This window comes from Synchiropus splendidus, chromosome 1, assembly GCF_027744825.2.
Source record: "Synchiropus splendidus isolate RoL2022-P1 chromosome 1, RoL_Sspl_1.0, whole genome shotgun sequence".
Taxonomy (NCBI): domain Eukaryota; kingdom Metazoa; phylum Chordata; class Actinopteri; order Syngnathiformes; family Callionymidae; genus Synchiropus; species Synchiropus splendidus.
Genome location: NC_071334.1, coordinates 48,678,384 through 48,750,472, shown reverse-complemented (window position 1 = coordinate 48,750,472; position 72,089 = coordinate 48,678,384). Strand labels below are relative to the sequence as shown.

General features: G+C 43.5%; 1 protein-coding gene across 2 annotated transcripts; it reads left to right on the top strand.

Moving 5' to 3' along the window:
• The first annotated feature begins 24,454 nt into the window (after window positions 1-24,454).
• On the top strand, window positions 24,455-58,978 carry olfm1b (olfactomedin 1b). Of its 2 annotated transcripts, none has more exons than XM_053862054.1 (6): window positions 24,455-24,948; window positions 38,015-38,164; window positions 38,928-39,083; window positions 42,088-42,307; window positions 52,011-52,117; window positions 56,569-58,978. In XM_053862054.1, exons 1-6 carry the CDS (start codon window positions 24,883-24,885, stop codon window positions 57,241-57,243), a joined length of 1,374 nt encoding a protein of 457 aa, XP_053718029.1. In that variant the 5' UTR covers window positions 24,455-24,882; the 3' UTR covers window positions 57,244-58,978. The 2 variants fall into 2 exon arrangements, with proteins under 2 accessions (XP_053718029.1, XP_053718019.1); XM_053862044.1 differs by lacking the exon at window positions 24,455-24,948 and adding an exon at window positions 34,005-34,613.
• The last annotated feature ends 13,111 nt before the right edge of the window (window positions 58,979-72,089 follow it).

Sequence of the window (72,089 nt, the reverse complement as noted above, 5' to 3'; positions counted from 1 at the left end):
CGTATCCTGACACCATGCCAGTAATTCACCAACTTCCTTAACTGCAACATAAAATCTTGAAACCCATTTGGAGTCAGAGCACATGACCAAAAAGGAATAGTTAGAATAAAAATTGATTTCTGGATGGAAAGCTTTTCCTGCCGGCTAATCTATTTTTCAACACAATGGGGCAGCCAGGCAAACTCAATACTGCCGCTGTGACTCCACGATCAATCTCATGACCCGTCGCCTGCTTGCTCATAAACAACACCACAGGAGCTGTTTCACTTGAACTCATTTGCTGCTTAGAGCAGGGAGTCCATTTGTGTCCCGGCCTCATGTCAGAGTCATGGTTTCACATTGATGATGTCATACGGATCTGGTTTCATTGGTGAAGATGAACATCAAAGTGCCTTTCTGTTGAAATCCCAGACATATGTCCACCTCACAAGTTTGAAAGATGTCAACATCGGAGGTCGCTGAAGAGAAAGCAAGTCACTTATTTCATTGCAAACCCTATTGACTATCAGTGAGTCTCAACAAACATGGAGTTCTACTTCCTGGCATACTGTGTCGTCGTGGGTAGATGAGGTTTCATAAAACAGTGTCCTGCCTTTCAGAAGCCACCAGATGGTGCTGTCTGCAGTAAAATGTATGGACATGAAATGCTGAGTTACCTAATGTAACTTCAGTTCTATGAATATGTGCACTGCCCTCTAACGGGCTTCACTATTGGTTACCTCCACTCCGAGGCCCCGCCTCGCGCCTGAGAGAGATTGTTTGGCTCTCCACCCAGGAAGGCTCGACCTCTCCCCATGAGACCCCCTGTTCGCCTTTATGCATCCTCCTTTTTCACTCAGCCTGAGAGTGTAGGAAGGAAGTATGGAGTCTTTGAAACGCTGCAATGTGTGTAAGGCAGAGATGCCTGAATTCGACGACCACGCCGCGTGTGTCAAGTGCATTGGCGTTTTTTATCTGCGTGATTTGACAGCTTGTCTGACTTGTGTGGCTCTGCCTGCTGACGAGTGAGAGAAGCGAGTGGCCATCCAGGAGGCAGCCGAGTCCGAGTCTCAGCGTCGGCTCCCTCGACGGCTAAGCCACCCAAGAAGTCTAAGGACAAAACCAATCGATCCAAGAAGTCCACCAAACCCTGGCATGAGTACAACGAGAGAACAGCTAATTCAATGTAACTTCACATCATTTCTACTCAGATAGCGCCATCTAGTGGCCTCTGAAAATGAGGACACTGTTTCATGACGCCTCATTTACCCATCACTACTGTGTAGAGTGATTGATATATCCACATAGCTTCGATATCAGAAGTGCATCACCAAGGGAGCCCATAACTCTCAATATAAGGAATTAACTGAACACATCTTAACTAAAATAGACGAACCATCCCAGCACAATATAACTGTATCATATTAAAACTGATAGCTTTGAGTGAGTCAGAGTTGGTGGACAATTCAGTCATTTCTTTGAAACAATCATAGACATCAGTCTGAAGAGCTGAATGCAAACATGAGCGACCTGAATGCATACACATTGGAATGAGCAGGTGTAGCCTCGGTCTGAGATCGATCCGAGATTCACTGACCGGTTCATATCCACGCTCCCTCTGGTTGGTAAGTTCGACATCTCATTCATTGGATACGCGACAAGGTTAAGGTGGAGGGGCCCAGCTTGCTGTGGCCACCCCTGATGGACAATGCTACAGAGAGACGAAGAAGCCCATAGGCTCTTTCAACAGTTGCCATGCATTATGGGAGCGCAGGATCTTACATAGAGACACGAAGGATTATGATTTGGGCTTTGGCACCAACCATGCATGTGGGCTGTCAAATGGCTCTCATTCAAAAAACTTCCTTGGCAACTGAACTGGAGAAAGGTCTTTAGGACTAAAGCCTGACACGCTTTTTCTCTGGACAGGTTTGTACATGGATTCTAGAATGATTTACCTGCCTTTCGGGTTGCCAGGTCAGTTCATTTTTTTGAACGTTCTATGGACACGCGTCAGAACTTAGCGAGTTAAAATGTTCATACAATCCATCTGGTTTGTCCGATATTTCCTGTGCTGTTTACTGTTACGTCCAGCATTTCACCTGTCCTTGAGTCAATGTCATGCTACCAGCACATCGTGGGATCTCTCATTTGACACACACTCTGAGCCCAGTCTTCATGCTCCATTTCTTAAAATGTTCACCACCAAACGGTGGTCTTTAATTAGAGATGCGATTAGACGTGAGGATAATGTGTGACCGCCAGCGCTTGTCTGCTTTTATTAGCTTGCCATCCTGGAACCCTGCAGGGGTATTGTGATGTGGAGCTGGGTACAGTTAATACCCCCCCCCCCCTCACCCAGTACAGTAGCCAGAAGCTCAAGATGCCGTCAGCACATGAAAGGTTTTCCCGGCCTTTAGATGGCCCAGTAATTGGACTGGAGTTGAAAATCCACATCGCACATGTCGACAGAATAAACAGCTCGAGGACAGGAACTGTGTCTCATAGCCGTGATTAACCTCCGACAGCTGTTTTGGCGACGTCCCCTCGTCCAACATCTCATGTTCAGTCACAGGTTTCTGGGAAAGACTTTAATCCTCATGAAACATTGACTCTCCTGGCCGGCGGCCGGAGGGAACACTGAGACGTGAGTGCTGCTCGGCTTTCTCCGGCTTCCTCGCTTTTGTTTTTTTGGTTTCCTGCCTGTTTGTGCCATCGCGCTGCGGCGCTGCCATCTGTCCAGGCTGAGTGTCAGGTGCTGGCTGCTTTCTCTCTTGGCTCCTAGCAAATTCTCTGTTCCCCCGGCCGTGTCCGCTTTCTGTCGCAGGGCGGCTTATGCTCAAATGAGAGCAATTGAATTGACACGGGCGCTGTAGCAGGCCGGCGTAACTAGAGCGATGATGGAAACATGCAATTTATTAAGAAAGAATCAATTCCAGTTTGACGCGGATCGGTCTTCAGCTGTGTGATGAAGAAAGGGCTGAGCCAAATTCCATTCCGACTCCCACCTGCAGCCATGAGCTTTGTACTGACGGGGCCAAAACATACAGGAGGCTGAGACAAGTTTTTGGTATTCTCTCTCTCACCGCTTGATTCCAGTCTTTGGAGATCGACTCTAGTCAATGAGAGTGACCCACCAGGGTTAGAGAAGCTCCAGGAGAGTTCAAAGTCGAGCCACTGCTCCTCTACAGTTGAGTTGGTCAGCTTTTTGCTTATGCACCATTTTGCTTATGGGATCTTGTGAAGGATTGTGCGGCTTCTCCACGATACTTGGTACACTATATTGGTAAAAAGGGAACAATAATCCAGCTTCGTAGCAAGAGTTGGTTTATTATAGCGCATCCTTGAGATGCATTGCGTTCAACTATATGTGGAAACAGTTTCGTAGGCAGGAATTGAAGCGGATCAACATTCGGGAAATCTAGGTGTTATCAAATTTATCAATTTGTGTGTGTGTGTGTACATGTATTAATATTCTTGTGTGGACCAACCTTTGACAAGACAGTGATCTTATGAGGAGATTTGCTTTGTGCGGACATTTTGGCCAGTCCTCCGTTTCGAGGGTGAAAATGTCAAAATAAAAGTGTCATTATAAGCTGGGGAAAGCGTTATAGCAATGAGCGGTCCTCGTAAGGATAGAGATTGAAGTAGTTGAAGTGTTGATGAATGTTGTGTTCTTTAGTGTTTGTGTGTTCTGTCTGTCTGTGGAGTTTCCCTGTGGCTGATCCGTAGTTAACGTGGTTGACTTCCTCACCTACAATTGACTCCGAACAAATCCGAGGCCATGAGGTTGGGAAGGACCAACTGAACTTGCTTCTAAGAGATACTTGTGGGTAATGTCTTGTTACTGCCAAAGTGTTGGAATGTTATTGGTTAGCAATAGGCCTGTGGTAGGACGTGAAGAGACCATTTGAACACTCCTGCTCTACCTTCAAGAGCAACTTCCACCAGTAGTTTATTCACCTCGGGCTTAACAAACCTCTCTGAACACATGTGCCTCCCACGCTGTCTCGCAGGCACCATTTACCTACACCACTGAATGTCAATCTCTTGTACTCCACCATGTTTGCCTTCCATTCCTGCAGCTTTCCCGTCCCCCTCACGTCACATCACTCATAGTTACATTCAGCCACCTCCTATTATTTCTCTGCGTGTGCTTGGAATCCTGAGTTGCTCTGCTCCTCTGAATAAGCAAGCGGCTTGTCCTCGGGAGTCAGATGTTAATGATATTGTCCAATAAATCTCTGCAAGGCAGGGTGGGATAAACAGAGAGACAGAGAAAGATGTTGTTGTATTAAATTAGGTTAAAGCCTCATCATCAACCAGATAGGAAACACTTTCTTTTTCTGCTTGTTCAATAAATGTGGGGGGAGAGAAAAGCTACATCTCCAGCAGAGACGGGCTTCAGAGAAGATGCTGAGGTTTTTAAAGATATTCTGCTGAGACGGCAGGATGAATTGGGAAGGAACGTGGCCCAGCAGGTATTTAGCTTCCCTCCACATGAGAAACAAACACATTTGTCTCGAACAACCATGGTGGCAGGCACCTTTGATTCATTCTGTGTTAGCAAAGTGATCATGTTTGGCCTGGTTGGGTCACGGGGGGGGTCACCTGAAGGAAAGAGGCTCATGCTTCCCTCCCTCCAGAAACCTCTTACAGCGGTGTTCCACAGACAACTGAGTGACATCACCTCTCATGCTCCAGGTCCTAGTGTTGCCCATTCCTCAGTAGGGATAGTCACTACGGGCAGCTCTAGAAGTCGCTAAATAATGTCATCAAAATTTGAAAGAATGGCTTTGCAAGACTTTTACCACCTAGAGGTGCAGCTGTAAACACCAGTCGGTGTGAGCAGAAGGATCTGAGTGAGACCGAGGCCTGCGAGATGAGCTTTCAAAGAAGCTCTGGCTGCAAAAAAGTTGCTAAATTTCACCAAGAGGGTTTCAAAGGTCGCCAAATTTAGCATCATAGTCGGCAAGCTGCTTCCTCCCAGTTGACTGACTGAGTTGGAGATGCCTGGGCCACCTCAGTTGACTTCTGTTGTAGGATCAGGGATTCCACCTGGATCTGCAAGGGTGAGACCAAACACCCAGCCCACTGCTTGTGCTTTTGCCCTCCATCCAAAGCTGGTGATCACAGGTGGGAGCTATGTTTTTTTGGCGTCAAATCATGAAGGCTGCATGGATCCTTCTGTCACTTGTGAACCAGACCCCAAGTCATTTGAATTGATTCACCTGGGCAGAATTTTATCTCCAACTTGGACATTCTTCTACCCTTTTTGATTGAGGATCATGGTTGCAGAGTGGATTGTCCATCTTTGATGGTCTTCCTCAACTGACAGTAAGGGAGAGCTGACTATGCGAAAACTCCCTCTACACATTTTTAATGTAGAGGGAGTATACTTGCTGTGAAATGGGGCACCCCTGGGGTGCTATAGTGCTGGGATGAACCCAGAAGATGAGGAAAATGGGGCCTGACAAAGGGCAGGCCTGGTGGAGTCACAGTCATTAATTTAGCAGTCATTCATATTTTGAAAATCAGTTCATTTTTCCCCCCTTGCCTTCAACAAATACTGTATCTTCACACACATTTCCTTGTTAAAAATTCTGTTGATCTAAAGACAGAGATGTTTCCTTAGAAAGGTTATTCTCCGGGCAGCATCTTTTTCCCGACTTGAAGCCAGAGTAAACAAGTTCCTCACTGACCTTTAAGCAAAAGATAAGGAGCATGTTACTCCGGCAAACAGTTGCTGGAGTCACACCTGCTGCTGAGGGAGAGGGAGGCGGATTTTCTGGCCGCTGGACTGGGAGCTGCAACACTTTCAGCAGGAAATCTGGAGTTACAGAGAAGCTTGTCCACTTTAACTGCGGGCGAATCCTCATCTGGTCTCTGCTTCCCTCACCATCTGCCCGAGCGGAGGAGGGAGCGTCTATTGTTGCCGGGAGAGAATCAGTTTCACTTTCACATAATCACTTTCTGAGTGAGAAGTCCAGAGATTATGCGCAGACCCGCCTGCTGAGATGCAACGAAGAACCCAGTGTTTCGGCTGCTTCGGGGTGAGCCAGAACGCACCGATCCATCATCAAAGAACCTCTGTTGGTATCGTGTAAAATACCAGTAACTACTGTGAGGCACTACTGAATCTAGATTAACCCATGAGTCAGAGATTTGCTTCTCACTGACTCCGGTTCAGGAAGCCCAAACATCATGCTTTTATGCAGTTTCAATGGTGCTTTGACACTAGGGGAACGACAATTCTTGATTCAGTGCGAGTCAGCAGACTAAGATGACTCAAGATGAGGCGGGTTTGAACTTCCTGGGTCAAAGCAGCTGAACAGGAAGCTAGTGGGGTTCTTGAAATGAGTTTTTTTTTGCAAATGACTGACCCATTGAGTCTTGGTTTCCACCAAATGAGCAAGTCTCTAGCCTGAATTATATGTCAGGAAGTAAGTCTGAATCAAGTTGCGTCAGAACACAAGCTTTGAGCTGCTGTGACTCAGAATGGTTGACAGCGAGTCCTACACATCTGAGAGTGACTCAAGTTGTTTGACAGGAAGTGTATCTGACAAAATGATTTAACCTTGAAAATAGAACTTAGTAGCAGTGCCTCGAGCCCAAAGGCATTATTGTGACTCTTGGAACCGTTGAGTCACAGGGAGTCTGGCTCTTTAAATCTCATCATCGCATTTGATCCTTGTGATTCACATTTCTTGAGTGGTGGTGAGTTGAAGTCAAGTGAGCTGACTGAGCTGATGCCACATTAGTTGCTACACCAGAAGCAGTTCTGACTCATAAAACACATCACACTTGGAAAAACATTTGACTCAGTCGCCTCGTGAGTCGTTTGATGCTTGGATCACGGACTCCCACAGCATACCAGTTACATGTATTTTGTGTTGGACAGGAAGTTTGTGTGAGCCATGGATTGTTGGATAAATACAATACGCAATGAGAAACAGGGACTTGAGTTATTTGACTCACAGTGAAGAGAGTCTTCACACTGACACACAGTGCAACAGTTTAGAATGAATCACTAGTCCAAGAAGGGATTTCGTGGCAACACGAACACATGATGGACGTTCATGCGACAGAAGTGAATCCTCCCGGTCATTGATTGAAAGGAGGCGTCAGTTCCGATCGGAGATGAAGAGTCGTCTTCGTCTCAGGCGGTTCGTCCTCACCATCCATATTACATCACCGCCCTCTCCGGCGCATTAATTATACAGCCCCACATGGAGTTGGGCCCCACATCTGCGACCGTCTATTATGAGCCCACGCTGACGTGATCTGTCAGCGCCAATCCGAGTCACCCAGTCGATCTGCTCCCAGATTTATGAAGATGTCCGTTTGAGAGCTGCAAAGAACTTGGAGGAGAATCACTTGTGGCAGGAAACGGCTCAGCTGGGTTTTCTGGAGTCAATTTAAGAAGACTTTAAAGAATGCAAAACTCCAGTTTCCTCCCACAGTCCAAACCAATAGATGCTTTGGCATTTTTATTTCCCACGCTGCTTCAGTACTTGGTAGTTTTTATTGCTTTATTGCTTTTACAATAAAAATATTTGAATTGATCTAATGTTATCATTTGTCCATATGATTATTATTTTTTATGTATTTACGTACTTGTACTTAATTATCTTTGAATTTATTTTTTGAAATTGTGAAAATAAGTTTACTAGGTATCTTATTATTTTTTATGTTTATTAATGAATTAATAATATACTTATGTTTGTTTATATTGTTTGCTCTGATTTAATATAAAAAAAAAAACATTGTGAAAAATATGTCTGATTAAGTCATTTCACGTTTTTAAGACTGTGTTCTAAATTTTTCATCTCAATTTTTGATTTAATTCATTTTAAATACAAGTGTGACAATAAAACAAGCTGTTTCATTAAACAACAGCTGTGAGCTTAGCTTTCCATCGCCGGCTGCTGACAGCTTGAGTATGAGGCGATGGAGCTGACTAACTCTGGATTATTCAGGAGCGCGGCGGTTCTGCATGGTGAGATGGATGTTGGGTTCTCAGCAGGTGTAATTGGATCACGGACCTCTGCTGGCCATCGATCTCCCTGCGCTGCTGCGGGCCCGGTATTTTGGAAGGGGGAAAGTGTGAGATGGAGTCAGGATTGATTCCTCCCCGCGGCCGATCACAAGTCTTCAGAGACGCGTGGTCAACATTCGTCTGCCGCCATGACAAGTGGAGCAACACGGCGCAGCAGTAACGGCTGCAGTCATATTCTGCTCTATTTCACTCGATGAAATGGTCTCCGTGTTTTTCCTCCCAGATTGAAGATGTTTACTGTCAACTGGGCCGTTGCTGAGTTCACAACCGAACCGACTGAGAGTCTGTCAGCAGTTCATTACTCTGCCGTTGTGTTCGCTCCAGTCTCCGTTCCTCAACTGTCCTCCTGCTGCTTCAGCACCACAGACTCCACCCTGCTCTCACGTGCTCCTGGAACCTCTCTCCGACTGTGAGAGGGTGAGAGGGTGAGAGTGTTCAGCGTGAGAGGAAATGCGCCAGGCCATCTGAGAGGCCATAAGAAAGCTGAGTGAGGGAGTGAGTGCAAGTGAGTGACTGAGTGCAAGTGAGTGAATGAGTGAATATAAGTGACTGTGATTGAGTTAATATTAATCACAGTGAATGCATGAGTTAGTGAGTAAGTGTATGTAAGTGACTTTGAGTGGGTGTGTATAAGTGACAGTGAGTGAATGAGTTAATATAGAGTGAGTGAGTGAGTGAATATGAGTGACTTTGAGTGGGTGTGTATAAGTGACAGTGAGTGAATGAGTTAATATAGAGTGAGTGAGTGAGTGAGTGAGTGAGTGAGTGAATATGAGTGACTTTGAGTGGGTTTGTAAAAGTGACAGTGAGTGAATGAGTTAATATAGAGTGAGTCAGTGAGTGAGTGAGTGAATATGAGTGACTTTGAGTGGGTGTGTAAAAGTGGCAGTGAGTGAATGAGTTAATATAGAGTGAGTGAGTGAATATGAGTGACTTTGAGTGGGTGTGTAAAAGTGACAGTGAGTGAATGAGTTAATATAGAGTGAGTGAGTGAGTGAATATGAGTGACTTTGAGTGGGTCTGTATAAGTGACAGTGAGTGGGTCTGTATAAGTGACAGTGAGTGAATGAGTTAATATAGAGTGAGTGAGTGAATATGAGTGACTTTGAGTCAGTGTGTAAAAGTGGCAGTGAGTGAATGAGTTAATATAGAGTGAGTCAGAGAGTCAGTAAGTGAGTGAGTGAGTGAGTGAGTGAGTGAGTGATTGAATATGAGTGACTTTGAGTGAGTGTGTATAAGTGACAGTGAGTGAATGAGTTAATATAGAGTGAGTCAGTGAGTCAGTAAGTGAGTGAGTGAGTGAGTGAGTGAGTGATTGAATATGAGTGACTTTGAGTGAGTGTGTATAAGTGACAGTGAGTGAATGAGTTAATATAGAGTGAGTCAGTGAGTCAGTAAGTGAGTGAGTGAGTGAGTGAGTGATTGAATATGAGTGACTTTGAGTGAGTGTGTATAAGTGACAGTGAGTGAATGAGTTAATATAGAGTGAGTCAGTGAGTCAGTAAGTGAGTGAGTGAGTGAGTGAGTGATTGAATATGAGTGACTTTGAGTGAGTGTGTATAAGTGACAGTGAGTGAATGAGTTAATATAGAGTGAGTCAGTGAGTCAGTAAGTGAGTGAGTGAGTGAGTGAGTGATTGAATATGAGTGACTTTGAGTGAGTGTGTATAAGTGACAGTGAGTGAATGAGTTAATATAGAGTGAGTCAGTGAGTCAGTAAGTGAGTGAGTGAGTGAGTGAGTGAGTGAGTGAGTGAGTGAATATGAGTGACTTTGAGTGAGTGTGTATAAGTGAGAGTGACAGAATGAGTTAATATAAGTGACAATATTAATTACAGTGAGTGAGTGAGTGAGTGACAGTGCGTGAGTGAGTGAATATAACCAACAGTGAGTGACTGACTGAGACAGGGAGGTATTGTGAGTGACAGTAAAGGGAAATGAAAAAGTGAGTGAGTGAGTGAGTGAGTGAGTGAATATAACCAACAGTGAGTGACTGACTGAGACAGGGAGGTATTGTGAGTGACAGTAAAGGGAAATGAAAAAGTGAGTGAGTGAGTGAGTGAGTGAGTGTCGGGGAGAGGAAGTTATGAGGGAAACAGACCTATTCAGTCTGACGGTGAGAGAGAGTTGGATAAAACATTGTCACCAACCGGCTTGTTGCATCTTCCTTGCCACTCTCTACACTCTGGATCCTCCAAAATATTCTTGCACTCGTCCGTCACTCAGCCCAGATACCCTCCCGGCCGTCTCTGGACGGTCATGTGGCAGCTGCCCCTCCCACATCCCGACACTAGTCAACCTGAGAACCATTAGCACTCATCTCAATTATGACCACACTGCCATCCAATAGAGAACCTGAAACTGCTGACAGCGGCTTCACGTTTTCTTAATCTTATTTGCGGCACAATGTGGCATTAAAGAGATAAGTCAGCTAAACAGAGTCACGCCGTGTCGGCAGAATAACGCGATTCTTCCATCTAATTAGACATAATCGCTCCGACTAATCCGGCCCTGTGTGGAATAATTACAGACTTCATTATGATCCGGAGCGACGCACACTGCCGGCAAATATAAGTATTCTGAGGCAGAAAAAAAGCGGATCCTGCTTCTGTTTGTCGCCGACGGCTTTTTTCGTCCCCCTCGGGATGACATTTATTTGGCTTGATGGTTCGCACCCCGAGGACTTGTGGGCGCTCGCAGCCTCCACTATGCAAACAGATAAACAGCGTCATTAGCATCCGTGCAGCCCTTGAATTTTTAATGGCTCAGTAATGTGCTTTTGTTGTGGCGCTCATGTGATAAAGAAGACTATTGGAACGCTCAGACTCTGTTTATGAAAACTGCCTTTGTCTGCATTTGTCTAGAAGTCAAGGAAACATCGAAGATTTTAACCACCCAATATTGTGCGAGGATTTGTTCATTCTCTTTCCCCTAATTCAATGCTGTGGTTCTCCGGAGGTCGATGCATTTGGTGCCGAAATCTTATTTAATATCTTCATCATATCGTCTCAGTACGTGCTTCAGACAACGAGAAAGTTTAGAAATCACCAACCGGAGCCCAAAATTCATCAAGATGAAGTGAAATGGTAGAGAAGCTAATCGTAGCTGTTGCGTAGCTGACCCAGGAACAGCCACAGTAACTCTGCCTCTCCTACGCACCATGTTTACTCTCTGCTAAATTTAGACCACCACCCCGACAGGTTCACTTACTTTTTTCTAGTGACAGGGGAAGCTGAATAAATCGCAACGAGTGAACATTCGAATGCGAAGTGTGTTCGGTGTGAATGCATTGTACCCTCCCTCGGAATTTCGCAATGCAGAAGGCAGTGCTTCACCAGATAGTCCAATACCTTAAAAAAGGTTGAGTGTGGCGCAGTGGTTCTGATCTGACAACTCAAATTTGTTTGTATGTGATGGTCACAAAAGGTAATATATACATACCGCATGACCTAAACCCAACCATTCTTATTGATCATCAGGAGATGCTACTGTTGGGTTCACAAGAATGACCACGTACACAAAAGTTCGCCGGGCAACGCTCAATATTTGACAGCATAGCAGTGAGACTTAGCTGCATAGCAAGCAACTTGGTTTTGTGTGTTTGTGCTGTGACTGATGCTGAGTGGTGCCCTGCTTCTTTCTGAATGTTTTGTTCACAAGACCCTGTTTTCATTCTGCTGTACGAGGAGTGGTGTGCAGGTGTTCGATCGTGGAGCAGATGTTCCTGGCTTGACAGTTTGATGAACAGTATGAAACGGTGTTTAGGTGGCTAACTGCAGAAACCACGCCAGAGTTTTCACCCAACACATATCACGATTCTTCTTTAGATGTCTTTATTTTCTTGTCAGGGGCTGCCACGGCCACAGTCTCCTCAACCTTAGCATATGTTGTGTAGCCTCTCCTATCCTTTTCATATCCTGCCTTATCTCACCTATTAACCTAAATGGTTGTCTTCCTCTTCTTCTTTTGTCTGGAACTTTCACTTCAAACATTCTTCTTCCAGCATGATCCCAGTCTCTCCTCTCCATGTGTCCAAACCATCAAGCCTCCCTGACTGTCTCCAAACCTCTCCACATGTGTTGTCCCTCTGATATACTATTGTCCTTACGAGTCTCTCCCACTGAAAATGTGAGCCTCTTCAACTCTGTCAATTCAAACTCTGCTTCCTGTCTTTGTGTCAGATCTACAGTCTCTTAGCTGTACATCATGGCAGGTCTCACTACCATCATATAGAGCGTCCTTTTCACTACTCTCCAGTCAGAGATAACCCTGCCTGCACTCTCCTAGTCACCTCTTAAACTCTCTGACCACTACTCTGTATGGCTGTTCCAAGTACTTGACGTCATCTGTTTTCAAAATCTCAACCCCCGCATCTCCACCGACCCTTCTGCCTCAGTCTGCCTCTGACTGAGCTTTGTTCCTCGTCTCTGCAGCTCGTACCTCCAACTACTGTCACTACAGATCACTACATCGTCAGCAAAGATCATGATTCATGGAGACTCTTCCCTTACCTCCTCTGTGAGCCTGTCAATAACAGTAGCAACCAAGAATTGGCTGAGAGCTGGTCTCCGGTGTAATCTTACTCTCACCTTCAATTTCATCAGTCATTCCGACTGCACAACTCACTGCTGTCTCACTGACCTCATACATGTCTTGTACAAACCTCACATACATCTCTGATGCTGTTGACTTCCTCATATTGTACCAAAGTTGCTCTCTAGTCGCTTTCCCCTGATCTACAAAGACAAAGTTCAACTCCTTCTCTGAACTTCTCTGTCAAGATTCTCACCGCAAATGACGGATCTGTGGTGCTCATTCTCAGCATGAAACTACTTTTCACTGATGCTGACTTCTTCTCTAATCCTGGACTCAACCACTCGTTCCCTCACCCTTCATGCGTATTTCATCATGACCCATCTTCGTCTAGCTTCAAGCCCATGAGCTTGACTCCCACATCCACAACATTGTTCCCGTACTCTTCTAAAGAAAATGATGCTCCCCATTTCTCTGCCTGTCTGCACCATGATAACAACCTTGAATCCATCTCCAATGTTCCCTCCTGCGCACATAACACATAATATGCCAAGCTTTCTTCTCAAAATCATATTAGCTAACTCTCCAGTCATAGTACTCACATTCTGCTCTTTCCCTCTCACCTCTATCGCCATAGTCTTCTTCCTCGTCTTTTGTTCTATCCTCGTATTTGGTCAGCAGGAGAACAATTCCCATTGGAGTCCTGTACACTAACAACAGCAAAGGCAGGCCTTCTGAATCCTGACTTGTGTTTTTGGCAAAGTAGGGACGTTTTTTTGACGCTCACCCTTTTGAACCCTGACACCACAGGAGCACCAAGCTCCCGCTCTCAGGTTCAATGAGGACCACAATAAAGTGATAATTCACAGGAAGACATTCTATGATTCCACATTGCTCCTTATTCAGACACCTACCACGACTCTCCACGACCCCTGAAACAGAAACAAGCGTCCATAAGCACAAACGGAGGGGAAGAAACCAGAGTCCAGGGCACAGAATAAGTCCACAGCATTAGGGGAGAAGAACCACGGAGAACAGGCACAAACACACTGTAAAACAAAGGAGATCAATCAGAAAAAAACTCACAAACTCAAAGCGCATGGAAAAACGTCCACAGTTAGGAGAAGAATCATCCATAATATGAGTACGGACACGGAGAGCCAAAACAGTGCGATCAAAAGCAACAAACTGAACGCTGGCTGTCTTCTGGCTGCTGGTCAAGTAGAGCGGTTCTTGATTCTGCGAATAGGGCTCAGGTATGAGTGTGTCTGTGAAGCCTGGATGAAGGGAAAACAACCCCCAAACAATATGACCAGACGGAGGGGGTTCGTGACAAGATGCAGTCCTCCACATGCCCACTGTGATTTTGGGGTGTCGTCTGAAACACAACAGTGAATTTATTCTGCCTCGATCCGATGAAGTCCTATTGTTCCTATGGTAGAAATTGGTTTTCTTGGCAAGTACTAAGGTTACAGTAGTCTAATTCCAATGAAGGCATTGTGGGATGCTGACAGATACAAGCTTAAAATCTGTTTTGTGTGTAGTGTCATATTCACATGGAAGAGGATCAGCACCTCCAAGTCCTGGCACCTTGGTTCCCTCGAAATGATTCCAGATACCAAGCAGCCTAATACATCTGTGTCTTGTTTACAACACAGCATGAACAAGTCAGAAGGGAACTCATGGCAGTTTTTTTTAAATAATAAAAGCACTGACAATTTCCTAGTGTTTATGTTTAATGTGTGAGTCTGAGAAAAGTGTATTCCTCATCACCGAGTCTTGAAATCCAGGTCTCGCTCAGCCCAAAAACAGAATTCTGTTTTTACCTCTGGAGCGTTTGCTTGTCAACGCTGCACTTTTTCATGATTATTATTGTTACTTCCTATTTCAGAAGCGTCTGCTGAAGAAGCCTGGAGCTCTGCGGGCTGAAATATTACAGCTTTAATGAACACAGAGGAAAAAAAAAAATGCAGTGTGAGGTTTTTAACAAACGCTTATACACGCTACATCAGGGTGATGGATTCCTCAGCCTGGATTCCCTCCAGATAGTCAGACAGCAATGAAAACTGCTCTTCTAGCTGAAGAGAGATTTTTTATATTTTTGTCTTCATCACTGTTGTTCGTCGTGTATATATATATATATATATATATATATACACGATATATATATATATATATATATATATATATATATATATATATATATATATATATATATATATATATATATATATATATATATATACATCTATATATATATATATATATATACCTTCCTTCCATTTCCTGCCCAACACAACATCCATCTTTCAAGCAAACAAACAAAGCCATAAATAAGATATAATCACCTCATTAGCATCTTCTTGTGTTCATTAGCAGAAGCTCATATTTCTGCATCAGCAAGAACAACGTTTTCTGTACAGTCCAGGACAAATGTTGCCGGCACAACAAAGTCCTCATTACACTTTTGATGTCGTCCTGGAGGACGTCTGAGGCCACGGCAACATAGATGACGACATGTTGAGCAATTTCATATGAAAGACAGAGTCTTGTTTCATCAGAAGCCGAATCAGGGGGAAGTGACCACCAGAATGCTGACCGGCGGGGACTCGAGGACAAACAAAGGAGGTGAAGCGAGTGAGCTGTAGCAGCGGCAGGATTGAGACGTTTGTGAATTTTGGCAAGCCGGCGGGCTGGAAAAGCAGCGGCCCGTCGTCTGACTGCTGATGCGGCAGCGGGCCGCGACGTCTTCTAATGAGCTTTGACATGAATACATCACGCTGTGTGTGATGAGTGGCGCTCAGGAGGAGCTGGATCACACACCGATGTGGTGCTCGTCCTTCAGCCTCGCTGAGCTCTTCACTCCAGTCGGCCTTCAGACTTTGTCTTTCTTAGTGTGAACACGCAACAACACACAAGTATGAATCACTAAAAACATCACTCACCAAATACAAGAAAGAGTCATTGAACACAGATATGCAGGCTCATTTTGGGGTGATCAACCTGGAAAAAAGGCAAAAAAAACCCAATGTTGCTGTTGTTGTGTCGGTTCATCATCACCTCAGTGACAACTTATTTTGCATGTCCGTAATCTAGAGCTCCTTCAACAGTCATATACAGTAGTGGACATGGAACATACTTAGGAAGATTTAAGTTTGCTGATTGACGTTCATAATTTAAAAGCCTCTTCGGATATCAGAATACATTTGTGTGGAATTGAAGATAAAACTTTCTTCTCAAGAATGTAAGATAGAAGACAGAAAACTGGCTCAGGGAGGGGCACATTTCACACTCAGGGAAAGAGGGCTGGTGCTCCATCACCACTAGGGGCTCATCTGTGCACGTCCCTGGAAATATGACTCACTAAACACAAGAATGAATGGGCAAGTCACTGAAGATAGGAACATCTTGGGAACATAAACATAAAAGCCAAACTGTAAACAAAAAAGGAAGAAATAAACACGAGTAAGAGAAAAAAATCTAAATCAAGTCGCGTCAGTAAACACTTCCCAAACTCATGAATAACTCACCAAAACAAAAATCAAAAGAAAAATCGATTCAGCAGACAAAGTAAATATTGTAAGAAAATAAAAGTGAATAAAAATATAAAAATACAGATTTTGAAACGTTTGGTCACATAAAACAATGGTTATTATTAATTTCATTTTGAGTTTATGTAAAGAGTTTTATTGTAAATTAGCAAATATGTGAACATTACCTTTTTTAACATACAAATATCAGTATAAAAGAGTATTTTGGACATTTGGACTAAAGCCACTTCTCATTAAATTCATGTAAATCCTGCGAGAAATGGTAGCGAATTTATAGAAAATAAAAGCAAAAAGAAGAATTAGAATTGAGAAAGTAAGGATTGTAATGTGGCAGTGACCAGTTTCATAGTTTCACTTTGACTTCAAGAGGGCTACGTAACTGCAGGTAAAGGGCTGCATGTGGCCCCCACGCCGCTCCTTCCTAGGTACTTTACTCACTAATAAAAATATTATTATTATTAAATAATAAAATGTAAAAAATGTAAATAAATCTCCTGACACAAACTGAATCACTGCTACCAAAACTTTATCCAAACACAACAATGAATAGCAGTTAAAAATGTTTCATACTACACAAAAGCCATGAAGCTCTGAAATGAAAAACACAACTGAACAACCAAAAGAACAAAATCCTTGTGGACGACAAGACAAATCACTCAGCATAACCACTGCCATATTGCGATACCAACACATCACGGAACTCGTCTTCAGAAAAGGAAGGAAAGTGAAAGGAAGACGCAGCACAGACTGTCATGTCTCTGCTGGCAGGAATACGTCGGGAGTAAAAGCCATTTCCTGTTTCCAACAGAGATTCCTCTAATTCAGTTAGCTGAGTGCTGCAGAGCCAAGATCCAGACACCGGAGTGAAAGCAGCAGTCAAGTGCTTCTTATCATCTGATACCACTGGCTTTATGGGGAATCAATGTCATTACATTCGCACTTAAGGCTTTCAATTATGACCATCCAACCATTTCCGTTTGACTGAGGTCAGGTGATGGGGCCAGTGGTTGGAGTAGTCATGAGGTCCAAATATCCCTCTCTCCTCTGGAACAATACTGAGGCATTACCTCGGTTTACTGTCATCCTTCTGGTGAACATGCTCAGGGGTGAGGATTGAGGCGCTCAGTCTGAGACGTGAATGTCATTTTGGGTTGGATTGGGTTTGCATAGGTGGAGGGGTATTTTGGTGTCATGTTCATGAGTGAAGGAAGAATGGAGGTGGACTGATGGCGAAAAGTGATGTCGAAAAAACAGTGGATTTCTACTCTTGCCTGTGGTCACCAGCTTTATAGTGACAGTAAGAACAAGAGGTTTCTTTTCCTAGACTCTCAGTCGCCCAGAAAAGACTCAGAGTAGAACCACTGCTCCTCCAAAAATAACAGGCCAGGTGTCTCAGAGGGCCATGGTGCCTTTGCAGGACAATGCATTCCATTTTGTCCACTTCTAGCTAAGTTGCACTTCCATTGGACAACGGCTTGGAGACGTATGGGGTCTTGCAGTGATGAGTGGGTCAGGCTAAGGTGTTTGTTTTCCAAACACATGTCAGTGCCTAGAACCAACCTGGGCAAAATGCGGCCCAGGTGATACACACGGCTTTTTGCCTGTATTTACAGCCCTCATGAAGTTAGAGAAAAACTATCATCTTGAAATGTTTTTTTCAGTAATATGATTATCTTAACTATCTCACTTTGTGTCCTTTTCTTCTTATTCTTACTTTCTCTTTTTTCCCAACCATTTCTCACACTATTTGTATGATATTAGCTTCGTGAGTAGTAGCTAAAATTGAACATTTGGCCCCTCAAAATACGACAGCAATGAACATCTTGAACTGTACATTAAATGAACATAACATTTTGAAATCTGTATTTGCTGCTGTTTATTTCCCCTTATATTTCACCTCTTTTTTCTTCCAGTTTTCTCTGTCTTTGGGCTTGACGGCCCCTCACAACAGTCCCCATGTGTAATGTGGCCCCCCAGGACAGTCCATTGCTCACCCCTGGCCTGGAGTAATAGGATTATGAGTGAGTGCTTGTGTGGACCCCCATACTAACAAACCAGCTATTTGAAGTCAAGGCTGGTTTTAAGACTGATCCTCTGGAAGACCATGTTTGAGGGAAGGTGAGAAATGATCCACCACATCTTCCTGAAAAATGCCAATTAATGTGCTCCTAATTCTACTAAAACAGATACTGCAGATTACCTCCAGTTGTGTATTACACAACAAGCCTTTGTTCATTCATTAGTATTGCTGCCGACGTTCCATTGAGGCGAACGCTTCGATCCAGAACGGAGCCATGACACCATAGCTAAGTAGAGCGTGCCTTTTGTGCCGCCATATTTGTATGCCAGATCCATTGGGTCTGACCCATATAACCCGGTGTTATCAATTTTGTATATAGCCTGACGCATTATGATGCATGGTCATGTATGGCAGAGAGGCTTCCCTCGGGGCAGCAGCGGGGTAGAGTGGCGTGTCAGTCAAACACACTCCAGTGCACCCACCAGCATAAATCTGAGATGTAGCAGCGGTTCTGACATCTGGGCGAGGAGAAAAAGGAGCCCGACCAACGGCGGACGAGGCGGATAAGGAGATAAATGGAACGGATAATTGGGCCGTGAAGGTAGTAATGCACATGTAGTCTGTTCTGGAGGAAGTGGAGTGGAAGGAAGAGGCGGTAATAAACAGGCTGATATGGATCCTGGCGAGCTCATGCAGCCGCTCAACCATAAAGAGGCTGGACGGAGTTTGCGTTCACATCATCGCTGTATCAGAGTGGAAAGAAAAGAGCAAGCGGACGTGTCTGGAGAGGCGTGAGTCCTGGATGAAAGGGATGCAAAGTGTTTATCGGTTTAGAGCCGATAATGTCTGCGTTTGTCAGCCCTCATTTGCACCCGAGGCTTGGCCTGCGGGCTTATCCAGTTTTAGGAGCCCAGGTGGGAACAGAAGCAATAACAGAAGGGTCGATGTCATACACCCTGTGATGTCGAAATCAAATAGAAATGACTCGGTAGCCATTTGGGTTTTATTTTCCAGCAGGAGTCAACGATTGACATTTTCAATTATTTATTTTCATGTGTTTTTCCCATATCGGGGTTGTTGGAAGTCTGGAGTCTGTCCCAGCTACTTGGGGTGGGAGGCAGGGGGGACACCTCGATTTAGTCTTCAATCCATCATAGAGCACAAATGGACAGACAACCAGTGACAGAGACTCACAGATCTACAGACACCTGGCAGAACATGCCACTCAAAAAGGACCCAGGTCTGCAGGAGTCAAAACCAAACCCTCAATCGATGCCATGGGCTGGCCAGGGTAAAGGTGCGAGCAAGTCCCAGACACACACTAGACCTGATCTGTTAGCAGGTAGACAAGCACCAATGTTGGAATCTACTGCCAGCAAAAGGAGTTAAGGAGTTCTGTTGAAGACCAGAGGAGCTGCTGAGCCTGGCTGAGGTCTCTGGGCACAAACAGGAGGCGATGTAGATGTGAGATGACCAAAGTTTGGACCAGAACTTGCGCCACCTTCTGGGACAGAAGTGTATGAAGATGAGTGATCAATTTGCCAGTTGATGTTGGTACTCGGAGAGAAAGTTGCCGGGTAGTTTTTGTGGTGCACAGAGGTGACCATAGAATAGTCAGAACTCAGAAACGCCTAACCCAAAATCCTTGGCTCACCTTTACCCAACCAAATTGCTCACTCAGATCTTCACTAGACGCACCTGGAATTCAGAGAAGTGTGATAGAAGAAAGTGAACAGCAAAACATGACATTAAAGCACATGATTATGGGGTGACTTGGCTGGATCACATCCCAAGATTATTTCAAAGATGGGCACTTGAACTCATTCCAGACTTTGAAGGTTTGAAGTGAAGTCGACAGAACTCCACTTGAACCGGTCCGGAATCTGGCCGCGGGCGAGTGTTTCAGGTAATGTTTGTCATTCATCCCGCACGTCCCCCATGTTTGAAGGCATCTTCTCTGCTCGCAGCCAGTCGTCGGTTCTCTAAGAAGAAAATCCTCTGCTACTTTGATGAATGAGTGGAGGTCAGAGAGTTAATCTAATGATGTGGTGACTGGAGAGTCGGCGTGGGCTGTTTTAATGGCCCTGATGGTTGAGCCAGACGCTGTTAACATGCCTGGCGTCTCTCCGACAATCTCTTTGAGCAACGATAATGTCAGAGTGGAGATGGCTGTCGGTGCCACTGCAGGTGCTCCAATGGCTTTAACCTTTGGCAAATGATTCTCGCCTGACGGGACAAAAGTCTCCACTGAAAGAAGAGATAACAGTCTGCTGAATCAGTAAAGCGACCATCACTACACTTCCTAGGTTTGATATGTTGAGATTCTAAATTCATGAGTGCCGTAAAATGCATTTGACCCACATGCATTTCATTTTCCATCAAGGGACCAAGGCTGTGATCAGGGAAGTAAAGTGAGGGGAACTAAGGAACTGATGTGTTTTTAACTGCTACAGCTGAAGGACATTCTGAGCTGTCTGACTGTTGACACTGTAATTAATAATAATAATAATAATAATAATAATAATAATAATAATAATAATAATAATAATAATAATAATAATAATAATAATAATAATAATAATAATAATAATAATAAGTAAATTGTCTCAGAGAATGAGGACACTGTTTCACGAAGACTCATCAGCCCATCCCAAGCTTGAGCTGTTCTTTGAGAGTCCATTATGGTATGTTCAAAGCAGAATGTGACTCAAACGGTGACTCTGGACCTCCAGAGCAAAGTAGAAAACAAACCTCATAGTTTGTTTTCTACTTTGCACCTTAACTTTTCAGTGAAGTTTACTTATTTTATTAGTGCCCAACAATGTCAAAAATATTCATGTTTTGTTTCAACATCACTGGCAATAAGAATTTTTCTGCTTCTGCCAGTCGCCTGTCTACAAGATGTGACAGAAAGCAACCAACCTCAGTGCCTTTGATCTGTAAAGACTAGTTAGCCAACAACGTGAGGATTTATCTGTCAATTATTTGTCCTTCCTGACACAAACATGATTCTGTTATTGGAGTGGATTGTTTGCAGTGTTGTACGGTAAACACAAATCCACTCTAAAAAGAATGCTGCTTGAATAATTAAAGAGGTTTTGGTTTCCTTACCTTGAATTGCATTCCAGCGTCTTATTTGCATGTAAATGTCTTAGTGGGGCTGGCTGAATTGAAATGCGGAGGTTGTTAAATTCTGACAGACAAAAGAATGTGAAGGAATGCATCAAAATGTGAGGAGTGTCTGTGATGCATCATTAGAGAGAGGGAGGAAGGAGCGAGAGGGAGAGGAGCCGCAGTTTAAATGTAGCTTCTAATAGAATTTCTCTTTCCTCTCCGGCACAGTGCCATCGCTGCCCCCGTTTACCAGCCTCGACTTGATCGCTATTAAAGAGACGGCGTTCTGTTATGTCTCGAGTAATGCTCTGTTCATTTGCTCAACCAGGTTGGAGCGGTCCGGCGCCTTGATCTGGTACGACGAGAGTGAGCCATAAAGTGTTAATATGGTGGATACTTGCTGAGTTGATGTGGAGCCATTAGATCGGAGGGAAGAGGCGAGCACAGGAGGTGACTGTGACTCTGTCATCTGCGTTCTTTAATCCGACCTTCCAGCCGTGACAAATCACAGATGTGACCTTTGAGAACAGCAAGTTTTGATTTTCTATATGGAGTCAGAAAGCATTAGTTTTCTTCCACAGGTTGAAACGTGGAGGGTAGAAAGGGCAGGACTCCAATATTTGACCTTAGCATTCTTCCAAAGACAAGCTCTCCCTTTACTCTCCAGGCTAGTAGCATTGTCTTGTACGTGACATCCCAACATGACAAAGAGCTGTGATCCAGAGCGATACACCATCATGAAGGATCACCTGGGACGACTTCAAAGCCGACGTAAGCTAAACCCATCAGCTCCAGGTTCAGTGGTTCGTGTTTTTTGGCTGCAGCAGCGACATGACCTTCTGTCTGTGGTGAGACATTTACTCCATTTTGAGTCAGCATGAGTTCTTGAACCACAAACAAAGTGGGCATGCTGGCAGCAACTGATGGAAGGGACTGAAGGGGTGATGTGGTGGTGGTGGTGGATTAAGGTTGAAGACCAGATGAGCAGCGGCCCTCAGGTCGAGCCATGACGGAAAGTCTGGAGACGGCAAGAGCCTGGTTCACAAGTTCTGAAGTCTGATTGTGCAGTGTGATCAAGTAATATTGTCAGTCAGTTAAGAGACAGGAATATTAGCTCTTCACTGAAGTAACTCATGCCATTTGTGGACCGGTAGCATGAATCTCAGTGAGGATCTGGAGGACATTTCTAGGCAAGTTCTTGTGCGGAGATGTGGCGGAACACCTGTGTATGTCTGGGTACTGTTCTCTCCCATCATGCTTCATTGTAGAACTTTCACACTTCACAACTTCGACATCTACAATCTCTCCAGTGAATACAAAGAGTCAAACTACAGAATATCTTTTCAACCAACTGGTGCCAGCTCGACAACAACAGAGCCACATTTGATGTACATGACCAAAGTAGAGCACATCATCATGCTCTGCTACTGTTTTAATAAACTTTCCAACTCTGATGAAAGGTACTGAGAAGGCGTGCGTCTCTGATCTTCAGGCCAATGTAAAAAAGAGAGCAGAGTGGCGACTCCTGCTGTCCCGGCGTGGGCTGCACCGCCACCATGCAGAGAGGAACTCCTGCCAGCGAACAAATGTTCCTCTTTGCCAGTCCAACTTCCACCTTCAGTCTTCGCACGACTCATAACTGCTTGAGGCAGTGCTGAGTTGCGACCAACAATGATGAAACGTCTCAGAATTTCAGCCTTTATATATATATATATATATATATATATATATGAATGCAACAACAAGGAGGAGAAATCATGACTGGCAGACTCACAAGACGCAAGTTCACTTCCCGCTACTGACAAGACCAACCAGGAAGTGAGAGCAGATAAATGAGAGGGCACGTTGGGGAGAACAGATATGAATTACTGCTAATGCTATTACAAAAGGTAAATTATGCATGGCGCTGTCGCCAGAACATAACTCATGTCAGCGGAGAATCCATCTGCGGGAGCTGTTAGACAGGACTTTGGTTATATATATATATATATATATATATATATATATATATATATATATATATATATATATATACGTGGACCACTGCAAAAAGCAAACAACAGCATCTGTTTGCTTTGGTTCAGGGATGTTTTTCGCTACACAATGGCCAGGGTTTCCACTACTCTGAATGCACGTAAAATTCTTTTGAAATTGAAATTCTTATACAAATATTTTTAAGACATTAAAAGACGTTTAGTTTAAATAAGGTGATATAAAAACTTGAATATAGCCATCATCGTGATTTATTGTGCTATTGTCAAACTGAAACTAAAATAACAATATTTTGTTGTTAAAAGTATGTATGGCTTCATCATTTGATTCCGTAATATACCAATTTCATTGAAATTGAAAAATGTGGCATTTTGTGGCAAATATTCTTATGCCATTAAACTAAGATTCATTGAGATTAAAATTTTAATCGAATCTCATCACTAAAATATCTAAATATATGCACTGTAAAATACAAAAAAAGTTCAGATGAAACCAAGGAATGAGAAACGGAATGACAAATATTACAACATCCATACAGATAAAAAAAGATAATATACCAGACGCTATCAGTAATTGATGGATCACAAAGAAACAACAACAACAACAACAACAACAATAATAATATTAATAATAATAATATGAAGATGGTGAGACTAAAACGTAATGAATTGGAAAAATAAAAGAATGGCAATGAAATATTACTTTAAACAATGACATTATTTAATAGCACATACAGTCAGGATATGATCAGGAAAGTGAGAGGAAATAGTGAAATTTGAAAGTATCATAATAAATAAATAAATAAATAAAAAATCATGTTCCAAAGATATGCAACATTCGAAAAAATAAAGATAAAATATATTTGGAAAAAATGGAAAATGGAAGAAAAAAAATGTTTCAATGTAGAGTGCACATTAAAACAGAAGATGGACCGTCAAATACATACATAAATGTGTGAATAAATATATTACATTGTTCGTGGATCAAAGACCAAAAAAATGTCACGATTAAACAATAAAATTAATTGCACATTTCGGTAAAGATCATGACTGCACTAATGCATTTTGATATTTTTTTCCGCGAGCAAAACCTGCTGAAATCTGTGTAGTGAACATTTTATTTTATTTCTTTTTCCAATTACTTTCGTGTCATGTATGTTGGTGTTTTGAAAGCCCGAAGTCTAAATGGAAGCGTCATTTGAAGCTCCCTCTCTCGACGATGCAACTTCCGCTTTCAGCATCTCCAACAGCTCCCGCTCCTCTCCTCCATCACAGCTTCCACGGCAGCTCCGGGCGGGGACGTAAACTTTTGCCCGTATCCGAGTGAAGACGCTTCCCCAGCTGCTCCTCGACAAGCGCCCGGCACCTCTGCGGACCCAAATGTGGCTGTCGGTTCCGACGCGGACATAAATAGGTGCGACATTCAGTGGCAGCAGCGCAGACGAGGACGCAGCGATGAACGTGCGCACAGAGGACCGCAGCTTTGGCTTTCTGCTCCGGGGTTGCTACTGAGAGGCGGCGAAGAGAAGCAGAAACACGACCAGGAGAGAGAAGCGGCGACCACAACAAGCGCGGAGCCGGGAGGGAGGGGACTGCATCGGGAGCCGAGCTGCATGTGAGACCGCCGGTCCGGAGCGATGCAGCCTGCGAGCAAGATCCTGACTCTGATCCTCCTCATCTTCATGGGCACAGAACTCACCCAGGTCTGAACCAGCCTTTCCTTTGTCTCCCAGCCAGCTGCTCATTTACAGCAAGTCAGATTAGCCGTTTTAAACAGATTACCGCGTGGGATTACGCGACGTGAAGCTGTTTTCGGGCTCCAGATACAGCGGCTACTGCGTGAAATGTCAATTCCCTCATTAGCTGTCGCTCAGGGACGAATACACACAAGGTTCCGCTGCCATTTGAACAGAAATGTAGTGTCGCGCCGTTACACTCGCACACAATACTGTTCATGCAAAACTGCAAAAGTCGACGGTCAATAAGGACTTCATTCATTTCATAGCACTCTCACTTCCACCAGTGAAAACACTGGCAAATTGTCCATCATCTCCTCAGTATTTCATTTGTGTTTTGACAACCTTCAAATGTTGTCATCATTGGAATATTCCGCAGTGCACGATCACTCAAAAATAAAAACAACAGTGTGTTAAGGGTAATTTATGTGGAGAAACACTATAACGCAAATCACGTTTGTACTTAAATTTGTCTCAAATAATGATAAAAAAATGACATTATTCATCTACATTCCAGTGAAACAGTTGCACGTCACGTGGTGATGACTTCATTTCAAGCAAAGAGATAGAAGACTAAGGTCGGGTCAAGTTCGGAAAGTGCACCAATGAAAGACAGCAAGGCGGAACTGAATGCTATATTTCTTAAATTCACAATCTAGGAACCCGTTGGAAGGGTCACATGACACAAAGCAGGTGGTACGTACGTGCTACCAAAGACGTCTCATTCTGTAGTTGTGATAATCGGTTTTCAGTAAGTGTCATTAGTTTTCTACACAGCTTCTACACGATCTATTGTTAATATAGATATAACTAGCCTAGCGACTAGCTATGTGTAGTTAGCTTAGCCATTCAACGAGACTTGCATGGAAGGTCCGTTGACAAAGTCAGTCTATTGATGATCAATGGAAGATTTGTTCATTGACAAGTGATGTGAAAGATGCTGCTCTAGCATACATAAACTAGCTAGCTTCTGTTTTAACATCTGAATCCCCAAGTAGCTGGGATAGACTCCCGCCATTCTAACCGGGGTCATAAATGGCAGAAAACACCTGGATGAAAGCTTCTAACTGAGGTGTGTTGCATGTACTGTATGAGGCACAGATGACTGTGCCAAGGGTTTTTGTGAGTTGGTACGGTATTCTAGTCAAGCTCTGTGTTCAAATACTCAAGCACAACATTTGTGTATGACCTTTGGATGCGTTGTTTTTTTGGCTCTTTATGAAGACGTTGGTAGCTCAAAGTGAACAACGTCATAGTTTGAGTCAGACATTTTCACCTACGATTTTATTACTGTTCACAACAAATGTTTTGGACTATAACGTAACTCATCAACGCCATGTTTGTCCGTTGGAGCTGCAAATAGCAGGAATGCCTCAAGTTGTGCATAGAAAACCTTGCAAATGTAGGTCAAACAGTGTGTGTGTGTAATTGTACACACACAACAGCAGTGATTGTAGAGTGAAGGGCAACAACGAAGAAAGACTTCATCTTCATTCATTTTTGGCACGATTGAAATGTAAGCTCCAAAACAACAGCTATCCTGCAGTGAAATATTTGGCCGTCTTGAGCTACTCTACGTGGAAAGACTCCTGAAAAGACAAGGAGCATTCTGATCTTCAGGTTCCTTTGTGCAGAGTTCCAGTCGTCCCTAGTCGTACTGGGATTTCGTAGTTGGAAGGTGGGAGAATTCCCCCGACCCCGACCGTGCAATCCAAGATGGCTGCCTGCAGTGTAGTGTGCCTGTAACATTGCGTATAGACACACACACACACAGACATATATACAGTATATATATATTCTGAGGTAAATGGAACCTTATTAGATTTAACCTGTGATTCGATCAGTAGACCAGGGCCGGGAAATAGAATTTCCTCACGAGTCACATGATACACTGTGACGGCTGTGATGGGTCGTCATGCTAATGCCAGCAAATGTTGGCAGCCTTTTGCTAACATGTCTAAACCATAAGGAAAGCACTGTATATCCTCCCCATTTAACTATTTCTAGCATGAATGATGCATCACTTGTATTATTAGTTTCTTCTTTTTATAGCACTTGTACAGTAGTACTGCTACTCACACTACTATCTTTATGTATTGCCAATAATAATAACTATGCAAAATCATAGAAACCAGTGTTGGATCTATTAAACTTGAACACAAATGTTGTTGTTTTCATTCAAAATACTGCAGGAAGCCAGTAATCGCTGGGGAAACTTTGTTTCACAATGGTCAATCAATGGACTTTGGGTTAAATCCAAATGGAAAATATCACTTATGCAAATCCCCACTAATGACTTCAGAGAGAGAGAAAACCTCTCTGTAGATGCATTGTTGTTGTCTTAAACTTGTAATTACCTCCTGTGTTTTCAAGACCATTAGCCAGCAAAAGCTTCCACGCTGAGAGTGGCTTCGTAGTCTGGACGCTCCATCATCTATGGTCTGAGTGATCTGAGGATTTACCTGAACCAGCAGCTGTATATCACAATCCAATTGTGTTTGGTAATTGGAGACAAAGAAAACCAGGCGGGGGTGGGACGAATAAATCCATGTGTGATATATATACCGGCTCAATAAAAACCCGGCTCACGGCTGCCGATCCATCGCTGATATAACCAGAGTGTTCGAGTCATATTGATGTGATATTGCTCTGACGAAAAACACGCCAGCAATTGATTTTGGCAAATTTATGAGGGAAATGTCACTGTGCCTGATGGGGGGGAGGGAGGATAGAGTGCCCTTTTGATGGTGTTCAGAACGAAGCTGGTTACGCAGATTCCACAAATTAGGAGAGATAAGAAGTACAGAAGACCTGCTGTGTCTCTCTGCAGATGGAGAGGACGCGTGTGACTGAGTTCCTCCGGAGGAAGTGTGGCACTGCGTGAGGGAGTCAAGTGCTGGACATGAATGAGTGAGAGAGTGGTGGGGTGTCACATGGGAGAAAGAGGAGAGGAGACAGTCTCGTTGGCATGGTGATGCGTTGGTGATCATGTTTGCTGATGATACAGTAGTTTGTGATGAGAGTCAGAAGGTGGCACCGGAGAGGCAGTGATATGGTCTGGAGAGATGAGAGGGATGTCTGTGACCGAGAAGGAGGAGGCGGAAATGGGAAGAGAGCTCACGCAGAAGATATAGGCGAAGAAGACAGTGCAGGCAGGGAGGAGATGCGTGTCAGAGTGAATCCTCAGTGGGCAGCGATGCCTGGATGTAAAGTTTAGAGCCTTGGGAGTCAGAGTTTGCACAGTCAGAGCTGATACTGAGGTTGTCATTGGACGAAAGATAAGACAAGGACATGTGGAGCAGTTTGGAGACATAGTTATGGTTTGGACCAAGCTTCTTGCAGTGATTGGGATTCTGTGTTCTTTGGGTGTTGGACCTTTTCTTCTGTCCTTCTGTGTGGGTTGAGATTTTCATTTCTGCTGTTGATTTTTTTCCCCCTCAATATTGCTTATTTGTAAGAATGAAACTGCTCTCGGTTTGGTTTTCAGTGTGGTATCTGGGGGCAGCGATTATGAGCCCGTATGAGTTTCCTGTTGTTGACTGTTTCCCATTTCTTGTTGATTTGATTTATTTATTTCCAACCGTTTCCCTCTCTCAGCTGTGCTCACGAGGTTTGGGTAGTTCCTGAAATCACTAGATCGCAGATACAAGACAGAGTCTTCCCCCTGGGGATCTGGAGTTGTACTAAATGCTCAGTCATCCTGGAGAGACTGAAAGTTGCCGAGAAAAGCCTTCTTGGAGGCCTCTTGGGTGCCTCACAAACAAGGTGTCCAAGTGGAGGCAGACCCAGGGCAGATTTTTGGGGTGCAGCTGCTTCCCTCACGACATGATTTTGGATTTTTTTTTCACCATTTATGGCTTTATTTTTCCAGCGATGAGTGTTTTTGTCACAATCGAGCTTGAATTGTTTTATCCACTCTGTTGCTAATGACCCAAGCTCTTAGCAGCCATGTTTTCTGGAGCAGTTCACGACCTCTTAGCGATTTATATATTGAGTGGCATGCACTCCTTGGAACACTGGGGACCTGTGAGGACTGTAGTTGAAGACTGACCCCCAGTAGAAATCCCGAATACGTCTTCTATCAGGGCTTATTCCGTAATCTGAAATGGTGGTTAAGCAGAGCGGCCAACTGCACAAATGTGCTGACACAATCGAACAATGGAGACCTTTTCCACTGATTGACGTTGGCCATCAGTGAGAGGAGGGGAGGCTGGTTTGTTTCACTTCCCTGACAGTGGGCCAGGATCACGCTCAGTGAGGGTCAAGGCCCATGTACAGTGACAGCATCTGACCACCACAGACAGTGTGTCCCACTGTGTCAGTGTGTCTGTGTCTGCCTCATCTGTTTGAAGGTAAGTCGATAGGTTTCCTCGGCTTGACTGTCGACTTCTTTCCAACAGAGAAGAAACACAAGCTGCCCTGACAGACTCTATTTAGTCTGTCGCTGCACTGGGAAACCACAGTAAATCTTCGCCGGCGGTTGGAGCCGATGTGAAACGACAGTCCGAAACTGTCCTTACTTTTGAACACAATGTTTCATGTTGAAGGTTGTTTCTTCATTATTACCATCATATTTGCTCAACTGTTAAGGAAACATGTTATAAACGAGCAGTATTTTCTTACTTTATTCATTCATATTTTCACCCCCAAAATCCTTCCACAGACATAGGCGTAGCTTGTCATCAGATATTTTTGTAGATGCCCCCACTTAAGCAGCCCCTCTTCGCCCCTGGGTGGAGAATACCATTTACTAAAGTGTCGACTTAAAATGTGGCACCATGGACGCATGGTTTGACAACAACAACACTCTGGTTCCGTTGTACTGCTTAGCTGCAGACGATCTTGAAGAGATGAGCAATCTTCTTTTGCCCTTGAACACTGTCGACGGGCAATTTTCGGCCATGATGTTGAGTCCGGTTGTTAAAGAGAGGCTGCTGGAGGATTGTAGATGAGCGTTCCAAGGTCGCCTTCGTGTAGAATTATTCCGCCAAGGAAGGCAGAGCATTGCTGTTGTTACAATGACCAAGAACGCCCTCCGTACAAAGCCCCTGCCTGTGGTGCAAGCATTGTTTTAGGGTAAAATAAACGCCAGGTGGCAGTAATCCTGGTACTACTTGTAGCAGAGCAATGACAGAACACTGTTAGCAGCTGGAACTGATGTTTATTTATCTCTCACTTGTCCCCAACGGCCTGGTATTAGAGGCCACCGGAGCCGATTCTGTGAAATGTGAAAAGATGCTCCACTACTTAGGGAAATAAATACAGTTCTAGAAGGCAACATTCTTGTTCTTGTAGTTTTATGAAGGGAGTTACAGATGGAGTTTGCTTTATATCTGGTGGTTAGATGGAATCTAAAGGCAATTTTTTTTCACTTCCACTTCAGCCCTGCTCCACTGCTGCATTTGCATCTATAAAAAGTGATAAGTAATCTGATCCACGTTCGAGTTATTGATGCCGACCGCACTTTACTCTCGGCTATATTGAAACTGCATTATCTCGTCGCCGCTTCAGGCTCATTCCGATAACCTTATCACAGCCAGATTGCTCGTCAGAATAAAAAAGCCATTAGAGCCGAATATAAAGCCGCGACCTCTGATGCTGAACAGCGACGCCCTGGTAATGACCGCATTAAGCCGCTCCACGCCACCGGCCAATTAGCACGGAGCGTTCTTTTCCACCACATCTGGCCATGTGCGGGGAGGGAGCCGCGGCGACGCCGCCTCCATTCCTTCGCTGGTGCTCAGCATCTGCTCCTCACCTCCCCGACGGCCGCGGGGCCTTTAGCATCACAGCACCTGACGAAAACAGATGGCGCCACCATGGCAACACCTTGACATCCACCAGCGACACAGGCGCTTGTGGAGAATTTGTCAAAATAAGAATCAGCGGCTCGGCAGCGGAGCTGATTTGCAACATGCGTGGTGTGATTGGCAGCCGAGGTTGGAGCTATTTATTATTCAGTATGTTCAGCGACGAGGCGAGTGCGAGCGAGCAGGAGCAAGAGAGGAGTGGGTTCTTTTTATGGAGCACTGGCGGGCGAGGAATTTGTAGATTTATTTAGAAACCAAATGGACTTCTTTCCTCCTCCTTTGCTGCAGTGGTGCTGCATTGTGAGTCTTCCAGTACGGCGTGTTGTTGTTTGGTGTTACTACCATGAGTAATACGAAGACGACGGATTCTTCTGGGTAAACATTTCCAGTGGAGACTCATGTCTAAGCTGAACGGTGTTGAAGGTGTTGTGAGGGAGGTGGCACCCTTCACCACTCACATGGGGTGAGAGGTGTGGGGCAATTCAAGATTCATCAATGAACTCCTGCTTGTTTTTGGTCTGTGGGAGGAAACCAGAGTGCAAAAAGCGAACATGCAAATGGACCAAAGAAAGGACATACTTGTCGGTTCACAACAAAAACAGGTTTTAAGTTGGATTCAAACCTGCAAGCCTTCTTGTGAGGCACAGGTGTACTGAATAATAAACAAGTGTCCCAGAAGAATACTGTGCTGTGTGACATCTTTCTAGGCTGAATTCATTTACAAGGTTCATCTTTTTGTGGATGTGAATTTTGCAGTAAATGAAAACATATTTTTGTAGTGTCATTAAATGGGTTAAAAAAATGTCATAGAATTCATTATATAATTGAACAGAAAGTAAAATATTACACTATCATAATCTGTAAAAAAACACAAAAGCATTGCCAGATATTTCATATCATCTCATTTGAAAATGAAACTTCATGTTTGGCCATCAAATTTTCGCCTCTCAGGGACCTCCTTCTGCTATAAATAAAACCAGGTCAAGTGCAGTGACACCTAACTATTATTCATGATGTGCAATGAAAATGTTAATGATGGGATCCTAAATCTGAAAACGTATTTAATGTTAACTAAATGCCAAAAGAAGAATGCATTGCATCGTCTGATATTGAGCCAAACCTTATGAGAAGACATTTCGCGACGGCACTTCTGAACAGTTCTATGTGAGTGTCATGGACGGGTGGAAGCCTCCCAAGAGACAAGGAGGCAAGAGGAGACCCTGCACTGCTCCACTTGCCATTGACAGTGATTTCGCGAAGAAAGAGGTGTGACACCAGATCAGGTGTCTTGCTGCAGATTTACCAGCCATTTTCCTTCCCACGTACTTGCGCAGACAGCCTATTTTCATGACATTACAGTGGATAACAGTTTATATTTGACTGAGAAAAAGACCAATAAAATGGGTCAATTACAATGAAAGCTTATCAGGCTTTTATTGATGAGTCTTTACAAGCATGCACTCCAAATGAAACAGTGAAGCGTTCAGGAGTGTATTGTGCTGCTGATCATCAAAACGACTGTACGTTTGAAAGTGTAAGGGAGCGATCGAGAGAGGTTTCTGGCCGACACCATCCAAGCCAGATTATTACGTTATCTCATGGAGCAGAATAAAAGGAGCAGCGAGTTTTCCCGGTGGTGTCGACCCCCCCTGCTGATACATGGCAGCAATCTGTGCAGCCGACATGAGTGTGAGCTGTAGCCACAAAGGTCATGATGAAGAGAGGGAAGATAAGAGAGCTGCAGCTGTGGCGAGAAAACAGAAGAGGGTCAGACAGACATTCACCATCTTTCACAGCCTTTTTTTTGTTTTTTTTTACTCAAAAAATGCGTTTCAGAGGCGACGCAGTGGCTCAAGAGACCTCATGTTTTATGCACAAGTGCATTTGAGCCCATAGGCTGCTGAGTTAACCTACATATGTGGACACACTCAGAAACAGAAATGCAGTCTGACATTTCGGAATACGGAGCTCTGAAACTGCCAGCAGCTAGATTTATAAACAATTGCATGTGAAGAAAGCCAAGATTGCAGAATTATTTCAAGACCACTGAAGCAAAAAATTAATTAATTAATAATAATAATAAAAATGCTTAATGTGTGTATATGTTTGAATTAAACACATTTATTTTAAATTAAAATGAAATCTAGATGGTCATTTTAATAAAGTCAAATAGTTATGTCAATATTTGTACAAATAGATATAGAAATATATAGCTGTGAAAATCCATACAAATATACACAGCACACGTGAAGGTGTATGTCCTGTGTGTTTAAATTTGAACGGCATGAATCAAGGAACATAAACGTCAACATTATGGGCAAAAATGTTTCAACGTGTTCATCACCTGGGTGGCAGTAATGAGTCTCAGTCGAGAGAAACACGCACAAGGGGGGACGTTCAAGAAGATAGCGACAAGAAATTGCAGAAAGATTATTTCCTCTTCAGTTTAACCATAAGTTTCTCATTATTCGTGGTTATTGTGGTAACATAGAGGTTGAATAAATGTATGTTTATGTTTAAATAGTTGAGGATTATGACAGGAAAACTCAAATCTAATCCATTAGTCTGCCAACACTGTTCGAATCTAGAAGTCCCCCTAGTGGTCCAAATACAATATAGCGCGTGATAATGAATAGAAATATAAAATTGCATTATCATTGCTAAACCTGTTAGTTATTGCAGCACAAGCGCAGTAAGATAATGATTTATATATTATATATATATATATATATAGTGGAAGGGCTTTTGTATGGTGTGAAAGACTTCAGTATGTTCATCTTGCATTCTTGTTTAGATGCATCGCTTTGTAAATGTCTTAAAAGTAATGTAGGATGTTTAGAATTGCTGAGAACATTTTAGGCTGCATACGTTAAAAGAATTATCCTCGATCACTCTCCGCATGTGCCCTTGCGCCCTTGCAGTACCGACACTTGCTTCTAGATGGCGGCACAGCCACATAAATCAAAGGCTGAGTTTCTTGACTGAAAGCGTTTCGGGTCCCACCAGAGATTTGCGCTCAGTTTTATACTGTTTCTTCCCCTTTTTCTTTCTTCTTTTTTATGTATGTATTTATTTTGCATACATTAGTGTTTAGATTGATCTTTGTTGCCACTCCTGTTTGGGGGTGGGGGTGGGGTGGAATATGGGGGTGCAGGAATGAGGCTTTCACTGGGGACCTAAATGTCACCGGCCGTAGTAAATAAATGATCAGTTGATAGTCAGTCCTCGCGGGGACCAGGCGCTGGAGCGGACCAGAACCTGGCTGACATCATCGCATCTGAGAAGACACCTCCTCCTTTTTTCTCCGCCTCCTCCTCCTCCTCCTCTTCCTCGCATCCACTCCGAGCAGCCACTAGTCCGTGATCAGGGCGCGCACCAAACAGGAGGCGGAACCAGAGAGTAGCCGAACATTCCGAACACCCGCACCCCGCAGGACGGACGCGCTCATGCCCGAAGCCCACTCCTCCTACCGGACTCGCCGAGTGAACCGTTGGACCGCCCGCACCAGCGCGTCTGTTGAAGATGTCCGAGCAAAGAGCGTCCGAGCAGCCGGAGACCCGGGAGAAAGTGCAAGCCGAAGTGGGCACCGCGACCCCCGTCCCGTGTTCGTCTGTAGAATGAAGGCGGCTTAAATTCCGTGGAAGTCCGTGCGCGTAAAACCAGCGAGACAAGATGACGGTGCCGCTGCTGAAGATCGGCGTCGTGCTCAGCACCATGGCGATGATCACCAACTGGATGTCGCAGACCCTCCCCTCCCTGGTGGGGCTCAACACCACCAAGCTGACGGCAGCGCAGGGGGGCTATCCGGACCGCAGCACGGGAGTAAGTGCGCGCATTGTCCGCCGTGTACGCGTAAAAGCTGCCTTTCCATTGATGATTCTCCAGCTGTGGAGTCTTTGTGTTGCTTCAGGTGGAAGCGCCTCTTGGTCGCTCACACACGAGCGATGGAGCGGCTGGATGTTGAATTAAACATTACGATCCGACGCTTAGTTGTGCCACATTATATTCGTATGATAACAGACCTTCATGGGAGTAAAGAACGGGACACTAGTAGGTGTAGTTTCTGAAGGTATTTCTCTCGCACCTGCGCCAAGTCAGCAGGTTGCAACGTAAAGCTGTTGATCAATGAACGCAGCATGTTGCCTTCTCTGCCACCCGTGGCTGCATCGTGAGATTTTCTCAATGGCGCTGTGTAGTAAAGCTCGAGCGTAGCTTCCGTCCAGGCGCTGAGTTGAGAGTGACGCAAAGCTGAGTTGCTCTCTGACGGATAAAGGTATGGGAGACTAAAACGCGCGCGCACTGAAGACTGAAATGTGCAGTGTGCGTAGTACAACTGGCCGTAAGTTGTGGTGACGGACAACGAGTTCAGAAAAAAAGCTCAGATATGGAGTGATAACGCTTTTTGGTGAAACAATTTGAGCAGAACTCGCATGACGGTGAACATTCAAGACGTTTGACTTCATCACAGTCTGTCATACAACCTCAAACTCAAACCCAGTGAAGACAAAGACTTGTTTTCTTCAGACTTTTTCTTTCTTGTTTTCTGATTTTTCCTCCAGCAAAATTTCTGTTTCTGCACATTCCGGTAATGTCAGCACCGATTCTGCTGTTTCTACAAAATTGACTGGATGTGAATGCCAATGTCCTACTAAATTTTTTACTTTAAAAACTAGCGTTGCAACGGAAGCCAATTTTAGAAGTTGTTGCGACTTCCATGAGTCATCGGATTCGATTCGCTTCAGACTTTTCGTAATGAGTCGATCTTGCGCTCTTGAGTCATTGAATTTCATTTATTTATATCTTGTTTTTCTTCAAACGTTTCACCTTGTGAATTTCTGTGTCACGATTTGTTCGGATGATTTCTAATGAAACAGTTTAAACTCAAAATGACCAATATCAAAGTTGCTAACCTTATCCTCGAAAGCTAGTGACGCCAGATGATGACATCACTAGATAATCTCCTTCTTCTCACATGACCGCATCACGTTTTAGTTTGCTTTAGTCTGACGGTCTGAGTCAGTACAAATACGATTTTGCTGTTTCTTTTATTAATTCATTCATTTATGTTTTCCACTTTTTCACTGAATGCAAAAACGCTCGCAGTTGACCACTAGCCAAACATTCATTTTCATCAGCAGCAAACATTTGCTCATTTTTACATGCTTCGACTTAGATCCACCAATCTCATCCTGAGCTGGTCCTCTCACGTGACATGAGAGGACCAGCTCATGTTTATTGTCTGACTCACCTGGAGGTCCAGGTTCACCATCTGTTCACTTTCAGTCAGGCATCAGTCAAATAGAGTTCACAAAGCATTGCAGGCCAGTTTGTGCAAGAATCATGCCCTGAATGGTTGGGGTTTTAACTTGGTTATGTAATCCTGGCATTACATTTGGATCATTGCTGTCCATGCATAAGTCTCGCTGTGGTATTGAACCATTATCCGTCTGACTTTTGGACTCGCAAGCTGTTGCTCAATTCACCAGATGGCACGATACCAGAACTGCAGCCGCCAGATTGGACCGTTCCCATTCGCGCACTCTCCTCTACCAATGTCAGGGGTCTTCTTTCATGCTGTGTGAGGAACACACGACAGTCATTTTCAAAGCTGTGGCTCGCTTCACAACACTGATTCTTCTTACAAGTCCTCCATCTTCATCTGTCTTGATCATCCTTCCTAGTCACACCAGTCCTCTCCATTTACTCATTCATCTCAAACCTCATTGGTTGCTTCTTCATCTCCAACATTCTGGGTCCAACTCTGTCTCCGTTCTCCAATTGAACAAACCATTTGTCCTCGCTTTCTTCATCTCCAAACTTCTCCACGTCCCTTTGGTGTCCTCACTGCTAGTTCCATCTTATCCGGTACATAATATCCTCTGTATATTCCCTCCTTCTTCTTGAGTCTCTAAACAAGTGGGCAGGAACCGCAACTCTAAACCTTCTCTTTCACTCTTGCTGCTGCTCTGATTCATCTCCATCATGCCTGCATTCCACTCTCCCTCCATCTTGTCGATGCTCATGATGCCTTAGGGCATGGACTACAAATGCATCTGACACCTATCAGTGAACAAACTCATGTTAGCACGTCACTCCTTCGCGACGCTAGTCACTGCTCTTGTAAAATTTAGCTTGAACAGTAATGCAGACGTACGTATGAAGGCAACAAAGATAGACAATGAGCTCAACTAGCTAACTAGCTAACACAAGTCATCGTGCAAATTGGTGGCCGCCTTGTTATTATAAAGACTTTAACTGTCTTTTGCTTTGAAACAAAATGACATTTTGACATTAGCTGTAATTTGACGATGTGGTATCCTTCAACTCTTCCTATTGAGAGTTCAAGTGCTGTATGAGCTAAAGTAAAGTCTCCACCACTATTGATATTTTGATGCTCGTTCTTCGCAAAATTATCAGCACGATAATGTTATAAATATATATATATTTTTTAACTGGCGACAAGTTGTGTTTCTCTTGCAGTCTACAATTCTGCTTCTGGAAGGTGACTTTGATTGGCATTGCTCTTTTGCAACTGTACTTTAAAATATAGATTTTCTTTTCACTTGTTATTTAACTTAACACGTTAATTCAAGTGGCTGGTTATTATTGTCATTTTTTACTTAAAATATGCTTCAACATGTCTTTACATATTGATTTACTTACTAGAAATGCTATGGTAATATTGCTAATTCAAACTGCAATAATTTTTTTTTTGTTTTATTGACTTGATTGTTCAAAGAGATGCTTCTTGCATGGTGGAGTTTTTCTTTATTTTTCTGTGCATGACTTTTTTTTACATTCTTTTATGCTGGTTAAACCAATGGTGGGTCTGTCCCTGGAATCAACTTTGTTTGCGAAGATGTCTCGGGCACCAGTAACACACAACTCAATAACACCATATAGTTGTGAAGGGTGGATGAAGTTTCATGAAACAGTGTCATGATTTTCAGAGGCCACCAGATGGCACTGTCTGCTGTAACATGTTTGGACTTCAACAATAAATTTAATGAAACCTCACATCATTTCTAAACCAAGAGCGCCATCTAGTGGCCCCTTAAAATTAGGACACTGTTCATGATACCTCATCTGCCCATCACTACCGTATAGCCGTAGTCAGACTCAAGGAAGCTGCCTTGTGTGTTCACACCATGGCGATGCATCACTGGTAGAGTCTTACTACGCTACGGTGCATCACCTCTTAACCTCCTTCTCTCTGTGCGCAGGTGTTGCCAGCGAACCCCGAGGAATCATGGCAGGTGTACAGTTCGGCCCAGGATAGCGAGGGAAGGTGCGTGTGCACTGTGGTGGCGCCCCAGCAGTCCATGTGCTCGAGGGACGCCCGCACCAAACAACTGAGGCAGCTGCTGGAGAAGGTAATTACCTGCCACCTGACTCCCCGGCAACACAACGTCTTACTCCGGCTTACTCCGGGAACACATGTGCGCACACGCCTCCTTTTGTGGTCTTGTGTGCTCCCTTGTAAAGAACGGGAATCATGCTCTAATGAGCTCCCAGGAAACTCAGCGGGCGTCACGGCACAGCACTTGTGCAGTGCAGCTCGATGCCTGTTTACCAAAGCCTCCGATGACCCTGTTACACACCGAGGATCATATAACAAGGATGCCTGACAGCCGAGATGCTGATTGAGCATTAACCTCTGAGTCACACACCTGTTTCAGAAGCTTTGAAGTCCAGAACTAATCTGATATTGTTTCTGGAATCGATATGTGGAGAGCGTCCCGCAGGGGGCGCAGACAGTCCAGTTTAATTCTCTGGTTTACATGCATGACTTTGAGCTGAGCTGCTAGTCGTCGACCAGGTTCAACCAGTTCCACCTAGCGTCCATTGTAAACTTCACGGTGGAGTTGCTCATATTGTTGACCAGGTTTAACCCCACTCAATGCAGGATGATATAAAAACAACTTTGGAGCGGTAACAGAGAGTGATTCCAAGTTTTTTTTTAAACAGTTTTAACTGCTTAAAAATACATAAACAAAGTTATAATTCAAACAAGACTAACCCCTTCTTGATCTGAGCTTCACGCGTCACAGAATATAGAAGATTCTCCGAAACAAGTATATGAGTCACCTCGTGCAGAAGAGTGTTTGCTCAAATATTGACCGCGTCTTCCCACAGGTCCAGAACATGACCCAGTCCATCCAAGTGCTGGACCAGCGGACTCAGAGGGATCTGCAGTATGTTGAGAAGATGGAGGTCCAGCTTCGGGGTCTGGAGACCAAGTTCAGGCAGGTGGAGGAGAACCACAAGCAGAACATCGCCAAGCAATTCAAGGTATGAAACATTCTGGACCATCACATTGACCCAGCTGTTGTCAGAACCGCCTCCATTTTGTTTGTGGTGACCATCGACACTCCTCACCCCTCCATGCTTCTCCTAACAATTATGGATTTATAAAAAAGTTATCATCAGATTCCAGTCACCGAGGTCATCCAAGATTCAGATTCTTAGTGAAAACGTTAAGATGTGAACAACAAATTATATCACTGATTTTAGCTGAAACCACAATGGTGCTTTAAGACATTAGTGCCGCTTAAAATAAATAACTTATTTTCATGACAGTCTGTTTGTTTTTCATTGTGTTTTTTGCTCTTTTTGACTGACACAACAGCTTTTATCAAACATCAATGTTCACGAGTAGTTTTGCTTAGACCCACTCTTTCCAAAATGTTTTTCTTCTCTGATTTTTTGATTTTTTTCTTCTTCTTCGACTATTCATTTTTTCCCTCCGATTCTTCTTCTTCTTTTTCTCCAAATTTATTTAAGTAAAAAAATTTTCTTATGTGATTCATCAGTGTCCAAGTCCTTCTTTCAACAATTGTTCATCTTTTTGACCAATAATAAAAATAAATTTACCGATTTTTTTGGCTTTTGGACACAGTTTGACTGACAAATACCTAATTTCTCTTGTGCGCTGCTAGTGATGCTAACATGCTGTACTACTGAAAACACACCCCACTGTTGCTATATCTTTCTTTAAAGTACGTGAAACTATTAGAGTGCGTCCATCCACAACCGCCAACAATTGCGGGATTATATTCCAAAGTAACTAAAAGTGTGAGATGAATATTAGCGTTTTAAACTCTTAGTTAGCTGGTCTTCACATCCACGTGTTTCAACTTCAGTAGCATGATTCTCAAAAGCAGATGATAAAGCTGACAACCAAAATGCTCCAAGTCATCATTTCCTCATCGCAGCTGTGCCACCACGTTTTCAATCAAACTATTTCTTGGCTAACGTCCGCTAGCTATGTGTTTTTTCATTTTGTTTTTTTATATCTTTGTCCTCCACCCTCTCTTGTCTTCACCCACAGCACCATCTATCCCTCTCTCTTTTTGATCTGCATTGTTCATCTTCCACCTTTGTGCTCCTCTCCTACATCCGTCCTCTCTTCCTCCTCCTCGTCTTCTTTTGAACCATCTATTCTCTCCTCCACTTTTATCTTCTTCATCTATCTTTTCTTCTCATCCTCCACCTTAACCTGTCTTCTCTCTCCTTCACCTCCCTCCCCGTTTGGCCTTCTTTCAGCTCTGCTTACACGTTCTTCTATCTCTTACTTGTTTGCATCGTTGCATCTTTTTAAAATATTCATCACCTATCTTTTTCACGTCCTTATTTTGCGTCTGCTATTGTATCTCCAATGTCATAGCTGCTTCGTTCATCTCTTATTTTTCTCTCTCTTCATTTTAATTCTTTTTTTTCTGTTTTTCTACACTTATTTCTCAAGCATTTCTTGGCCCTTTATTTCCCCCACATTCTCTATTATGTATCATTCTTTCCTTTCATGCTCTACTTTTATGTCTTTTTAGCTTTTTATTATCTCTTCTTCCCCTCTCATCGAGAGGGGAAGAAGAGATAATCATTTATATCATTTATATTATTATTTTAATCTCCTTTCATCTACCTCTCATTCTTATTTAACATTCCCACTTTTCCTTTATGTCTGTTTCTGTCGTGTAATTTCCCCCTTATTTCACTTTCCCCTCTCCATTCTCTTTGCAAGTCACTCACTTAAATCTTAGACTTTTATTTCATCCCATGTTTTTCGAAATCTGGGCAGTTCCTCCTTCTTCCTTTCTTGTCTTTTTTCCCCCATTCATTTTCAGTTGTTACGCTTTTCCCCCATCATGCATCTTTCTTTCTTTGCCTCTGCATTTCCTTTGTTTCCATCCATTTTTCTCTATCACCTTCTCCGCGTCCCGTTTTTGCCCCTTTCTTCATCCAACTGTTTCCTGTCTTAACTGTCATTTATCTATTTGCTTCCCTTTGTCATTATTCTGGAGTCATGAACTATCTGTCCATCTATCTATTTATTCTGTCCCTCAAACTTCATGACCTTCTGTCTTTCTCTTGCTCATCATCATCAACCAGATTCAGAGCGAGTGAATCTGATTCCACTGAAAACAGCTGTGAATGAAAACGGCCAGCGGACTGGCTCTCATCCTTCCATCCACCCGTGCATGCGACTGTGTGTGCTGTTTGTCGGCGTCTCCTCAGTGTGTGCGTCGGTTTGTGTGTCTGCTAGAGCAGGTTAGCCAGCCGCTGTCAACAGTCTGTCGTTTTCTTGCTTGCAGGGCTAACTTTAGGACAAGTACAGAGAGCCACAGGGAAGAAGAAGGCAGGTCAAATCCAGACTCCCCTGAACTCGAGTGCATTCGGGCATCAGTTAATTTACACTAGCACCATTAAGATTAAGAGACCCCCCTTTATCTCCCACCCCTTCCTTCCTCCTTCCTAAACCGCGACTGATCTCTCCCTGCATGTCCAAGTTTTCCATCCAGAAGCTTTTTTTCCCCCCTTCTTCTTCTTCTACTTCTTCTTCTTCTTCTTCGTCTCCACTTGTAAAGATTAATTACTATTAATTGTTGTTTTTGGTTCTTTTTGGGCTTTTGTCTATGCATATTTGGTTAAAATCAAATTGGAGTTGTGTGTGACATGTAAAAGCATGTAACCCTTAATACGATGTTGCATTTTAAAAAGACGATGACCAATAAAGAGCTTTCCCAATTGTTGGTGTACAGAGGGCTTGCTTTTTTTACTCCTTCATTTCTCCTTTTTTTGTTTGGTTAATCACGGCAAGGACGGAGCCTGCTGCTCTGCTCGTCCAGCGCATGAGGTTTGTCCGCGCCGACACACACTTGCACCGGCAACACACACCCAGGACACGAACAGGGGAGTGAAGAGGCAGGGCAGAGTGAGAGTAGCCAGGCTCAGTCAGGTGACTTTTCTTTCCTTTCTCTTTCATGACACTCAACCGAGCTTATTCTAATCCTTCCAGGCCATAAAAGCGAAAATGGAGGAGCTTAGACCGTTGATACCGGTGTTGGAGGAGTACAAAGCCGATGCCAAATTGGTATTGCAGTTTAAGGAGGAGGTCCAGAATCTGACGTCAGTTCTAAGCGAACTTCAGGAGGAGATGGGGGCCTATGACTACGAGGAGCTCCACAACAGAGTGTCAAATCTTGAGGAGAGACTCCGAGCATGCATGCAAAAATTAGGTAGGCACAGAAAGTTGTTGACACACACCAATGTTTCCAACATGTGCATGCACACACACACACACACACACAGCCAGAAAGAGATGCTAAGGCATATCTTCATCATCATCTCAATCTAACACGCACTGCTGTTTGTGTCCATGTCGCACATTTGTGCGGCTACATGAAGGTAAGGAAGTTGTCAGAATCCACTTCATGACTCAAGTTTTTATGTTTAAGATTTGAGTTCAAATGAATGTTGTATCCATGCATTTTCTTCTGCTGAACCAAACTAAAGTGGACCAGACTTTACTCTTAGTGGGAACCTCCTCCACCTCTTCTCAGTAAAGTGTGCTCATTAGCCCTGGGGTTCCTCTCGGCCTGGCTCTTCCCAGAGCACCTCACTAGTGAGGCGTCCAGGAGGCATCCTGATAAGATGCTTGAGCTTCTGCACCTCAACTGTCTTCTCTTGGGCAGCGGTTCTACTCTGAGTCTCTCCCAGATGACTGAGCCACTATGCCTACGAAAGAGTCCCTGGATCTGTGAGGTTGTCACTACAAAGATTGTGACCAAAGGGGAGAGAAGAAGTCCTCCGGGATACGGAGAGCTTTGTCTTATGGCTTTGTTTCTTCTCTTTCTTCCCTCACTCTAACTAATGGTAACCCAATTTGTGACACATTTGAATCGACCATTTCCACAATGAAAATGAAAATGAAATTTGCCATCTGTGTGCCATTTATTTAAAGGTTGACCTCATGGTTATGAAGGATCTCCCTGAATAGTACGGGCTGCTTCACATTAAAGTGAAGCGTTTTTTGGCAGGGTGTCTGGACTGAAAGATTGAAGCTCAGTCCTCAAGGAGAGACCGGGTGGTTACTCATTTGGAGTGGCTCTACTGTCTCCTGGGCTATATGAGGTGAGCTACTGGGAGGAGGCCCCTGGACATGCTGCCGAGTCTTTGGGTTTGTCCCAGAAGAGATGAGGGAGGTTGTCCGGTTCATCTAATCTTAACCCAGAACTCCAGATAGACAGATTGACTGACAGCACACCAGCCACTTAAAGGAATCATGAGGACATATCTCACCTTTTTTTTCAGAAACGAGAAGCCATTTTTACTTTTCAAAATTAAAAACAAGTCGGCGTGTACACTATTCAAGTCTGTGCTTCCAGAGCAGAGTTCTGTTGAAGCGAACTCAGTAAGTTTGTGTGACCTCATTTGCTGTCCAGAATGTTAGCACAGGTGTTGAACCACGACTGTGAGGGATTTACTGAGATTCAGAAATTAAACCCTCCTAAACAAATATTTGAATCTAACTGTGAGTTTTGGAAGGAGGCATTGGGAGAGCAACTTCCTTCCCACCTGCTGTACAAATGTATTTTCATAAAGCGGCTGAAGGAATCACACACAGATTGTGAGTAGGACATTTGGAGCTCACGGCCGACTTCTGCCAAACTGATAACAATGGAGCGCAGACCAGTCGAGCTGGTGGAGACACGATGTTCTGTGTGTTTGCTGCCAAAATCCATTTGAATTCTGAAACTACAATGGCTTTCTAAGAATAACAAGTTTTGAAAGAGTGTTTCTTGATGAGAGACCTTCATTGTGATCATGAAAAACCCAGCATATCTCTGTGTTGGCTGGGATTCGTTCCGTCAGTTTCATGCTCAATGTAACTGAGCAGTCGGCTGTTTCCACGATGATCGCTGACTGGCTATGTTTGTGCCAATAGTAGCTCAACTACTGAATGATTCAAGTGATAACAGTTATGAGCAAGGTGGAAGTCAAGTGCAGGTGTGAGGCTTTGATTGACAGGCAGGAGTAAATCCAAGCAACAATTTATTAGACTCTAAAGAGTCTAAAAACAACAAGAGGAATGTCCAACATGTCCACCAAAAACCAAAATGTCCACGGAACCATGTAAAAAAAAGCCAGAGCAACCAGAAGGATCCAAAACCAACACACGCAGAGATCAATACTCACAAAAGAATCCAACAAACAGGCACAGGAGCAAAATATGCACAAATCAAAGTTAGCATTAGAGTCAAATCCCAGGGTCCACAGCCTGTTACCAGGTCTGAGACCGTCTGGCACGCAGGTCTGTGAAACACAAGCAGACAACCAAATTAAAATTGTGATAAAAGGATTGCTAACCACGTCGCTTCATTGCGACTCAGTCATGCAGTCCTCTGAAATAATCGTTACAGGTCATCTTCGGCCTCACTGTGACATATTTTGAGATTCATTCAGATCAATTTCACAATAACTCCCCTTATCCAGATCCAAATTTCCAAGCCAATCCTGGTGCTTTCATGAACCAGGCGTGTTGAAACAACCACCAGTAGGACGTGAATGTTATCAATCGGCAATAGTTGCAAACTTTGGTTTCAAAACAGCATTTATATTCAAATGTTATTGCAATGGTAGAAACACAAATGCACCAGCTAATAGTCCAACTTCAGTCCAGGTGAGTAAAAGAATTTAAAGGAAGATTTAACTACCATGAATGGCCAATGGACTGGACAGTATCTTTTACCTTGGGTTGTTGGAGTAGACAAATGTTTGCTGGAGGAAAACATTAATGGCCACTCTGCTGTGGATAACATCTTACATTCAGGACAGGTACAAAATATGTGATTCTCAGCTTCAGTGTGATTAATTGAGATTACATTTCTGTATCTATTGAAAGCACCAGTTATTAAAACTTTAACTTTGCGAGGACTTTAAAGAAACATGGTTTGTGAGTAGGAACAAACGGAAGAGCGCACACTCAGAACTGCCAATTCATTTTCACAGCCTTTTGTTTTTAGCCTCCGTCTCCAACTTTTCACACCTCACTCGCAACTCAGAGCGATAATAGATGCGCACCCACACCGCGCTGACTAAGATTTATTACAAGAGCCGAGAAGCTTACACATCACAAGTATATTGTGTCCCTGTGTGGAGCAAGAGAATCACAGAGCGAGATGACAAAAAGGAATCAGAGAAATGGTTTTCTGGGAGCAGCGGGGATAACAGGATGACACAAGGCAACGCAAGCTGGAGTCTCCAACAGATACTGTATTTTCTGGCGATATACTTGCACAAACTTGAAGATACGGGTGTATTTATAGTGTCTTTTCTATCTTTTGCTTTGAAAACTGTGGCTTGTCTGCACAAGACTCGATATAGCTTCATGGTAAATATCTCAATAAGCCTCAAATGTTCAGTTTTAGATCACAAGTTTTCAACTCGCTAGATGGTCATAAATCAACACTATTTTGAACCTCTAGTTCTCCATGAAAAAGGTATTTGTGGATGACTTTAGGTATTCAAAGCCACCACACATGAAATTACTTTAGCATGCAAACCGCTGTATACAGCTGCTAGCAAAGTGCGTTACAAATCCATTCATTTAAAGTCTACGTTCGTATTGATTACTGTTGCAGTGCTACAGGGAACTTTTTTATCAAGCAGGTCTCTCAAGTTTTGATCGCAGCTTGTTGAGTGGGATTGTGATCAGGTGCGTCGGGGTTGGTTAATGGCAGCTGTGGCAACCGCTACAAGCCTTTGGAAAGGTTCATAAATACTGTTCTTCTCATATATCAAGTATAGTGACGCTGTAGCTGATTGATATTCAAATGAAAAAAGGTGCTGTATATCAGAGAACCTGAAGCAATACACATATAGCCTGAAAATGACCATGAAAGCTAATGAATCTTTCTTTTCTGAGACCTACTTTATGTCCAACCCAGGCCACCGTAGTCATAGACTACTGAGTTTCCTCACCAGCATACTCTGTGTAGCCTTGGCACCAACAGCAAAATGCTAGCAAATGAACAAAACTTGACAAATTCACTCTTTGGTTAGCATGTTAGCATTCTCATGCAACGTCTATACGTAGGTATTTGACAACTTGGCTCCATCACCACTTGATACAATTATATAATCCTCCTGTTAACTGTGTATTCATTGGTGACTTTCATGAGCAATGAAGGCCAGCTAGCTCCAGACTTTAGTTCTGAACATGATATGCTAGTTCAAAATTGGCAAATGTATTGACTCAACAGACCAAGCCGCCATGTTTACAGTCGCTCTCCCCTGTGTCTTAAAAGTAGCCATCCGAGTGTTTGTTGCTGCTGACCTGTAGTCCTCTGTGCATAATGGGCGAACCTGCCTGAGCATGGAAACATCATAAATCTTGAGTGGAAACGATACCCCTCAGTGCTAATGTTGCTTTGTGCTAATAGTAGCTGTTGATTCATTTGAACCAGCTCCATCTAAAGCAATAGAAAACCAATTCTTCGTGCCGACTTTCTTTGCTTTTTTTCAACCTAGTTTGTTTAAAATATTGTCTTTTTGGACGTGTTGGTGACATTTCTTCATCCATCATGTCCATGAGACGCCAGAGTCATGCAAATGATGCTGCATGGCTCCAATTCAACCGTTCTTCAGCCGGAAGATGGAGAGAGTTGGAAGAAGGCCATGGCTGCTGGTGATTGACAGGTGCAGTAGGAGAGCCGTCTCTGCTTTGAAGACTTGGAACCTATTGAGACTTGGATTATGGAAGTGGTGGTGGGCAAGTTGTCAGCTGCTGGAGTCGTAATGTTGTGTAAATGAATGTGCGATGGCTGAAAACAACGCTGCGATGAGGAGAGCCGATTTTTTCTCCGATCATGAAGTCACCACCTTTAACAGTTCTGGCTGAAGCAGTGGTCTCACACCCGCTGACGTACGAGCTCCCGCCTCCAAAGATAGCAGAGACAGCAGGTGTGTGAGCGAGATGAAGATGAGGTCACAGCAAAAGCGACCGGTCCCGGCAGAACACACGGTGGCTCTGTCTTTCATCTTCACACACTCGCTGACATACACACACTGCCACTCGCCACATTTGTGAAGGTCAACAGCTACATTTGCATCCGCAGACACAACACCGCGTCAGATCATTGCAGAGGTTGACCGCAACACCTCGATAAACATATTTAAAAGTATTTGGAGTCTTTTTCTAAAGTTAAAATTGATTCAATAAAAGTGTTAATTTGTACAATTAAATAAATTCAGAATGGGGGGAAACACAACCACAGTAATTCAAATTAATTTCTTTGGAATCTTAATTTTTTTTGTCAATAAATAAAAAGGGTAAATCTTCAAAATTGTTTATGGTAAAATACATGAATGGCAGTGAAATAACCAAAACCTCGCACTCTCAAAGTTATAGTTTTTTTCGTCTCCCAAACGAAATCATTTTCTTGATTTGACTGAGAAACATAACATCGGAATGCTGATCATGAAACGGTTGCGTTCTCAGGTGTGCTCTCTAAAAACGGCGGGCAGAAGAGAGTGAGAGAGGGGGCGAGTGCAAGCGAGAGGGGGTCCCTGCAGTGCTGTCCTTCAACTGTTTTGTGCTGTGAGACCGAACAGGCCGCCGGCTGTTGCGACGCCATCGATCAAGCTTGCTGGGAAATAATCAAATAAATAAATCACCTCCCAGAAAAACGGCACCAAACAGAGCCGCGGGCGGGAACCCGACACTGCGCCCAAATTAAATAGTCCAGTGTCGAGCCGGAATTCTGATAGTTCCAGTGTTGTGTTAGGATACAAATGTCTGCATCTCCAAGACTAGAACGGACAAGCCCAGACAGTTTTCTTAAAACTCAAATACCCACGTCCATTGCAGGATTTTTCCTCAGTGCTGAGTCCAAATACAGAGAAGATACTAATATACCACACACAGTCTTGGTCAGCCAGGTAGAAAGGTATTACAGTATCAGAGGGACAGCTCGTGGAGAAGTTTAGACCAAAAGGGTGTGTGTAGATGGAAGAAGAGGGGGCGAGTGCGGTACATGAGGACATGAAGAGGATTCATGTGGTGAAGAGGGCGCTGAAGACACAAAAGGTGAAGGTACAGTACAGGCTCACCCATAAACAAATGAAAACTTTACTCATTTTCACTCACCTCTTATTGGAATGTTCTTTTTAATCTTTTTGGACACCTCTTCTCTAGCTCTTCTGAGAGAATACTAAGGTGTTCCCAGGTCATTTGAGAGACGTTCACTTGATGTGGAGGCTAAGCTATTCTCCTATGAGTCTCACCTGGATGACTGTCCTTATAGCAAGAGCTCCTTATAGAGAGAGCCCAACAAAGCTCGCCACTTGTATCTTAATGTTGGCTTTGGTATTTTCATGCCGGTATCATGTTAAAACCAGATCATACTTATATTACTAATATATAACATCAGTTATACGAGTTGCTCATTTATCAGCAGGAAGGAGTGATCGAAGCAAATCCAAGACTCACTCCACCACTGATCTTTGTGGACACCACACAATATTACCGCTTGTCCACTGAGTTATCAACGTCTCCGCCTTGTTCTATATACTCTGCTCCAGCCGCCAACTGAGATTGCGGTGAGATAATCAGAATATGCCAGCAAAACATGTATTTCCCTTGAGTACAATGTTCATTCTGCGACTGACGCCGCCTTCCCCCGGGGGGTTGCCATTTGTTCCGTCCCGTTCATTGACGCATGAAAATCCAGGCCAAAAGGGGATTTAGAGCCGGCTGTAGTAGTTGTTATCGAAAGATAGAAGGACGATTAGGGGAAAGGAAATAAATAAATCATTGCATTAACCACAGCTGTAATCCCACAGAGGGTTATGTAAGGGACACAATCCCCTTTAGGGCCCCCACAGCTGATAGTAAATGTGGCCATGTGTTTGTATGTCAACAACAGAAGGTGTGCCAGGGAGGTCAGGAATAGACTCATTCGAACAAGCGCGGGCTTGGTGAAAGATAATCTAAGCATGGAACAAAGACGTCAATGTAGCGCAATTTTAAATGTTGGTATCCAAAACAAAAAAACAAGAGGCGACTCAGTCTTGGTTTAGGAGCAACTACTGCTGTGTGAGGTATTGTTGGTGGACTCAACAACCCTTTTAGGCTGACATACACTGAGCTGGGAGTCCTATGCACTTCCTAAAATAGTAGCAGGGTATGGAGCTGGGACAAGCAGAGTTATTCCCAGTTGAGGGTTCCTGCTGTGAAGTTGTTCTTCCTGATCCTGCTGCGAGTGTTTGGCTCTTGTAAGTGCTGGTAACGTTTTAGTTTTGAGTCTGGAATCTCTGGTGCGATCACACTAGGGTGAGCGTACTGTGCTTTACCTTAAAAGATTCTACAGTCAGTGTGACAACAAGAGAATGGTACGCTTTCTCAGAACAGCACGGTTGGATGAGGTGTACTATATGCTGGCACCGCACACAGTCACTGGGGCAGTCGCGCACTCAACGCGGCAAACGTAAACTGTGATGTGACCAGTATATATATACGCTCCCATTCCACAGCAGCGACGGCAGCAAGGAAAGGTTCACGATGGTTAGAATAGAATAAAGAATAGTGTTGGAAGAGAAACAAGTTGTATGCCATGGCAGCTGTACTCAGTGGTGCGGACAAGTCGCTTGACGGAGATCTACGTGAAGACGTAGGTGTCAAAATCAACCGTGCGGTCTGGGTATAGTGTGACGACAGGCACACAGGGGCTCTCAGAGGGAGGGGGAGCAGTCGTGGTTCTCGGATGAGCACCGCAGGGATGAAATGGCCCTTAGTGTGATAGCGCCTTAATACCGCGAGTCTGGTGAAATGAATGGTGGTCCCGTATAACAAAGTTTTTGCGCAGGATGGATCCAGTCATTGGTTAAATCAGCTGCAGGGATGCATAAAAGTGTGGGTTTTTGTCGTGGGCGAGTAACAGGGGTTGTCTCACCCAGACCCAGAAAGGGCCAATGTTCATTTCTCACCACACCACAAGTGCTCTCTTGCCGCTTGTTTGGCAACGTTGAATCATACTGGTTCCCTCACTAGTTATGCTGTTTCCAATCATGTCTGGCGCTGAGTTGCCTCTGGCAAAATACCACACCTATGCGGCACCACCTGTCCGAATGGACTGAAGTATTGGGCCAGTCCGTGGGGGAGGGGATGCCCCCTCTAGAAGGCTTTAGATGAAGAAGATTGGCCAGAAAAATAAAAGTCAGTTGGGGGTGTTGAAAGGCCCAGGCGAACAGGGAGTCTGAGCAAAGTGGTTCTCTATCCTGCAAATCTTCAGATGCCACCACAAACCTGGAATTGCTGGTGGGCCAGCGGTAATTGTTCTAGTTCCTATTGGGCAAAAAAAGTGGAGTTTGTGCAAGAGTATCACTCCGCAGTCAGTGCCGCTGCATGCTCCAGGCAGTGATTAGCGCAGGTGCAACCACCGGCTCCAGCAGCCTGAGCTGTTTTGGAGGGAGGGCTGCGAATGAATTCATCCTCGAGCAATGTTTCGAATTAGCACAAAGACATTTCGCCAAACCATGAGCTGGACGGCATAACAAATTGAAAAACTCTGAGCCCGACAAGTGTTGTGGTGGAACTCTGATAAAGTCCTCGCTTGTTTCTTTCATGTTGATACAATGGCGGTATCAGATCATCAGATTAGCAAGCGTAGCGAATGAATTCGACCCCTCTGATGAAGAATCCCCATGACGACACCCAGGCGAGCCAAAACACGGGTGAATCAGAAATATCCGCCAGAGATCCCAGTCTCTCGCTTCATGCTCATTAAAAGGGAAGCAGCCTGACCAGCCTCGGTCGCAGGGGACATGTTCGTTTCGTCACATTGGTATTAACACCTCAATCAGCACTAATTAACACGAACCAGCCTGAGCGAAACTCACATTTCCTCGCCGCCTGCCTCCCCGACACGTCCTTGCTGAGGCCGTAAAACAGGCATCGGCATGTGTGAACGGAATAACAAGCATCGCTTGGACATTTGCTTATGCAAAGTGGCAGCCAGAAGGGTGGACACAGAGTCCCACATCCTCCAGGCGTGATGCTATTTGATACGCATTAGTGGGAAATCTGTCGTTGGAGGATGATTCGAACACCAGACGTCAAGCTCAGGAACGTAGAGTAAATAGAAATGACGCTCGGAAACTGCATAATACTCAGGCCTCATTCCCGTTGAACAGATATAATATTTTATATTTTTTATACGCTAACTAGGATTTCCGCAAAAAAAAAAAAGAAACACTTTCTGACACCAAAACAGAACCAGGAGAATGACAGTGTACACAATCAAAATGTCCCTGCGACGAAATTAGCCTCTGGTTATGTTGATCTAAGTAACATTTTTATGTGTTTAACAAAGGTGGATGGGGAGCCGGGTCAGACCCAGCAGGACATGTGGTCTGTGGAGAGGGAGTTTACATCAGCTGCTGCCTCTGTAAACTGTCCTTGAAAAAGTGGAAGAAAATGTTGAAATAAGTGGAAAAAAGACAAGAAAAAAAGAGAAATATATGGCAAAAGTTCCAATAAATGAATCATTTTATGACTAATAGAAACAAAAGTCATTTTAAAAAATTTCTTTCTCTTTTCTTCTGCTGGAACGGCTGTCAAGAGGCCACCAATGGCTCTTTGTTACAAAACTTCAGATTTTTAATTGGTTGTATATTTTGGGTTTTAATGAGGGTGACTGGTTTCATAAAGGCACTGTCTGCTTATTATTGTTAGGGGAATAATTTGGCTGTCGGGGGGAGCGTGAGGTGCTTCTTGATTCAAAAAGGAGTTTTATTTTAAGACCTCGGGTGCACCTGGCTTTGCTGCTTCACGGAGAAACATGAAAACTCACAGCCTCCAAGCTGCCAAACACATACTTCTTTTTCACTTGTGAGAGAAACAGCATTTTTTTTTTTTTCTTTGTGTGTTTTTTCTGACAGCGTGCGGCAAACTGACGGGCATCAGCGAACCCATCACCATCAAGACCTCCGGGTCCCGGTTCGGCTCCTGGATGACGGACCCCTTGGCCCCTGAAGGAGACACTCGGGTACGTGGCAGACTTCCAACCATTTAGAAAAGCTTGTTGTTGTTGATCAATGCTGTTGTGCTGAAGCTGTTTTCACTCACCGAGGTATCCATCAAGACCAGTTTTCTGAATTCTCCCCTGAAAGTATCGACAGCTTGAGTAATACTCCTGTTTTCTTTGTGCTGCTAACAGCTCGATTGAGCGATCAATAGTCTCGCCAGGACCGGACTGGAAATATGAGGGTGCAGGCAACATCTGGCTTGCTTCGCGCAGCATCAATACTGAAGGCTAGAGACATCCGAAGAGAGCAAAATCACTTAGACACCGTGTTTGTGTTGACTTATAGGCTGCATGGGCCGTGACTCCAGTGCTCAGCATTGATCATGCAAATCAGATTTTAGAGCCACTCTGCTCACTGCAGCTTCTCTCTGTGTCGATGCTGGGGTGAAAGACCCAGGCATGACATCAATGACTTCAGAAGAAGTTTTTAAAAAAATCAATGATTTATTACAAGCTGATGTGCTCTGAATACACATGAATAAGTACTGTAAATTACTATAGATATACTATAGAGTGTACTGGAATATTAGCCACGCCCACTAAATCTTAGAAGGGAAATAGAGCTTGTTCATACATAAGCCACTCCTGTCTATAAGCCGCGGGTGCAGTGGTGCTGTCTGCGCTGTACGAGGCTTGAAAATGCATGAGGATCACTTCTAAACTAGTTTTGAAAACGGGGTCCAGTATGGAGACTGACTCTTGAAACAATGTTCTCAACTTCTTTTATTTATATTAAAGTGCTCAAATTGTGCTGTCCGTGCGTCCGACGTTCTGACACCACCACACCTGTGATTTGACGTGAAGTGCGTCATGTTTGGCAGCATAATGCACTAGAGCCTGCAAAAATCCATATATTATAGGCACATCATTTTATAAGTCGCAGGGTTCAGACCGCGAGAAAAAAGTAGCCGCTAATACTGGTTAGTATTAGCTTTTATTTACATTTTATATAGGGCAATAAATGTACACTAATCGAAAATTTGACCAAAGTCAAAGTCAAGTCCATGTAACACTAAAGACAGTCTTCCATTTTGCTTTGCTACTGTTGGTTTTATGTAGTTCCTCTTGAAAGATTTTCTTGTCATATCTCATAGCAATATACTATGGAAAGGTTTCATCAATATGTATCTAACACAACAGCGCTGTCATGCAACACTGTGCTTAATCAGCCACATGGGCGTTTGTCGACACAAATTCTTGCAATGTCGTTAATGATTTAGTGATATTTTATCAGGAGGAAGAAGTGGACGTTTCATTAGTTTTGAGCCGTGTTACTGGGGACACATACTGCACTAGCTCCCCTCTAACAGGACTCGGGTCCCAGATTTGCCTCAACCCTGATTCGAACCCACAACCTTCCTGCAGTAACCATGACCCTGCCAGGTTCCTACAATGTAACATTTAAAAAAAAAAAGAAAAAAAACACACCATTGAGTAAGTGTTTGTCCTTGTCAAGACGGTTGCTAGCTTATACAGCAAAACCCCAAGAACATAGCAGAGCTGAAATAAACACGTATAATTTGATTCACGGCCTTCGTTTGACCCTGTAGAGGTCCTCTGGAAGGACATCAACACTTAAAGGTAGAGTAGCGTTTTATTCACTCGGCACTTTCCTTGTGGCGGGGAAGTTTAAGGCTGTGTCCCATTTCTCATCGTAACACTGGCGCTTAACACCAGCACTTGGTTTGAGGTGGCCTCCACTATGAAGTGCCCTCCGACGACGAAGTGAAGTGACGTCCCCGAGAATTGGGACAACACTTCATGACGTCACGCGTAAAGACAACGTGTCATTGGTTACTGTGCTGTGTTTTGTTTCCTGCATATCAAGTGTTGGAGACGTTTTGGAGTGCCCACACTATACTTACACGTGAACACGCAAAACCTAGTGTGAGGGTCAAAACCCAGTCTTAGGGTGAGAAATGGGACACAGCATTAGAAGTGCAGTCGTGGCTGTTGTTCAGAGGTTTGTGACTACATTTGGAGGTTTAAAATGCAAACATGGTTTAGAAGATGTGAACTTGAAGTAACTGTTATTTGAAGCATTTATGTATTGCGTGTGTTCATTGGTGATCTACAAACCCCAGAAGAATGGACCATTGTTCTTCAAGTCACCAACTCAAAGCGAGACTTTTCACTGAGTCAGTCTGGTGTTGCATGTTTCAGGTGAATCCTCAATGGCTAACTTGTGTGTGGTTGGAACAAAAAGCTGTTAGACCCCGGCCCTTCAAAGTTTTACCATGCTAATGCTAATGCTAACGAGTAGTGATGGGCTGATCAGGCTTCATGAAACAGTGTCCTTATTTTTGGAGACCACTAGATGGCACTGTCTGCTCTAAACTCTTTGGATTTGACCAACTGTTTCTCTGAAAGCTCACATCTTTCTTTAACCAAGTGCGCCATCTGTTGAGCTCTGAAAATAAGGACTCTTATGCCTATCACTACCAAACTGAGGATGCAGTACAATGAGAGGGTTCAACTCATGGATTCGCGGCCACCAACTGATGGAGTATGAAGGTTTCATAAAGGAACAAGTGTGTGAGAATGGACGTGCCATAATACAACAAGTCTGACTTTCACATGGCATAAGTGACTCGGGAAGTTGGAGCAACTGATGCAATCCTAGAGTCACAGCAATGAGTCCATTAAAATAGAGGAGAGAATCCAACACATCTAAGTAATTCACTCAGGTGAATCCCCCCGTGGTGCCCTGCAGACAGAGGTGGCTCAGACTGGCCGCTGCTCTGCCTTGTTAAGAGGAGCCAGTTCAGGTGACCCCGAACACCTCGGAACTCCCTGAAGAGTTGCGGGAGTTTTCTGGGAAGAGAGAAATCTGGGCATCAGCAAAGCAGGCGTATCCTTTCACAAAACAAACAAACAAAAAACATGAAGAAAATTCCACTGGCACGTTTTACAAAATGACTTGGGACTTAAAAAAAACAAAACAGAAAAAACATGGAACACAGCCAATTTCAAAGAAAAGCAGAGAAACAATGGAGCTGCGGGGGAGTTTTGACATGTATTGAATTGTTGACAACACAAACGCTAGTTTTTAATCATGAGAAGAAACTCTATCTCCAGTCTGCCTGCGTCCTCACGTGGTCCGTCTCTTCAAATCCAGCCCAATGTGAGACTATGCCTCTCCCATTCGGCCCTCGCCACAGAATTCAGTTATTGTGATGTTTCTTTTGGGATTTTGCGTAGAAAGAAAACGAAAACTACCATCACCATGTCCACGTTTTCAGTTTGTTTTGATTTCTGCTTCCCTTTTTATACATTTGATCTCAAGAAATTTCGTCTTTAAAATGTCAAGGCGATTCTTATCTAAGCCTTGGTGGTGCGTCACCATTGTTTATAAGTAGTTGAAACGCTGGGTTACATTGAAAAACGATACCTTGAATTGTGTAACACAATGCGTCCATGACGGTCACTTAGAGTCACTCTCGAAAGAAAATAAATTCACATTCATGAGGCATTAATGTTTACGGTAATGTTTCATCTCATCCTTGATGCTCGGCGAGAGTCAAGGCCCCTTTGGCGCCATCCCGGTCATTTGTCATTAACATGTCATCTTCTAATTGCATCCGATGCCCTTCAGGTCGTCGGAGCGCAGTAAATCAAGGAGACTGGATTCTCGTAGTAGGAGGATCAAAGCAAGGATATGTATTAGCATTGTGAAGTGGAATGGTCGAGACAACTGGGGCTTGAAAACTGCTGAGTGGGTTTTATTTAACATAGTGGACGGGCAGCAGACACATGAAAGTTATTTAATCAAAGACCTGGAGATCAAAACGGAGAGCTTCCTCACCTTCTCTTCTCTCTGAGCCCATGGAGAGCTGCTTCCTTCAAGTCAATCATTTTGAAAGTCAATCACAGCCCAACACCTGGCAGCAGGTGCAGAAGGAGCTGCAGGGTCCGGCGTCCTGCTGAGGCAGAGGGGGGGTGGGCACCTGCTGCGTCTTTAAGCCAGTCCTGCTAAAGAGGCTGTTTGTTCATGCTGCAGATGGACCAAGTTTGTGTGTCATTGGCTTCATCATGTTGAAAGGAAAAGTCTTCTTTGATGTTTCAGAGAAGCAAAGAATTTAGGTACCAGTGCCAGTGGGATTAGTGTCCATGTATGTCAAGCAAACAACAGGGTAAGATGAACGGAAGTCAGCATCTATTGGTGTTGTGGATGGAATACCACGGACAGGTTCTTCATGTGGAGCTAACACACCAGTAATCTCGATGGTGTTCCAAATGTTGTAATTGTCTCAGTCATTCCTGATTGTTCAGCACCTCTGCGCACACACACACACACACACACACACACACACACAAGTGTTGCAGACTCAGCTCCCCTCCTTTCCTGTTTGGGGGAGCTCCAGAGCATTGAGCGCTTGAGTCTGACAAGGCTTTCTCTTGTCGCCTTTCAGGTGTGGTACATGGACGGATACCACAACAACCGTTTTGTGCGCGAGTACAAGTCCATGCACGACTTCATGACGACGGACAACTTCACGTCCCACCGCCTGCCGCACCCGTGGTCCGGGACGGGTCAGGTGGTCTACAACGGCTCCATCTACTTCAACAAGTTCCAGAGCCACGTCATCATCAAGTTCGACTTCCGCACCTCCTCCATCAGCAAGTCTCGGCAGCTGGACTACGCTGGCTTCAACAACGCCTACCACTACGCTTGGGGCGGCCATTCAGATATTGACCTGATGGTGGACGAGGGTGGCCTGTGGGCCGTCTACGCCACCAACCAGAACGCGGGCAACATCGTGGTCAGCAAGCTGAACCCAAACACGCTGCAGATCGTCAAAAGCTGGACCACCAACCACCCCAAACGGAGCGCCGGCGAGTCTTTTATGATCTGCGGGACGCTTTACGTCACTAACGGGTATTCTGGAGGTACCAAGGTCTACTACGCATACTCCACCAACTCCTCCACCTACGAGTACATTGACATTGCCTTTCAGAACAAGTACTCGCATATCTCCATGCTGGACTACAACCCACGTGACCGCGCGCTCTACGCCTGGAACAACGGCCACCAGGTGCTCTACAACGTCACACTGTTCCACGTGATCCGTTCTGAAGAACTGTGAGGTCGGATCGCAGACCATAGAAGCGTAGAAACCTCCATGTATACAAACATATACCTGCTAATAAAAAAAAAAGACTATATAGCAAGACGAGAGGCTGCATTGGCAGCGACTGCAACTGAATGTGCATATTTATCGACCAAGAAAACACATTGTTGAAGAGTTTCATTCTCACGGAAGAGTACTGCATTCACCCGAGGAGAGGACCTGGCTTTGGTTGACTTCCATTTGATAACTCATAACTTTGATAAGTAATGAAGACCTGAACCCTGAAATAATGAAAATCCACAATTTTAATTTATTATTCTGAAAAAAATGTCTTATATTATTACAATTTGAAACAGTGTCATGGATATAAATACAAACATAAAAAAGGCAATATAAATAAAAATATTGCCTTTCTGACAATTGTCGAGTAAAAAGCAAAATTAAAAATCCAATACATTTTCTTGAGTATGAAAAGCCATCCGAATTTTTATAAATGTGACAATAAATAATTTCATGATTCAGAAAAATACAATACGTATAGGTGAATCCCTCAATTAAAAATGAAAGAATATAAAATTTAATTAATGAAGAATATATTTTTCTTTTCATAAGACGATTCTAAATGTGTTCTTTAAATTGTTTTATTTTTATTATATTAAATATAATAAATCAATTATATATTAAATAGTTATAGTGACGGCAACCGTAATTTTAAGTCCACAAAATAGTAAAGTAAATGATTTTGAACTTGAAGTATTTACTTATAAATGACCTGTCTATTTTCCTTTTGTCATTCATTTGTAATATACTATATTGTGAATGTAAAAGTACTGAATACAATACTCTTCTGGACAAACTGAAAAATATATTAAAACCATATCACCAGGGACTTTTGTACATATAATCTTCATAGTTTATTTCAAGAGCCGCCATCGTTCGCTAGTGAAACAGGAATCAAACTCTTCAACTGTTTGCTGCGTAGAAATGATTGTATGTGTAGAATTATTATGATTAAAAAAAATAACAACAGATGCCAAAAAAAGAACATTTTATGTAGTTGTTTTGAAACATTGACCTCACCTCGCGGCTCGGGGGGCTTCTCCGAGGGAACCTTCTGGCCAGACCTTTGGAGGAATCCAGGACCGATTTCATGGACGAACTAGTGAGTTGGAGGTGACCTCAGTCCGGAGTCGTTTTTATCACGTAGCAAATAAAGCGGTGACGACGACTTCACGAACATCTGTTAAAGAAAAAAGGCACTGACTGTTGTTTGAGTTCCCTGTGTTAGTGACCGTGAGACTTTCTTTGCATGAGTGTTTTCTATCACTTGGTCTGCTCTTCTGAATGTCTCGTCATGTGTATAGTAGAAACCAAGAGGGTTCGTGTCGCCAGAGGGGAAACAAGGATTTATTCTGTCCCATGTCACTCAATATTCACCCTGGATCGATAATAGAGAAAAGTAGAGAAATTAAAATGCAAAACTTTTTTATTATAGTTGAAGTTTAGTTGGTCATTTATGTAGTTGTTTTTGCTGTTGCATTACATTTAAATTCTTCTTTCTTTTTGGGGGGGTAAAAGATCTTTACCCCACCTGATCTTTGTTATTTTAATTCATTTTGTCATAACCGGTGGCCAGGCATGAATATTATTTCATATTTGTTATACGTGGAGTTTGTTGTTTGGTTGATGCACAAGATGAAGACAACTCTTTTAATAATAGTACCTTGGTACTATTATTGAAAGAGTTTAATAATAGTACCATATATATATATATATATATATATATATATATATATATATATATATATATATATATATATATATATATATATATATATATATATATATATATATATATATATAAATCCTTTCAAGTTTTTAAATATTTATATTTTAGGTTTTTTTATATGTATGTTTTTTATTCCTGTTATTTTATATTATATATTTATTTTATATTAATTTTAACTCATTCATTCTTCATTTAATTGATTTGCATCTACATTGTTTTGGCACATTTACATATATTTCCTCATGTACTAAAAATGCACAAAAAGGCTATGTATAGATGTATCCATATTCAGAATGTCACAGAATGCATATGTCAAAAATATATATATATTTCTCATTGAAAAAAAGAATGTTAACTGATTATACTTTTTTTAAAGAAAAGCCATTTTTTGGTTATTATATCTTAAAACAGATACATTCAATCAAAGCTACATATATGTTTTATTAGTATGTTGTTGGTAGTAAGTATGAATAAAAACAAATTAAAAACCAATCAGGAAATACTTGACGATTAACATGAGTTTTCATGTTGCTCATTTTAAAACAATATTGAACATAACTGAAATAACTTTGGACTTTTTCTCAGAACTTTACCTGATTTATAGACGTGTTTCAGTGTTGATGATTTATGACATTTATCTTGAACCATTATTTTGCTTCAGAATCATTTATTTTTTGAATCATTCTAAACTACCTCATGAGAGATTTAAATATATTTTCTCATGACGTGATTTCAGCAGATTTTTGCCTCACATAATCCTTCAGTTTTATCAAATTTATTATGGAAATAAATTGAGATTAATGTTGATAAAGATATATATTTAAATGTACAAAGGGAAATATATGCGGCGAACAGAGGTTGATGGTCTGGATTCCATCACTATAGCAGCTTTATTTCGGAAATGTACACTGTTTTCTCTATTTTGGCTCCTCAGCTGAATATTGACGCGTCACTTCCTGTTTCTCTTTAGTTCCTCTTCGTTCGTAATTTTTTTTAATTTTTTTTATTTATTTTGAGACGTAAATGTCGGGACCCGTGTGTGTTTTGTCTGGTAGAGGAGGTATCACCTTCTCGCCTTTATAAGAGAATGTAAAGAGAATCCAGTTCTAAATGTGACCCTGAAAAAAGCTTCACTCTCTGCGCTTCGCTGGTGTCATATCTGAGATGAGATAGTTGATGATTCGTGTCAATAAAACCAAGAAAACCAGATTCACGCTTCAGTCTTGCTTTGATAAAACATTATGACCACCTGACAGTGGAGTCACTCATATTTCAGTGACTCCATCTAGTCCCATGTGTCTCCAGGCTTCTTCAAACCAAGTTACAAGTAATGTCGAGTCCCACAGAACTGGCGGAGTTGCTGCCTCTTCTTCTTCAGTCATGGCTGTCAAGCCAAGTTGCAGGTAAAAAAAAACGGGCCACACTTGTGTCCGCTTTACTGCAGATCTGCATCCGTCACTCACTCTCATGGACCTGCTGAGTCAGACAAATCTAGGAGAGTCCACAATTTTCTCCTGATCTGGAGGAGAGACCGACCCTCATACCAGTCAATTCTTTTAACACAGGAAGTGAGTCTCACACATCTGAACAAGTCATTTCTGCTCAGTGTAATAATGATGAAAGGGAACTCAATGTTAGTACTTCAATCCTAAACACCAGAATTCTTTTGATTCCAGCTGGTCCGATGAGTCGTAGCGTGTAACAGCTGAAAGTCAGCTGCAGTCCACAGAAAGCTGGTGAACGCTGCCCTGAAAGCGTGAAATGATGAAACAGTTTGAAAGTGTTTTTGTGGTGCAGCGCTGGGAGTTTGCCTCCCTACGCATTCGCAACTTACAAATGCTAAAATATTCACACTGACTCACGACTCATTGTGTCACACGGCGCTGCCAGCGAGCATGCTTTCCTCAGCTGTCACTCCGGAGCATTTCCCCCGACTCATCCTCGGGGGAGCAGCTGAGCAGCCAAAATAGTAGCAATCATTTATTCATCGATCAAACATGCGGCGAGAGAGCGAGAGTGGCGGCGAACACGAGTCGCTGAAGTGGCTGAGAGCAGTGACATCGAGCCCAGCGGGGTCACGTGTCAACATCTGTACTTACAGGTTTGGTAAACAAAGAAACTTGAATCGCAGGGACTGACTCAGATGCGCCTCAGTGATTCAATGACACAACACCGGACATGACTTTAGAACCCCTGGCCTGCAGAACAGCAAGTCACCAAGACTTCTATGACTCCACCCATTCATTCATCCATCCATCCATCCTTCATTCCATCCATCAATGTGGCAAAGTTAATGTGTTCCGCAATTCCTTGTGTCAGACTAACTCACAAAGACGTTTGTGTCTCAGAGTCACAGGGATGAGCTCAGATGTTTTTGACTCACTCTCACGACTCTGACTTGCTTGGCATTTGAGCTACATCCCTTTTAGCTCCTGCTTTCTATTTCAGACAAATGACTCCTAACTCATTCCACAACAATTTTATTTTGCATTTTTCGGCCGTCATCTGTAAAGGCCATAAGATATGGCACGTTCCACTGTTTACAGTAATGCAGTGCCTCAAATGATTTCATTGCACTTTTCCCTGCGGACTTGTTGGAACTCAGTGGTATTCCTTCAACATTTGACATCAGACTCCATGTTTAGAGGAGCTTACTTGCTTTTACAAGTTGGTGTCCAACTTTATTGGAAAACAATGAACCTCTCAGATTCAGGGTTTCTTCATGGAGGTGACTCTTGCGGCACTTGAACCAGTCTTCCCATCTGACTATCTTCTCACGAACATATAGAACATCCTTGGCAGACATCCCTCCTTTGTTCAAAGAATACTGTCCCACCTCAATGACAATGTTATCATCTTTTACAGTATTGGTAATTGAGCTGGGATTCATGCCAATTATTACCTTTGGACATTGTGTGCCGATGTTTGGTGGCACGGGACCAGAGTATTGGCCAGGGCCACGTTTTTTTCCTCGGTGTGTTGGGTGCAGATCCAGGTCTCAGTCCACTGACATGAATGTGTCTCCATCTCTTGACTCCAAGACAAGTTCCCTTCGTTGTGAATATATATTCTTGTTGTGTCTTCCTTAAAAGTGTGATGATTCTTAACCATAGAGCCGCGGCCCATGGTTGGGCTGCGAGCGCCCCCTACTGGCCTGATGGAAGTTTTTTTGTTTTACACCTCTGGGCCGTCAGATGCTCAGTTTTAACAAACTGTCCACATATGGTGGCAGTAGTGTGTCACTGAATTGACTTGACAGCAACTAAGTTTTTTGAAAAGAAAAATGGTAAAGAAAGTGATGGTGCCCCAACAGCAAAAACTTTGGAGTTTTTAAAATGAATTAGAACATTTTATGACGATACTTTCTTTTACACTTTACTTCTCTTCCTTAGAGTTTATTTATGAAAAAAATATTTTTTGAATATTTAGATATTTTATTACATACATTTTATTCAGAATTTTATTCATAATGTATTGTTTTTCCAATTTTCTCAACAGTTTGCATTGAGGGTATTTATTCTTCTTCTTCTTTTTCTCTTTAGTAGATTTGCTGAACATGACTTGCACCGGCTTCTGCTGCCACAGATATCTTTGCGCTGATCGCATGGTTTCATGTCATTTCACAAGGTTTTGGTTTGGTTCAATTTATGGTTATTGAACACAAATGAAATCAGAAATGAATGAGTTGTATTCCTTGAATGGGCCACCATTTCTTCAGGGAAAGCTGGGCCCCGAGATCAGAAAGCTGAAGAACCCCTGCTTCAAAGTTCTTGATGTTGACTTGTGAGTTACCTTCAGTCCGATTCGCAGGTGAATGACGGATCACTTTTTACAAGTCAGATGTCTCAGGCATAAAAGCGAGGAGGTCGCAGCAGGTGCTGGAATCGCTGACAAGGACAGAACAGTAAAGCGAGTCGCAGCAGGGACTTTAATTTTTTATTTAGCTTTTCTTTATCGTCCCGTAATTAAAATGAATCGTGTGCTGTTTTCCTGCCGCGGTCCGATTCTTTATGCTACGGCTGATTTATCTCCCGTTGTTAACCGAGCCACGCCAGGCCCGTCTTTATTTCCGCACTTGCCGCAGCGCTGCCTGTTTATGTCTGTTGTGTTTCATGTCGCCGTGATGAATATGAATGACTTTTTTTTTAAGACTCCCTTAATGGAATCAAGGTTTTTTTGGGAGGAAAATGTCAGCCTTGATAATCTGGCATTAAAATTAGAGGCGCTTGTCGGGCTCGGGAATGTTGTTCCCGCTTTAGTTCTCCTGACATTTGATGATTAATCCACTTGTTGTAGCTTAACGGAACAACTTTTGAGCCGCGGACCTTTTGGGAGGATCAAGCGTGCAACAAATGCTGCTGCTCCTTAATTGATTTGTGTCAGAGGTTTTCTGGAAAGTGGCACAGATTAGTGGTTTAAGGTTTGTTTGGCGGATGAGTCGCTCCATTTGTTTTTTGTTTTTTTTCACGTGGACCAAGAGGTGAGAGGCCCAGACTTCCTTTCTGTAGAGACGGACCCAGCTCTTCTTGTGGGAAGTACAGAGTCCTCTCCAGCGTCTCTCCAGGATGGCACAGCTTCTGCCTCAAAGAGAGAGTCCAGACACCCTGAAGGCAAAACCCCGGCCAGAGCTTTGGCTTCTGTCTGCCATAGACTCAGGATGCCAGGTCTGTATTCATCCTCCCTGTGACCAAGACCCCAAGACACCAGCACCTCTTCACTCAGGAAGCATCTCATCTCCAACACGCACAAACTTCTGAGAGACAGAGAACAATGGTCTCTCACACCACTGCAGGGAAAAATGAAAAGCTCACTCTGAAATATGAATTATGAATAAAAACAAGAAGAAACTAGTTTAGCTTAAATCTAAAATAAACTAAAAAACTAAATGAAATCCATTTCTAGTGAAACATTTTTTAATGATTATTTCATATGAGGAATTGTACAATAAATAAACAAATGATTATTTATCATTTGTTTATGATAAATAATAATAATTTATACATATATATGTATATATACACACACACACACACACACACACACACACACATATATATATATATATATATATATATATGCATATATATATATATATATATATATATATATATATATATATATATATATATATATATATATATATATATATATATGAATAATTATGAATTATTTGTGGCGAATCCCATTTTAATATTTGACTCCAGAAAGATCAAATTTAATTTAAATCTCGACACAAAAGTTTAAACCACCATTGTTTTATCTAAAATGGCCAATAATCAAGAAATCTTTTTGGGGGGTATAGCATGTATACATTGTTATCTATTATATATTTTTAAGAAGTAAGATGAATACATTGGAGACTTGATAAAAAAAAAAAAAACATCTAAGTCAAGTCGAGGTTTTATAATGAATTAATCGCAATAAATCCAATGTTAATATTTGACTTCAGAAAGATCAAATGGAAGCCTCATCTCTGCAGAAAATCTACTCTGGTCTTCTTAAGCTTCAATTTTCCTTTTAGAGATTTACACATGGTTAATCTGTGTCATTTGTGTTGTTTTCCTCCTGTAATGAATGAATTGAAATTCAAGCCGTAAATGAGATTAGATGAAATTAAACACATTTTGTGACGAGAATCAAGCGACGTCAACAAAGCCGTCGCTGTTTAGATAACTGGGGGACAAGGAAATAGTGAGCCTCAAACCACTGTCTCCCTTCTATCCCAGACTGAAGCCCGAGGAGACCAGACTTTGAATCACTGTAAGTGGATCACAAAGTTGCTAGCGACGGAACCACATCCTCAGTGAACTCACAGTTTATTGCTGATGGGCGAATGCCGCGTGCGAGCAGACCAAACCAATAATACGTCAGCTCGCGGCACATCTGTGCCTGCGAGCTCGATTGGGAGGCGGCAGCTTTAATCTTGTTAAAATGCGTCGTGATGGCGGAGGTTCAACTCATCTGTATCAGCTGCTCACACGCAGAAACAAATTACCCCGATGTAGATCCAGATGCCTCCCGGCAACTTCTCCAACTCTGTTTTGAGCGCAACCTTTCTCACCGACATGACATCTCAGACAAGAACATGAAGCCACGGTGGAGACAACTGTTTGGAAAGTAACCTTTTCACCTCCTAGAGGAGTCAGATGACGGATCAGACTTAAAGCTCTGCGCCGTTTTAAGCTCAGAGAGGCAGATCCAGACGATCCACATCAAGGAGTTCATCAGGGATCACTCACGAAAGTCCATATTGTCTCCAAATATTGTTGACGGTGGCTCTTCCCACCGTTCATTCAACATTCAAGCCGACATTCAAGCCGTTCCAACAATGAATTTTGGCAGTTTTATTTTCATACACCTCTGACTCAGCCTATGAGGAAGCCTCAAGTCTTGGTTCCTGACTCGGTCAATGCTGAGCATACACTGCACCACTTTTTTTCAGTTGCAGGCTTCAGCTGCTGCTCATACTGTACGAGTGAATCGCAATTCACAGCTCACAACTCTTGTTCTACACGATCCAATGATCGGATTCAACGTGGAAGAAGTAAAAGAAGCCAGAAGAACATCATGAGAAGTGAATCTCAGCCCATTCAGTAGCCGTCTTCACCTGGTCCGTCTCTTCACAAGTCCAGACGTGACGTTAGAAATACCACCAGGGTCCTGTCCACATCCGTAATGCATCCGTGTTGTCTTCTACTCTTGTTCCGATGCTTCTACTTTTTTGACATGTGATCACATGAATTTTCATCTTTTAAAGAGAGATCATAATTCTGAAGGCATGGCGGCTTTCATTGCTGCAGCACAGTTGTTTCCATGTGATGGGATCTCTGGAGTACGGTCTTGTCAACCCTCCAATGAGAGGTGGAGGTAGGCAGCAACTGCTGAATTACACATTACTTCTGTAGCTACGTATGCTAGCGCATGTGTGGTGAGGTTCACCAGTGCAATAGCCTCACGTGGGGTCATGAGCGTTTCAAACAGGTTTGATTGTGGTCGTGAGGTGTAAGTCCCTGTCTGTTACACTACGTATACTACACGAAGTGAGACACAGGATTCAGTCAGCTCGATTCCCAAAACAGTCACACAGAAATAGTGTCAAAATGGGCCAAAGATTGCACAGTGTGTTTGTGCTACATTTGGTCCACGACCGAATTAACATAATGCACTGGTGTGCGTGAAGCTCAGGGAAGATTTGGTCTCCTCTGTGGCTCACCTTGACGTCTCTAGGGGGAGTTTGAGGTTCTGGATTGATCTTGGTCTCGGGGGTTAATGGAACCCCCAGTCTGATCTTGTATTGTTCCTCAAATTGGTGTTTCATTTTGAGCCAGGCCAACTTACTTAAAGCGCGTGCAAGCCACAAAAAATCTTTTGACCTGTAGACTGATTCATTTTATTTCCAATTCTATAACTTAATTCCAATGTAAATGCGGTTGTTTAAATATGGCACTTTATATTTTTTTGTATACTTTTGTCTATCATTTACTTGTTCAAACGCCCGGGGTGACTGAACTCAATTCCCTTCACTTTTAAATCGATTTCTTTTCAAGGCATTAACACTTTTGTTTTTGTTCAGTTGGCTGCAGTGCTGTCGGCAAAGAGACTGTGTTTGTCACTCTGTAATTGATGCAAATGAAGTCTCTTCCTGGAGTCACCTCAATTAAAAAAAACACCACCATGACTGTGTTTCATCACACACCAATACACCTTCACACAGTCATGAGGTGTTTGGTCCTGATAACGTGGCTGGTCATTTTGCCGGTGGGTTCGTCTGTGTGTGTGTGGAGTTTATGTGCGTCCTTAAATAGCTATACTTGTGAGGGCCAATTGGTTCCCAATTGGTTCATCCTCCATTTCAGGATTCAAAGTCCGGCCAAATGGTGCACACGAAGACATCAGTTCTCCAGTTCTCCACAAAGTATTATAGTAATTATATATGTAAATGAGTGATCCAATCACGGCGTTCAAGTGTTTTGGGAGCAGCGGTGATGCAACACTGAGGTATTCATTAAACACCTGGAATGTATCATGAAGATGACGTGAGTCATTGAAATTCAACTCCTGCTTCCATATCCCCAGTTTGAAGAACCGGATAATTAAAGCGGTGTCTCCTGGAGAAGCTGCATGGTGTGTTTCCAATTGAGATGCTTTCAATATTAACCTTGTCGCTCCTGAACTTAAAAGTCAACTCAAGACAAAGCTAACGTTGGGCTAACGTTTGCTAGCTGTTGTGTTTGTATGGTTTTAATAAGAGTTTGGGAAGCAAATGAAGCAAAAGTCTGAAGAGCTGATTTTCAGACTTTCCAAATACTGCTGCTACTGTATTTGTAGCCATTTGTGGCCCTCAATTCCATGACTCAGTTTGGTTAACAACATGTCGTGACGTGAAAAATGAAAAAGATCGTACTTGAACCTGGAGTTGTTAGACCACAAGTCCTTCTAACTTACGATGTTATCAAATTGTGATCTGCTCTTGATAACAGATACCAGTGTGGACCATCTGGAAATGAGTCCTAATCCTCTGAGATTATGTGAGTCAAGATGCCAAACATTTTTTAGACGCAGGTGGAATGGACCCCATTGTGAAGATTTTGCTTTTACTTAAGTGGACGCACAAATTCTACGATCAGGTCCTGCGTGGTTTGTGAGCTTTAATGACTTGTGGAAGCTGCAGTATGATTCCTTGCCACCCAAAGAGACTCCTTATCTAGACGAGCCCCACCATCAAGTCCACAAACCCACTGACACACTGATTCTGTCACTAGCTCACTCTCATCGATTCCAAATAAGCGGTTAAACTTCATCTCTCCCCGACAGAACTCACAATTACCCTGCCACTCCCAATTTACATCCCCATTGACTGAGACGCTGGTAGCGGCGGCGAAAACATCACAAGCTTTTAATCATGTGACCTTTCCCACCAGCATCGACGGCTGTATCTGAGGAGGAGCGTTTGATTATCATGCGCTGATGGAGCCGAGGCAGCCCGGCTGTATTGATCCGCTCAGAACCGATGCGGATCTGGTGGCAGCTGTCGAGACTCCGGGTGTCAGGTGAAACAGAGTCATCAGCCGGCGCTGACAGAACTGGAGCAGAGGAGCTGCGAGCAGAACGGGCGGACGCATTGTAGGATTAGTTTCCAGGCCGGCCAGAGCGGGAAGTTTTACGCGAGCAGTTGAGGGATCGACAGACGTGATGGAGCCAAATCAGCAGCGACACCAGAGATTGAATAAAAACCTTAGAGGAATCGAAAGAGCTGGGTGTCTAGAGAGAGAGATTTAAACCGTCTGGTTAGGACTCTGATTGAGTCCCATTGACAATGTCAGGTGATCGAGGCGAGTGATCGGCTTGTTTGAGAATGAGAAAATGGGAATCGAGTTTGTGGCTTTAATGTGAAATTCAAACCAAGGCACAAAACAACTTGAGGTTAAGTCCCAACAACCCATGAGAGACATCCGCTTTAGCACATAACACTGATACCTAGTGCTGTTCAAGTAACTACTTGCACAAGGATACACAGTTTCATCCGGGGGGCTACATTGGTAAACTGACAAATCCATACTTGTAAATAATCACCTGAAATCTCAACTTGCTTTTATTATAGAGTTCATATTTGTTCACCTGCTAATGCTGGCTCGGATCTGCTTGTAACAATATTAGAGTCGACTTGGCAAGTGCAACTGTGATGAAAAGAAAAAAGTGAATTAGAAAATATCTCACAAACAGTTGTCATTCCCAACTCACTTTTCCTTTCTTTCTTCGCGCACCAAGAGTTCAAACTGTTGAGCTCTGAGCTGTTTCTAGATTCTGACTGCATCCAACAACCTGCAGGACTCCTGAGGGGGAGGGGCAGTGATGCTGTCACATGCAGTGAAATTGAAATAGCCTTTTTTGTCATTGCACCACAAGTAGTGACAATGAAATTACACGCAAGGACATAACAATGGAGGACAGGAGTGGCGATTGTAGATGAGAAAAGAAAACAGGAGAGAGGACGAGGGAGGAAAAAGCCAACTAGGCTCCTGTCGGAGGGAACAGTGTGGGATTTGGAACAAACACCTCAGCACGTAAGCAACAAGACACAGCAACAGAACTCATGGACTGCACAGGAGCTGCTGGGGAGGGACGACTCACCGCGGTGAAATTGGGTGCAGCCACAATACGGCAGTGCCACCATCCAGCATTTCTACCCTGCGAGGGATGGAGTCAAGTTGGGGGCCAAAGAAGGCGTTGAGATTGAGGTTGATGAGTCGGAAGGGATGAGTTGCCTGGAGCATCTTGTCTGTAAAAGAACCAGGAGAGGGCAATGATCTTGGGAGTCAATGGAGATCCCAAAAATGTTTTGGGTCGGGCAGACACTGCAATTTTCCATCTGCCCTTGAGTCCCTACGAGTTGTCTAGTGGCTTGTTCAATATGTCAGAATTCAATGGCCACATTCATCCGAACTGAGCCGGCAACTTCTCAACATTGACATCCACCTTTCACATTCAGCTTGTCTGAGTCTGTGCAGCCCTGCACAGTCCACCACAGCCATGACTGGCAGCTTCTCAATTGCCAAACGTGCTGCCATGGATTTATGTACTTTGTGATATAACAGGAAGCTGGTGAAGGCGTTTTCAAAGCCTCCATGGAAATGATCGACAGGCACACAACCCTCCACACTTATCCCATGAGTTGTGTTTAGCCTTAGTCAAGAAAATTTTGTCGATCGTGTTCAGAGACTAACTGATCATTTCCATGATTTTAGGTCCATGATTTTCGAGAGAATTTCAGTGTGAAGCTCTGAGATAGCCAGAGCTATAGACAGCCAAGACGGAGAGCAGTAGCAGGGCAGCAAAAGTAAAAGCATCCACTGTTGTCGAGGAGCAGAAGAGAAGAAGATGTTATATAAGGATACCAGAAATATTTTGTGGGTGGGGACAAATGCGCCTCTTTGGTTCCCCGATTTCAATGTGAATGGTTGTATAAATATCCAGCAAATGCATGGACAGACTACCCTTTCTCTCCTCCTGCTCAGACCAGGGAATATCAAGGTCTTCCTTGGTCAAATGAGGGACTCAATCTCCTCAACATGTTCTCCATCTTCCCCAAGGCTTCTTCACATTTGGACATGCCAAAAAGACCTCCCTTAGGAATATGAGAGAAAGCTCAGGCATCCTAAAGGGAAACCTAGTGTCTAGTACTTGGCCACTCATTCACTGCGCAACGCTTGTGAGTATGGCATACATGGGATCGTTTCCTCTACCTGAAGTTACCTTTTCAACTGGTGTGGAGATAGGTGGCTAAAAGTAAGTCCACACCGGCAATCTGGCGGCATTCCATGTCCTGAGGGGTGTTGGAGACGCTTCTAGCCGCCCACCTTTATGTACAGTTCTCACAGGTGGTGAACCCACAAGGGGGCACTCTCACTGAATTGAGAGTAAATGAGCATCCATATTGTCGTGATAAGCATGGGGATAAATACGACCTCATATTTAGGATGTTTTAGTCAGGGGTCTCTCTCCACTTTCATTCCACGGTGCTGTAGTTTTTGCAGTGCTGAAGTCCCAGGGTGACGGAATATGCGTGTTGACTAAGCTCAGATAAGCAGATTGAATAAGACATAAACAGCCCGTCTCGTTCCGATTCAGAGCAGCAGTTCTTCACATGTGTGCGTTTGTTTCTGTGTACGTCGACTCGCCTCCTCTAATCCCGCACCGACAAGCACATAAATCCGTCTGAGCCCGCAGACGTCGAGCAAATACATGAAGTGGGGCAGAATCCTCGATGCGACCCTGCTGCATCCCCGCTTTGGATCTAACGCATCCCCTCACCCCGCCGCCCTCCCCCCAGGTGCACTGAGGCTGAGAGCAGAATGGAGCAAAGCCGCATGTGGTGACAGTGACATCCATCGCATGCGATGAATAATCAATGAAGACCATCTGGTGCATACAGCAGAGCAGCACTGCTCCACTCATCCTACATCTCTCTCTATTCCCTCCATCTCACCTTTTCCCACACCGCTGCCTTTTCTTCTATTCTATCAGCCCATTCCGACCGCTGTTACCCCCACCAGCATCCTCTGTGGCCTCTGTGACGGGTTCCCTCATTCCAATTCTGCTGTATAATTCCCTCACAGCTAATAAGATGACCTGTTGGCCTTTGGAGGACATCCACCCTCATGATTTATAGTTGACCAAAACAATCCGAAGAGATCCTACCTCTAAATCTAACGTCTCTTCCTTTATTACCTCATGACTTATGAATGAAGTGCACTACTCTTAAGTGTCCAGACAGCTGCATTGACCCGCTGGATCTATATGCAACAGAAGTTTCAGTGCAGATCTGTAACTCTTCCAGTTTAGTCTGGACTCATGGGCGGTCTTGCTTGACCCCTCGGCTCCATTTCCTCCATGCCTCAATCAAAACCCCAGCAGATCGGAGCGGACCGAGTATTAGTGTCTTACCAGATTTAAAATTCATACAAAGAGCTTGAGGCATTTGTTTCTGAAATGACTTTGTGTTGTTTCCTCTTTAAGCTTCGGCTGGCAGCGAAACAGAATGAATTATCTTCGAGTTGAGGCGTGGAGAGGCAGTGATAGAAAAACAAAGAGGCTAAAGTGCATTCCTTCACTCTCGCCTATAAATATCAAAGCTTCACTCCAAGGTCCCAGTCGACCGTCCCTCTTTGTATGGACTCAATAAATCATCCGATGAAGTCAACGATCTCTCTTCTTAATCTGTGGTAAATCCACAATATTTAACTTGCTTGTTGCTTACTTGTTGACCACCGGGGGCCTCTGCAGGGAAGACTCGTAGATATCATTTTGCAACTGACTCTTCAACTAGCAATTTCGAACTAGAAAAGATTCCTCATCTATGGAATCTTCCAATCTGTTGCAGTGAGTCTCAACGACAGCAGAGAGTAGTTGAGTAGTCCAGTCAATGCGTGATCACCTCTCTCTTCATAGCGCCATAATTCTCCTCAGCATCAGTTTGCGGATGACACCACCATCATCGGGCTCATCTCAGATGGAGATGAGTCGGCTTACAGGATGGAGGTGGAGCGGCTGGTGTCCTGGTGCAGCCACAACA

What these genes read in the sequence shown, in the direction of transcription:
- olfm1b (XM_053862044.1), top strand. Translation starts at nt 34,464, where the DNA reads ATGACGGTGCCGCTGCTGAAGATCGGCGTCGTGCTCAGCACCATGGCG. An exon ending in TGAGGCAGCTGCTGGAGAAG is followed by an intron (nt 38,165 to 38,927) that starts GTAATTACCTGC and finishes GTCTTCCCACAG; the next exon opens with GTCCAGAACATGACCCAGTC. An exon ending in AGCATGCATGCAAAAATTAG is followed by an intron (nt 42,308 to 52,010) that starts GTAGGCACAGAA and finishes TTTTTCTGACAG; the next exon opens with CGTGCGGCAAACTGACGGGC.